General features: G+C 43.0%; 1 long non-coding RNA gene and 1 pseudogene across 1 annotated transcript; one reads left to right on the plus strand and one right to left on the minus strand.

The window, feature by feature from the left end:
- The first annotated feature begins 12191 nt into the window (after window positions 1-12191).
- LOC135527154 (galactocerebrosidase-like) lies at window positions 12192-30362 on the plus strand (annotated as a pseudogene).
- Window positions 30363-30849: 487 nt separating this feature from the next.
- Window positions 30850-32271, minus strand: LOC135526926 (uncharacterized). Its single transcript, XR_010453366.1, has 3 exons — window positions 32165-32271; window positions 31213-31268; window positions 30850-31078 (listed from the first exon to the last, which is right to left on the minus strand). It is a non-coding gene; the product is annotated as an uncharacterized LOC135526926 (long non-coding RNA).
- Between the last annotated feature and the right edge of the window lie 39818 nt (window positions 32272-72089).

A 72089-nucleotide genomic window follows, 5' to 3' on the forward strand; every position in this document is an offset into this window, starting at 1 on the left:
TATAAAATCACTTTTGACATACAGTGCTTTGCAACCAACATCTTACCGCTGGTTTGGCGCTTGTTCACTGGGACGATTCTAACTGAAACATCCTCCCTCGTAAGCAAGCTACGCAAACCAGCCAATAAGATGCCATGTTGAGTAGGTGAAGGCAAGACAAAACTAAAACCAAAAACCCATTGGCTTAACAATAAAGTGGCAATGGGAATCACCAATATAACCCTGTTACATACATTCTCACCATAAACCCATGGACAGTGAATGTTCTAATAATCAAATAAATTTTGAAAACATTTTTTTTAAACACACAATTAGATTTCTAAAAATGATTGGGTCAGAAGCATGATATCATTAATCACTTCTCTCACTCCACTGCACTTTGTGCACAGGTATAAATGTTTTAATGCATAACATTCGCACATCTATAAAAAATACTAGGCTCCTGTCAATTGTATCGTTGCCTATGTGTGAGGCATATTCTCCAAAAATATTATTTCTAAATACACAATTCACTGGCACAAAAGGCACATCTCTCTTCCATGGGCACTGTGTGTAATGAATGGGTAGGCTGCACTTCTGCTCTCAAGATCCATGCCTTCATCAACTGCGTTACCGTTAAGACCTGCTTTTTGTGGGTCTTAACTTCCCATTAGCACTGTATGAAATTGTCACTTTTGCGCTTGTTTTTAAGAACACACCTCAAATATTGCCACCCCTCCCCCTCAGCAGAAGCTAGCTGATAAACAGGTAAATTGCCGAATATATGCCATTGTGACAGTTTTAACCTGACCAAACTAACATGCGTTTGACACTTGCCACTCCTTAGAGCCAGCTGAAAATAGAGCCCTTATTTTATTTGCCTTTTGATCATTACAACCATAATGGATAGGGCGATGGAGATACCAAACCCAATGGCCCCATTTTTCACCCCAAGCAATGCCCATACCACAATCCCCACCAGGCATAGCATAATAAAAAGAACCATCACCAACAAGCCCCACACCAGCAGTTTTGAGGTAGCCCTGAGTTCTCGCTCTCTTATTGGTTGTTGTCCTTGTTCGCTGTCACCTGAATAACCTAGGTATTTTTTGAGAGTGAACGGCTCCATGTTTACTGACATTGTTTCTCGTCTAGCTAAAAGCTCTATGATCTGATTGTTGTTTGCCATGGCATTGCTGCTGAACACATATATCCGACCGTTACATTTCTGAACAAGCGGAGGCAGGTTTGTTTCTTGTTGAATGAACTCATCTATTAATGTTTTTTAGTCTCTCCCTCTCTGTGAAGAGAACAACAGTGTACTCATTGACCTCGTCAGATGTGGTCTCCATCACTCTCTGTTCTTGCGGTGTGAATTGTCTCAGCTGAAGGACCAGAAGGAAGGGATGAGGTCCAGGGGCATACAGAGACAAGGCCTTTTCCATCTGAGCCTCTTCAGATGGCTCACTGTTGAACAAGCATGGAATCTCAACCACTGTTACTCCTCTCCCACACACTGCCTCTGCTTTCCAACAGTCATTGGTCAGGGAGGAAAGACCAACGCAGTCCATATTCAAATGCCTCTTTGCCTAGGACAGTGTTAACCACAGTGCTCTTCCCCACTCCACACTGGCCAATCAACATCAGTCTCAGACACGAGTCATCCGACCATGCAAAGAAATAAAACACTATTGTCCGGTTTCCTGGACACAGAATAAGCCTAGCCCTGGACTAAAAATCATTCTCAATGGAAATTCTCCTTTGAAAGCGCTGAGTGTCTACATGTCGGTGTCTACATGAAAATAAACTAGAGATGCTCCTGATCGTTGATGGACTTCTTGTACCTCTGGACATGTGGCTAGAACACCCAGACCAGTAAACATAGGCCTACAGTACACTTAACTGCAATTCTGAAAACATGACTCATACATGTTTTATCTAAAGCTATAAGTGATTGCCATCATAAATCATTTGTTAACACTTTGCTTTACTTTACTGGTCTATGATGAGGGCTTAATTGAGTCATCTTTAAGCGGTTGGGTAAAGAAATCAAGCACACCCGATTCCAAGGTTGTGTCATTCATATTTCGTAGATGTGTGCAGTAAATTGATAAAAGCTTCTGCACTCCCCTTGTACAAAAATAATAATAACCCTTCTGTTCGATGAACACAAAGCACATAACTTTTACAGATAAAAAAAAATTATACAGATGAAGCAAAGAGATGAATCATTTCCTCTTTGTGAAATATGAATGGTATTCAGGTCAGTACTTTACTGCGTGATAAAAGAAGATCATTGCAATAGAGTGTTAGGGCAGTTTCACCGAAGAAGAAAAGTAATCAGTGTGGCTCAGTTGGTAAAGCATGGCACTTGCAACGCCAGGGTTGTGAGTTTGATTCCCATGGGGGAACACTATGAAAATGTATGCACTCACTACTGTAAATTTATCTGGATAAGAGTGAATGTAAGAAAAGATAATTGAGACCACATTTTGTGAAGAGTCAACATACACAACGTTACTTTTCACACAAGAAATCAGGCTCAAGGGACAACCAATCGAGGAATTTGTGGCGAAGATTCCAGACCCTCAAAAACTAATTCAGAAATGTCAAGGGCAATATCATGTATTTAACAATTAAGTTTAGAGTCCCTCAAAGACCATTGAGCTTCTTGACAAAATTGTCATTGAGTATTCACATCAAAACACATTGTATTTATCACATGTGCCGAATACAACTGGTGTGGACTTGGAAGTGAAATGCTTGCTTATGAACCTTTCCCAATGATGCAGAGTAAAAATGATATGATCATTTAAAAAAATAGTGAGAAGAATAAAATAAAATGCACAAGAATGGAGATGTAAACAGAGAGTCTCTGTACCAAATCAATGTGCAGATGCACAAGGTATTTGAGGGATTTGAGGTAGATATGTACATGAAGGCAGGATAAAGTGACTAGGCAAATGGATAGATAATAATAAGAGTAAAATGAAGAACAGAATAGCAGCAGCAAACGATCAAATCAAATGTTATTTGTCACATGCGCCGAATACAACAGACCTTACAGTGAAATGCAAACTTACAAGCACTTAACCAACTGGCCAGTTTTAAGAAGGAAAAAAAGTGTTTAAAAAAGTATTAACTGAAATAAACTGAAGTAATAAAATGAATATATGAAAAATAAGAAAATAACAGAGGCGAGGCTATATACAGGGTGTACCGGTACATAGTCAATGTGTGGGGGCACCGGCTAGTCGAGGTAATTGAGGTAATATGTAGGTGGAGGTAAAGTGACTATGCATGGATAATAAACCGAGTAGAAGCAGCATAAAAAAGGGGGTAAGGGGAGGGGACAATGCAAATAGTCCGGGTAGCCATTTGTTATGGCTTGGGGGTAGAAGCTGTTTAGAAGCCTTTTGGACCTAGACTTGGTGCTCCAGTACCACTTGCTGTGTAGTTGCAGAGAGAACAGTCTATGACTAGGGTGGCTGAAGTCTTTAGCAATTTTTTGGGCATTCCTTTGACTCCGCCTGGTAAAGAGGTCCTGGATGACGGGAAGCTTGACCCCAGTGATGTGCTTGGCCGTACGCACTACTGTCAGTAGTGCCTTGCAGTCGGAGGCCAAGCAGTTGCCATACCAGGCAGTGATGCAACCAGCCGGGACGCTTTCAAAGGTGCAGCTGTAGAACCTTTTGAGGATCTGAGGACACATGCTAAATCTTTTCAGTCTCCTGAGGGGGAATAGGCATTGTTATGCCCTCTTCATGACTGTCTTGGTGTGTTTGGACCGTGATAGTTTGTTGGTGCTGGACACCTACACCACCCGATGTTACAGGAAGGCCATAAAGATCATCAAGGACATCAACCACCCGAGCCACTGCCTGTTCACCCCGCTATCATCCAGAAGGCGAGGTCAGTACAGGTGCATCAAAGCTGGGACCGTGAGACTGAAAAACAGCTTCTATCTCAAGGCCATCAGACTGTTAAACAGCCACCACTAACATTGAGTGGCTGCTGCCTACACACTGACACTGACTCAACTCCAGCCACTTTAATAATGGGAATTGATGGGAAATGATGTAAATATATCACTAGCCACTTTAAACAATGCTACCTTACATAATGTTACTTACCCTACATTATTCATCTCATATGCATACGTATATACTGTACTCTATATCTACGACTGCATCCTTATGTAATACATGTATCACTAGCCACTTTAACTATGCCACTTTGTTTACATACTCATCTCATATGTATATACTGTACTCGATACCATCTACTGTATCTTGCCTATGCTGCGCTGTACCATCACTCATTCATATATCCTTATGTACATATTCTTTATCCCCTTACACTGTGTATAAGACAGTAGTTTAGGAATTGTTAGTTAGATTACTTGTTGGTTATTACTGCATTGTCGGAACTAGAAGCACAAGCATTTCGCTACACTCGCATTAACATCTGCTAACCATGTGGATGTGACAAATAAAATTTGATTTGATTTGCTGTGGACACCAAGGAACATGAAGCTCTCAACCTGCTCCACTACAGCCCCGTCGATGAGAATGGGGGACGTGTATGGTCGTCATTTTCCTGTAGTTCACAATCATCTCCTTTGTCTTGATCATTTTGAGGGAGAGTTTGTTATCCTGGCACCACACTGCCAGGTCTTTGGCCTCCCTATAGGCTCATCGTTCTCTGTGATCAGGCCTACCTGTCATGTCTTGTTATGTCTGTTCCTGTCCTTTCTCTTCACTCTGTCTCTCTCTGCTGGTCTTTTTAGGTTACCTTCTCTGTCTCTCATTCTTCAGCTGTTCTACATCTCCCCTAACTAGCTCATCCACTCTTTCCCACCTGTTCTCTCTTCCCCCTCTGATTAGGTCTCTATTTCTCTCTCTGTTCCTGCTACTTTCAGTGTCTGATTCTTGTTTGTGTTTTTGATGCCAGAAGCAAGCTGTCGTCCCGTTTGCTTCCACCTTGTCCTATCCTGTCGGAGTCTGCCTGGCAGGTGCATCCTGCATTATACTACGTTCTTTTGTTCCATTGACTACGTTGGAAGAGGATTTATGCCATTCCTGTTTTTTCATTAAAGAACTCTGTTTTCTGTTAAAACCGCTTTTGGGTCTTCACTCAAGTACATAACACTACCACTCTTGTGTCATCGGAAAACTTAATGATGGTGTTGGAGTCGTGCTTGGCCATGCAGTCACGGGTGAACAGGGAGTACAGGAGCGGACTGAGCACACACCCATTAGGGGCCCCCGTGTTGAGGATCAGCATGGCAGATGTGTTGTTACCTACCTTTACCACCTGGGGATGGCCTGTCAGGAAGTCAAAGGGACGGCCCATCAGGAAGTCCAGGATCCAGGTACAGAGGGAGGACTTTCGTCCCAGGGTCCTTAGCTTAGTGTTGAGCTATGAGGGCACTATGGTGTTGAACACTGAGCTGTAGTAAATGAATAGCATTCTCACGTAAACTACTGGTCACTTTAAAATGTCCTTGTTATTGAAAGAAAAGCTAATTTTATGTCCATTAAAATAACATAAAATTGATCAGAAATACAGTGTAGACATTGTTAATGTTGTAAATGACTATTGTAGCTGGAAATGGCAGATTTTTAATGGAATATCTACATAGGCGTACAGAGGCTCATTATCAGCAACCATCACTCCTGTGTTCCAATGGAACGTTGTGTTAGCTAATCCAAGTTTATAATTTTAAATAGTACCTGCAAAACACCAGTCTCAACGTCAACAGTGAAGTGGCAACACAGAGATGCTGGCCTTCTAGGCAGAGTTCCTCTGTCCAGGGTCTGTGTTCTTTTGTCCATCTTAATCTTTTATTTTTATTGGCCAGTCTGAGATATGGCTTTTTCTTTTCATCCCGGAGTCACCTCTTCACTGTTGAAGTTGAGACTGGTCTTTTGCGTGTACTATTTAATGAAGCTGCCAGTTGAGGACTTGTGAGGTGTCTGTTTCTCAAACTAGACACTCTAATGTACTTGTCCACTTGCTCAGTTGTGCACCGGGGCCTCCCACTCCTCTATCTATTCCGGTTAAAGCCAGTTTGCATTGTTCTGGGTAGGATGTAGTACAAAGCTTTGTACAAGAGCTTCACTTTCTTGGCAATTTCTCGTATGGCCTTTATTTCTCAAAACAATAATAGACTGACGAGTTTCAGAAGAAAGTTATTTGTTTCTGTCCATTTTGAGCCTGTCATCGAACCCACAAATGCTGATGCTCCAGATACTCAGAGTCTAAAGAGGGACAGTTTTATTGCTTCTTTAATCAGAACAACAGTTTTCAGCTGTGCTAACATAATTGCAAAATGGTTTTCTAATGATCAATTAGCCTTTTAAAATGATAAACTTGGATTAGCTAACACAACGTGCCATTGGAACACAAGAGTGATGGTTGCTGATAATGGGCCTCTGTATGCATACGTAGATATTCCATAACAAATCTGCCTTTTCCAGCTACAATAGTCATTACATAACTGACTTGCCTAGTTAAATAAAGGTACAAATAAATTTACAACATTGACAATGTCTACGCTGTATTTCTGATCAATTTAATGTTATTTTAATGGACATAAAATGTGCCTTTCTTTCAAAAACAAGGACATTTCGAAGTGACCCCAAACTTTTGAACAGTAGTGTTCCTTTTGTCCAGGTGGGAAATGGCAGTGTGGAGTGCAATAGCGATTGCATCATCTGTGGATCTGTTGGGGCGGTATGCAAATTGGAGTGGGTCTAGGGTTCCTGGGATAATGGTGTTGATGTGAGCCATGACCAGACTTTCAAAGCACTTCATGGCTAAAGACGTGAGTGCAACGGGCCGGTAGTCATTTAGATGCCCAAGAACACCAAGATAACCTATGGTGGTCTGCTTGAAACATGTTGGTATTAGAGACTCGGTCAGGGACAGGTTAAAATGTCAGTGAAGATTCTTGCCAGTTGGTCAGCGTATTCTCGGAGTACATGTCCTGGTAATCCGTCTGGCCCTGCGGCCTTGTGAATGTTGACCTGTTTAAAGTTCTTACTCACATTGGCTACGGAGAGCGTGATCACACAGTCGTCTGGAACAACTGACGCTCTCAAGCGTGCTTCAGTGTTACTTGCCTCAAAGAGAGCATAGAAGTTATTTGGTAGGCTCGTGTCACTAGGCAGCTTGTGGCTGTGCTTCCCTTTGTAGTCCATAATAGTTTGCAAGCCCTGTCACATCTGACGATCATTGGAGACGGTACAGTACGATTCAATCTTAGTCCTGTATTGACACTTTTGATGGTTCGTTTGGGGGCATAGCAGGATTTCTTATAAGTGTCCGGGTAAGAGTCCCGCTTCTTGAAAGTGTCAGCTCTACCCTTTAGTTCAGTGCGGATGTTGCCTGTAATCCATGGCTTCTGGTTGGGTATGTACATACGGTCACTGTGGGGACGACGTAATCGATGCTGTTGTGGTGACTGATGTGGTGTACTCCTCAATGCCATCGGAAGAATCCCGGAACATATACCAGTATGTGCTAACAAAACAGTCCTGTAGCTTAGAATCTGCTTCATCTGGCACTTCCTTATTGAGCGAGTCACTGGTACTTCCTGCTTTAGTTTTTGCAAAACCTTGAGACTTTCATAATATTAGATTTCATGCACCAGCTGTTATTTACAAATAGACACAGACCGCCACCACTTGTCTTACCGGAGGCAGCTGTCATATCTTGCTGATGGAACAAAAACACAGCCAGCTGTATGTTATCCATGTCATCGTTCAGCCATGACTGTGTGTGTGTGTGTGTCTGTGTGTTGTGTGGGAATGTAATGTCTGTGAGTGAGTGTGTATATCAAGTTTATAGTTGTAAGTTTTTAATGTCACATGTACAGTAAATGCCTTTCTTGAAATCTCAACAATGTCTAGTAAGTGTGCGCACACTCTGAGAAAAAAAGGTGCTATCTGGAACCTAAAAGGGTTCTTTGGCTGTCCCCACGGGGGAGCCCTTTGAAAAATGCCTTTTGGTTCCAGGTAAATGCTTTTGGTTCCAGGTATAGCAATTATGGGTTCCATGTACAACGTTTTGCACAGAGGGTTCCACCTGGAACCAAAAATAAATACAACTTTAACATGCTGTTGTATGGAACACACTGACCATATGGGTAGTCCTATAAGCTACTTAATTTTTGTAAGATTTGTTTTTGAAATGTAAGCCTAGATCTTTCACATGATTATTCCTTCAGTCTTCATTTTCTTTACCTGCTTGCCTCTCTCCCACCTGGAATTTTGTTAACAGGCATAGAAAGCAATCATTGTTGTGTCTACTCCATGTCTAGGTGTTTAGATTTGTGTTTGGTTGGTGTGTATTGTTATACTGCTCAAAATATCTTAAAATATAAATATTCCAAAAAGAAAAGGGGGTGCAATTTACCAAGAATAACTGAACGTCACTTCATCAGCAAGCAGTCCAGGTCCTAGGACTATTTTCCAGTGTGTGTGTTTCTTTGTCTGGCGGGCGCCACAGAGTCTGGCAATCACCCATGCTCAACTTTTCTCTCCCTCACTTGAGAGAATGCTATTACCTCAACTTCGTGGCTTCAGCCAATCAGATTCTCCCCATGCACCCCACACTCTGCCCATGCAATGATCACGCATTCTCTGATTGGTCAGATGCTCCTAGCCAGCCCTGCGCTGGTCAGACATGTCCGTTGCACATTTCTGCAAGGGTATAAATATTTTCCTGGCCCTGACGGTGTTATCATGTGTAGAGTTTGGTGCATGGAATTGGTGAACACAAATACCTTTACAGGACCATCCTCATGTACTTGACTATTTGTGTGTTTAAATAAAGTTCCCTGTGTGTTAACTCTTGGGCTGCCTTATTCCCCTCTAACCGGAGGCAGTCACAAACCAGTAGAATACGTAGAGCCAGGTTGCTCTCTTTCATTATTCAATGTTACTGTATGTTTTTTTTAATCATGTACAACTGAGCCATATATTTAGAGTTCTGACAACTTTTAGAATGGACTCCATTAGTGCCTTTGAGCATTGCATGAGAGATAAACAAGCTCCTTGTTATGAGGTTGTGGAAGCACAGAAGCTGCAGTTGTTGTAGTTTCTTGCAGACTCAGTTTTCGTTTTGACCTATATGGCATCATGGCCTCAACTGCAGTTTAACTCAAGGAGGCCTTTACTATTTACTGAAAGTAAAAGCTTCAGATACACATGAAATTAAACAAAATAGTATGGCATGACAATGCTAGTCAGTGGATTTGATACTTTTCCACGTGCTCAAACCACTTTACATGTAATAGGGGCAAACTCCAATGGACCCGGATTGGGGTCTGGTCACACTGGTGTCTCTGAGAAAATAAACATGTGAGAGATCAAGGAGGACAGGTAAAAATGCTGTTAGTCTGTAGCAATGAGACTGCCCTCCTACTTGAAGGATCAGATTTATTTATTTATTTAAATGTTACCTTTATTTAGCTAGGCAAGTCAGTAAGAACAACTTCCTATTTAAATGATGGCTTGCACCTGTCAAACACAGACAACACTGGGCCAATTTTGCACCGCCCTATGGGATTCCCCATCACGGCCAGTTGTGATACAGCCTGGATTCAAACCAGGGAGTCTGTAGTGACACTTCTAGCACTGAGATGCAGTGCCTTAAAGTGCTGCGCCACTCAGGAGCCCCAATGAGCAGAACAGAGAATGAGGGAGAAAAAAATGACTTCAAGCAAGCAAGAAATAAATAGAGAAAGGGAGACGGTTGGAATGCATCCACCTACTTAAAAGAGGAACTGTTTCAACACACAATGGCGCCTTTTTTTAAGGGGTGTGGTGCCATTTTGGATGCCCGCCATTTTGCGAGTTCCGACTAAACTTTGCTAGATTGAGATTATTTTGCCATTAATCTTTACTTCATTTTCACGAAATGTGTCAGCTATCATTTAACCGACAAGAACTGTTGAACATCAGATCAGCAGTTACTCAACTTATCTGCCCTGGGCTCTTTCTGTACTTCCGACCCAATTTACGGGGTATCTTTACAGAGGCAAGAGAGTGGGGGTCCTGGTGAGATTAAGGCGAAGGGAAAACCTACCACCTTTTCCCTCCATTCTATTGGCCAGTCACTCGACAAGATGGATGACCTCCGATCGCGGATTTGCTAGCAACGGGACTCTAGTAATTGCAATATTCTCTACTTTTCTGAAACATGGCTATTGGACAAGATACAACTGGATGGATTCTCCATTCACTGAGTGGACAAGTCAGTGGAGTCAGGGAAATCTAAAGGGGAGGGGTTTGCCTCTTCATTAACAACAAATGGTGTACCGACTCGAGCGCAGTGGAAGTCTCGACCCATGCTATTCTACTCGCAAGCAAGCATACAAGGCCATCCCTTGTCCGCTATTCAGCAAATCAGCGTGGTCCCTCGTGGTTTGCAGTTGTTAGGCCAGTTGGATGTCCTGCGAAATTCTCTAAAATTATGTTGGGGGTGGCTTATGGTAGAGGAAGGAACATTCAATTCTCTGGCAACAACTCTGTTGGACATTCCTGCAGTCAGCATGCCAATTGCACTCTCTCTCAACTTGAGACATATGTGGCATTGTGTTGTGTGACAACTGCACATTTTAGAGTGGCCTTTTTTGTGCAATGATCATGCTGTCTAATCAACTTCTTGATATGCCACATCTGTCAGGTGGATGGATTGTCTTTGCTCACTAACAGGGATGTAAACAAATGTGTCCACAAAATTTGAGAGAAATAAGTGTTTTATACGTGTGGAAAAAAGATCCCAGAAATGATTTCACCTCATGAAAAATGGGATCAAATTGTACTTGTCATATGCCCTGAATACAACAGATGTAGACCTTACAGTGAAATGCTTACTTACAAGCCCTTAATTAACCAACAAGGCAGTTCTAAGAAAATGCCTAAATAAAAGTAACAAATAATTAAAGAGCAGCAGTAATATAACAATAGCGAGGCTATATACAGGGGGTACCGATACAGAGTCAATATATGGGGGCACTGGTGTCGAGGTAATTGAGGTAATATGTACATGTAGGAAAAGTTGTTAAAGTGACTGCATAGATAATAACAGAGAGTAGCAGCAGCATAGAAGTGGGGAATTGCAAGTCATCTGGGTAGCCATTTGATTAGATGTTCAGGAGTCTTATGGCTTGGGGGTAGAAGCTGTTTAGAAGCCTCTTGGACCTAGACTTGGCGCTCCGGTACCACTAGCCCGTGCGGTAGCAGAGAGAACAGTTTATGACTAGGTTGGCTGGGGTCTTTAACAATTTTAGGGCCTTCCTCTGACACCGCCTGGTATAGGGGTCCTGGATGGCAGGAAGCTTGGCCCCGGTGATGTACTGGGCCCTAAGCACTACCCTCTGTAGTGTCTTGCGGTTGGAGGCCAAGCAGTTGCCATACCAGGCGGTGATGCAACTCATCAGGATGCTCTCGACGGTGTAGCTGTAGAACTTTTGAGGATCTGAGGATCCATGCCAAATCTTTTCAGTCTCCTGAGGGGCAATAGATTTTGACGTGCCTTCTTCACGACTGTCTTGGTGTGCTTGGACCATGTAATTTGGTGGTGATGTGGATGCCAAGGAACTTGAAGCTCTCAACCTGCTCCACTACAGCCGCGTCCTTTTCCTGGAGTCCACAATCATCTCCTTTGTTTTGATCACATTGAGGGAGAGGTTGTTGTCATTGCGCAACACGGTCAGGTCTCTGACCTCCTCCCTATAGGCTGTCTCGTCATTGTGTCATCAGCAAACTTAATGATGGTGTTGGAGTCGTGCCTGGCCGTACAGTCATGAGTGAACAGGGAGTACAGGAGGGGACTGAGCACGCACCCCTGAGGGGCCCCTGTGTTGAGGATCAGCGTGGCGGATGTGTTGTTACCTACCCTTACCACCTGGGGGCAGCCTGTCAGGAATTCCAGGATCCAGTTGCAGAGGGAGGTGTTTTGTCCCAGGGTCCTTAGCTTAGTGATGAGCTTTGAGGACACTGTGGTGTTGAACACTAAGCTGTAGTCAATGAATAACATTCTCACATATGTGTTCCTTTTTATGTGAAAGGGCAGTGTGGAGTGCAATAGAGATTGCATAATTTGTGGATCTGTTGAGGCGGTATGCAAATTGGAGTGGGTCTAGGGTTTCTGGGATAATGGTGTTGATGTGAGTCATGACCAGCCTTTCAAAGCACGTCATGGCTGCAGACCTGAGTGCTATGGGTTGGTAGTCATTTAGGCAGATTACCTTGGTGTTCTTGAGCACAGGGACTATAGTGGTCAGCTTGAATGTTGGTATTACAGAGTCTGACAGGGAGAGGTTGAAAATGTCAGTGAAGACACTTGCCAGCTGGTCAGCAAATGCTCAGAGTACACCTGGTAATCCGTCTGGCCTAGTGAATGTTGACCTGTTTAAAGGTCTTAGTCACATTGCCTGCGGAGAGCGTGATCACACAGTCATCCAGAACAGCTGACGCTCTCATTCATGTTTCAGTGTTACTTGCCTTGAAGCGAGCATAGAAGTTATTTGGCTCGTCTGGTAGGCTTGTGTCAATGGGCAACTCTCGGCTGTGCTTCCCTTTGTAGTCTGTAATATTTTGCAAGCGTACATCCTGCCACGTCCGACAAGTGTCGGAGCCGGTGTTGTACGATTCAATTTTAGTCCTATATTAACGCTTTGCCTGTTTGATGGTTCGTCGAAGGGCATTTCTTATATGCTTCCGGGTTAGAGTCCCACTCGTTGATAGCAGCAGCTCTATCATTTAGCTCAGTGTGAATGTTGCCTGTAATCCATGACTTCTGGTTGGGGTTTGTGGTGTTTATTTTTTGGTTCATTATAGATATGTTTGCCTTTCAAATCAGAAGACAAGCAGTTGGATATATCCAGTGCTTAACTTGGACTGAAATAGGTGCCGGTATCGTTTATATTTATGTGCAGGAATTCTGCAATACTTTTGAGCTAGGGGAGGTGGATTAACTCACTCTGTTCTGGTGTGCTCCTGCCCAAGCCAAGCGCTGGATATATTTGGTATGATTTCACAGGTAAGACTTGTAGCTAGTGTGTCAAATTTTGCATAGGCCGTTGGATAAGCGTCAGCTGTGGTCTATCTCTAACAATGGTCTCTGTTAATGTTACCTCTTGTACCTGTAGGCTTGCCGTGGGCCTTCCCAGGTTGGGTTGGGCAAGGGAAGAACTGGCCATACAACGTTCCTGATATAACTGCATCCTATGTGGTGTCCTGGATCTTAGGAGCCAAGAGGTACCATGACCTGGATATTGATATTGTTGGGGTGTGTATTCTATTTGTTTCTGTGGGTTGTATATTGAGAATATTGTAATTTATTTAACCAGGAAGTGCTCATTGAGATTTTAAATCTCTTTCTCAAGGCTGTCCTGTCCAAGATAGGCAGCACCAATTCATTACACAATTACAGACAGACAACATGAAAAACTACAAGTAATCTTGTAAAAATCACAGGAGTATAACGAAATCATAAAACAGCAAATGTAAAAATATTGACAGGTCAAGGAATCAGCCTCAATCTGTCATCAATTATTTAAAAACACTAATCGGGACAAGTTCTTCCAGTTTTAAAACTATTTTGCAAGGATTTTCATTAGAGCCCTTTTACCAAATTGAGTTGGGACATTTGTAACAGTTAGCAGGATAAAGTCCTGAGAATGAAGAGCGTACCCACCACGTTTTTGAAGAATAAAAATTCCCAAATAAAATGTCAGTAAACCCAAAATGGCTTTGTAAATAAAAGTATACCAGTGTCTGAGTATATGAGTGACTAGAGAAGGCCAGCCAACCAGTGGTGGGAAAAGTAGTAAATTGTCATGCTTGAGTAAAAGTTAAGATACCTTGATATAAAATGTGAAAGTCAGCAAGTTAAATACTATTTGAGTAAAAAAAAAGTCTTTGTTTTTAAATATACTTAATTATCAAAAGTAAATGGAATTTCTAAAATGTACTTAAAACCTCTTGAAACTCCCCATCCCGGATCCGGGATTGTGACTAAGCCTCAGGCTCATTAGCATAACGCAACGTTAACGATTTCTGAAAATCGCAAATAAAATTAAAATAATGCGTTTGCTCTCAAGCTTAGCCTTTTCTTAACAACACTGTCATCTCAGATTTTCAAAATATGCTTTTGAACCATAGAAATTGACTAATTTGTGTAAGAGTATGCAAAGCTAGCATAGCATTTTGTGTAGCATGTAGCACGCAACATTTTCACAAAAGCCAGATAACCAAATAAATAAAATCATTTACCTTTGAAGAGCTTCTGATGTTTTCAATGAGGAGACTCCCAGCCACATACCAAATGCGCAGTGTTTCCTGAAAGCGTCTGTGTGTAGGAGAAATCGTTCCGTTTTCTACATTGCGCCTGGCTACCGAAACGAACCGAAAATGCAGTCACCTACAACGTGAAACTTTTTCCGGATTAACTACATAATATCGACCGAAACATGGCAAACGTTGTTTGGAATCAATCCTCAAGGTGTTTTTTCACATATCTCTTCATTGACATGCAGTTCGTGGAAGCTTGCTTCTCTCTCTGTGCCCCATGGAAAAATACTGGCAGGTGACTTTTGCGCACCAATTTCGGCGCAGGACACCGGGCGGACACGTGGTAAATGTGGTCTCTTATGGTCAATCTTCCAACGATCTGCCTACAAATACGTCACAATGCTGCAGACACCTTGGGGAAACGACAGAAAGGGCAGACTCATTCCTCTTGCGTTCACAGCCATATAAGGAGATCATGAAAGACAGAGCCTCAAAAATCCTTGTCATTTCCTGGATGCCAAGTCATCTTGGTTTTGCCTGAAGCTCACGTTAAAGGGCACGCACAGAGAAGATATTTGTATTTCTGGACACGTCAGAGTGTTTTCTTTCGAACAGTAGCAATTATATGCATAGTCGAGCATCTTTTTGTGACAAAATATCTTGTTTAAAACGGGAACGTTTTTCTTCCAAAAATGAAATAGCGCCACCATAAGTGTAAGAGGTTAAGTAAAAGTATAAATAATTTCAAGTTCCTTATATTAAGCAAACCAGACGGCACAATTTTCTTGTTTTTTTTGTTATTGACGGATAGCCAGACGCACACTCCAACACTCAGACATAATTTACAACTAAGCATTTGTGTTTAGTGAGTCTGCCAGATCAGAGGCAGAGATGACCAGGGATGTTCTCTTGATAAGTGTGTGAATTGGACCATTTTCCTGTCAAAATGTAACGAGTACTTTTGGGTTTCAGGGAAAATTTAAAAAGTACATACTTTTCTTTAGGAATATAGTGAAGTAAAAGTTGTGAAACATATAAATAGTAAAGTACAGATACCCCAAAAATCTACATAAGTAGTACTTTAAAATAGTTTTACTTAAGTACTTTACACCAATGCAGCCAACCCTGGTTTACAAAGTGCAGTGTTGCATAAGAGTTTTTCAGTTTAAAATAAATCTTAATGCTCCATGGTAAAGGGTGTCAATTGATCTCACACACTGAGCAGAAGCATTCATATATAAAATATCACCATAGTCGAGGCATAAATGTAGCTGATAGACTCTTTCTGACTTCAAAAGAAAAGCAGTCCTTACCTGGTAACAAAAAGCAGTCCTTACCTGGTAAAGAAAAGCAGTCCTTACCTGGTAACAAAAAGCAGTCCTTACCTGGTAAAGAAAAGCAGTCCTTACCTGGTAACAAAAAGCAGGCCTTATCAAATCAAATGTATTTATATCGCCCTTCTTACATCAGCTGATATCTCAAAGTGCTGTACAGAATCCCAGCCTAAAACCCCAAACAGCAAGCAATGCAGGTCTAGAAGCACGGTGGCTAGGAAAACGTCCTAGAAAGGCCAAAACCTAGAGAGGAACCAGGCTATGAGGGGTGGCCAGTCCTCTTCTGGCTGTGCCGGGTGGAGATTATAACAGAACATGACCAAGATGTTCAAATGTTCATAAATGACCAGCATGGTCAAATAATAATAATCACAGTAGTTGTCGAGGGTGCAACAGGTCAGCCCCTCAGGAGTAAATGTCAGTTGGCTTTTCATAGCCGATCATTAAGAGTATCTTTACAGCTCCTGCTGTCTCTGGAGAGTTGAAAACAGCAGGTCTGGGACAGGTAGCACGCCCGGTGAACAGGTCAGGGTTCCATAGCCGCAGGCAGAACAGTTGAAACTGGAGCAGCAGCACGGCCAGGTGGCCTGGGGACTGCAAGGAGGAGTCATGCCAGGTAGTCCTGAGGCCTGGTCCTAGGGCTCAGGTCCTCAGATAGAAAGAAAGAAAAAGAATTAGAGAGCATACTTAAATTCACACAGGACACCGGATAAGACAGGAGAAGTACTCCAGATATAACAGACTGACCCTAGCCCCCCGACACATAAACTACTGCGGCATATATACTGGAGGTTGAGACAGGAGGGGTCAGGAGACACTGTGGCCCCATCTGATAATACCCCCGGACAGGGCCAAACAGGCAGGATATAACCCCACCCACTTTGCCAAAGCACAGCCCCCACACCACTAGAAGGATATTTTCAACCATCAACTTACCATCCTGAGACAAGTCCGAGTATATCCCACAAAGTTCTCCGCCACGGCACAACCCAAGGGGGGGAGGGGGGGGCGCCAACCCAGACAGGAAGATCACGTCAGTGACTCAACCCACTCAAGTGACGCACCCCTCCTAGGGACGGCATGGAATAGCACCAGTAAGCCAGTGACTCCTAAGTTAGTTATCTTAACTTCAGCTAATTGGATACAAACACGATCTACATACTGTATGTGTTCCTTCAATCTACCCACCTGTTTAAACATATGCTATTGATGTTTTCTAACTATATAGATCTGGAATGAAAAGAACTTTGACAGCAAGTACATCAATGTTTGTATTTGTAAGGTTTTCTCTCCCTATTTTAGCAGCCATTAGCATTTTACACAATGTGAACTGTCTTAGAAGAAAAACACAGCCTCTAACATTTGGTTTTACTATTGCAGCCATTGTGTTAATTTAGGTCTATATGCAATTGGCAGAGAGAGATGCAGAGGTATACAATTGTTCATAAATACATCAAAATCCTATCAAGATAGATCAGCTGTTTGCATCTGAGAGCATTTAATTTGTGACCAAGGTGCTCTGAGACACATTGGATAAAGTTGGCTTAACTGGTGTGGGTATCATCGCAGCTGACAGTGACTGGGACATTTTCAATGCTATGGTTGTAGACCCGTACCTCAACAACGCTGTCGAGGTGGTAGGTTAAGTAGGAGACAACTTGGACCACAACTTGCTCTGAAGTGACACAAAACAGCCCCTGCTATTCCTACTCACTCCGTCTCACTCGGTTTCTTCCATGGCATGGTATTTCTCACGTGAAGCTAAGTCATTTCACAGGTATTTCTCTCTGTAGATGTGGTGTAGGCAATAGTGTTCTGAAGGTCTATAAATGCACTGCTCCATACCAAACAATCAGACTCTCAGATGCATTTTCACCAAAGTAAAGTGTTAAATAACATTGCATCATTAAACCCAGATGCCAGTTAAGGTGATTGAGGAACTGAACGGTCTTTCAGTTCGCTTTTGTCACCAGTTAGTTATTCCACTCCACCCTTCTAGAACACTTGGCAGGCAAGCGATAAGGAAGTCTGCATGATGCCATCCCGTTTCATAACTGTGATTTGCTCTGTTGTGTTCTGACTGGCCAATAAGCTGAATGTTGGTGGCTGTTTTTACTTCAGATGCCTGAGCAGTCAGGAGAAGTAGATGCCTCGCGCAATTACAGTCAACTCCTGGTAATCCAAACTTTGTTTTAAGTGCATTTCAGTGCACCAGTACAAATTCAAATACATTCTTCATAATTCATCTGGATAATCTTATTTAGTGCATAAATTCATGGAGGTCCCAAGACATTGCATTTACCAGGAGTTGATTATCTACTAATAGAGAATGTGTCAGCTCTAGTATCTAAGATGCATCTATTGCATGGTGCTGGCATATGTTTAAAGTAAAAGGTGAATACAATAATGTAGTCCATGGTCCTGAATGGTTCTTCAATACCTCATCACCATCTCACTCACCTTTCTCTCTGTGTCACTGGGTAGCTGCTGTGGCACACTCTGGATAAGGGGGGTTTGGAGAAGGTCAGAATCATAGCCAGTGATAACCTATGGCAGCCCATAACCTACTCAGTGCTTGTCGATCGAGAGCTGGCCGAAGCAGTTGATGTGATAGGGTAGGAGAGTGTTTCTGTGAATTCTGCTGTGTCATCTCTTGAAGAGACCACCTCTTCCATTTACTGCATGAAGCATTTCTTCCATCCTTTCAGAAAGTATTCCTCAGGACTACATTCTGCATTCACAGTGCTTTTTTTTCATGATGTATGTGTTGTTTCATAGATTTGATGTCTTCTTTATTATTCTACAATGTAGAAAGTAGTAAAAAATAAAGAACTTTTGAATGAGTAGGTGTGTCCAAACTTTTAACTGATACTGTATGTCTGTATACGTATGTGTGTGAACATGTGTTTGTATGCACGCGCGTGTATGTTCATCACCTTCATACCATTCCATGTGTGTGGCCTGACAGGGCCCACTACCCAGGCACCACCTCAGTGATGGAGGCCCGGAAGACACAGAAGAAGCTGTGGTCGTCTGAAGACTTTAGCACTTTCAATGACGAGCTGGGGGGAGGCTGCTGGGCCCGCATTGTCAACCAGAACTATGTCAACGGACTCATGACTGCGTACGTTTTATTTATTTATTTGTACACAAAATCAGCCTAAGTACGACAACAGTGAGAAGGTCGTTCTATGACTTACCCAAGGATTGACATTAAGGGTTGCCCTATTGACCATGGGCAAGTGAACTTAGCAGTTAGACAAGTTGAGTCTGCTTAGATCATTTATTGTCAATTGTCACAGAGATGCTGAAATGTGTAATTTTTTTCTTTTGGTACTCCGTCTGCAATTGAAAGAGTTGACTTTTGTTGTTAGACTGAATAGAGTTAGTTGTCACTTAAGGCGCTGGCTGAGAATACGGAGTTTTCGCCCCCAGCCTTACAGAAATCTTTCTCAATCTCTTTATCAAAGCTAAGGATCCGGATCACGTTCTGAGCATGTTATTTTACTCACACTACGTAGCTACGGTTCACACTCTCCTTTATGTTGCCCTCTTTACTCACACTACGTAGCTACGGTTCACACTCCTTTATGTTGCCCTCTTTACTCACACTACGGAGCTACGGCTTACACTCTCCTTTATGTTGCCCTCTTTACTCACACTACGTAGCTACGGTTCACACTCTCCTTTATGTTGCCCTCTTTACTCACACTACGTGGCTACGGTTCACACTCTCCTTTGTTGCCCTCTTTACTCACACTACGTAGCTACGGCTCACACTCACCTTTATGTTGCCTACACTGAGTGTACATTAGGGACATGACAGACTGACCAGGTAAATCCAGTTGAAGGCTATGATCCCTAGTTGATGTCACCTGTTAAATCTACTTCAATCAGTGTAGATGAAGGAGAGGAGACGGGTTAAAGAAAGATTTTTAAGTCTCGAGACAATTGAGGCATGGATTGTGTATGTGTGCTATTCAGAGGGTGATAAAATATTTAAGTGCCTTTGAATGGGTTATGGCAGTAGGTGCCAGGCGCACAGGTTAGAGTGTGTCAAGCACAGGTACGTCGCTGGGTTTTTCACGCTTAACAGTTGCCTGTGCGTATCAAGAATGGTCCACCACCCAAACGACATCTAGCCAACTTGATACAAGTGTGGAAAGCCTTAGTCAACATGGGCCAACACGACACCTTGTAGATTCCATGCCCCGACTAATTGAGGCTTTTCTGAGAGCAAAAGGTGAAGCAACTCAATATTAGGACAGTTTTCTTAATGTTTTGTACACTCAGTGTTTGTGTGCCTCATATTTAAGAACAGCTAAAATAAAAACCTGTGGCGATTTGAACAAACATTCCCAAAATGAAATATATGTTTGTTCAGCACCATATCCTGGAACCTGGTAGCCAGTTACTATGAGGATCTTCCCTTTGGGCAAGATGGCTTGATGACAGCAGAGGAGCCCTGGACTGTGAACTATGTGGTGGAATCACCCATCTGGACAACTGGTAACCCTCTGCACTTAAAAGAACCCTCTGGTTCACCCTCAAATGGTTGTTTTTCATATATTTTGTTATGAGTTACACTTGTTAACACTTGCAAAGTAGGTACAGATTAGCACAAGGATGTTTGATGACCTTACAGTTTCGCTATTATATGAAGCTTCCCCAAAAGCAGCTCTCATCATCTCACATTTCGTCTTGAAGCAAGTGACAACTGCTAATGTAGAAAGACTTCATGAAATAATTTGAATATTTGATTTACATTTGACAATATTGTCTCCTAGCACACACCACCCAGTTTAGCCAGCCTGGATGGACATACCTGCAGACCGTTGGGCATCTGGCAAACGGGGGAAGCTATGTCACACTGACTGACAGCAAGGGAAACCTCACCGTCGTCATAGAAACTATGGTCGGTATTTATCTTCCTGTATATTATGTCTGTTAAACTGAATATTTATTCTGAATAATGCTATCTAATGTTAGTAGAAGGCTTCATTATTTTGTTGATTGTACACTGTGCTTTGAACTAATTTGAATAGTCCATTCTAGTAAAGCTCTTGTTAGATCTCTGAAGCTTAACTTTTAAGGCTGGTTTTGGAGAAAGTCAACAATTTCCTCAGGCTCTCTCTTTCATACTAAGCTGTGCTTTCCCAGGAGCCTCCGATCTAAGCTTTAGCTAGTAGAAGGAAGTCCGGTGAGTTATCAGCTCGCTTCCGCTGGCTGTTGATGCAAGGACCATATTGTGACCATAGTTTGTTTGTAGATTAAATTGTCTGTGACACAATATGACTGAAATGTGATATTTATTTCTCTATCTTTCAGACTCATGATCATTCTGTGTGCATAAGGCCTCCCCTGTTGGCCTTCAATGTCACACGCCAGAATGTAACTTTCCTACTCAATGGATCTTTTGTGAGTATTGTTACAGTTATCGCATGACTGTTAATGATTAAAAGGCTACTTTGTTTGTCTTAGTAAATGTGTCTTTTTCATTGGCCTCGATCAGGGAACTACAGGTATGGCAGTCGAGGTTTGACTTCAAGACTAAAACGCCATTCTTCTTCAAGAAACTGAGCCCCTTAAAGGTAAACTTACTCCTCTGACAACTGTGATCTTTTTATGTACATATATACAATTGAAGTCGGAAAGTTACGTAAACTTAAGTTGGTGTCATTAAAACTCGTTTTTCAACCACTCCACAAGTTCCTTGTTAACAAACTATAGTTTTGGCAAGTCAGTTAGGACATATACTTTGTGCAGGACAATACATTTTTTTCCAACAATTGTATACAGACATTATTTCACTTATAACTCACTGTATCACAATTCCAGTGGGTCAGAAGTTTACATACACTGAAAAAATCCAGAAAATGATGTCATGGCTTTAGAAGATTCTGATAGGATAATTGATATCAATTGGAGGTGTACCTGTTGATGTATTTCAAGGCCTACCTTCAAACTCAGTGCCTCTTTGCTTGACATCATGGGAAAATCAAAAGAAATCAGCCAAGACCTTAGAAAAAGAATTGTAGACTTCTGGTTCATCCTTGGGAGCAATTTCCAAACACCTGAAGGTACAACGTTCATCTGTACAAACAATAGTATGCAAGTATAAACACCATGGGACCACACAGCCGTCATACCGCTCAGAAAGGAGACGTGTTCTGTCTCCTAGAGATTATCTTACTTTGGTGCGAAAAGTGCAAATCAATCCCAGAACAACAGCAAAGTACCTTGTGAAGATGCTGGAGGAAACGGGTACAAAAGTATCTATATCCACAGTAAAACGGGTCCTATTTCGACATAACCTGAAAGGCCGCTCAGCAAGGAAGAAGCCACTGCTTCAAAACTGCCATAAAAAAGCCAGACTATGGTTTGCAACTGCTCATGGGGACAAAGAGCTTACTTTTGGAGAAATGTCCTCTGGTCTGATGAAACAAAAATATAACTATTTGGCCACAATGACCATCGTTATGTTTGGAGGACAAATGGGGATGCTTGCAAGCCGAAGCACGGGGGTGGCAGCATCATGTTGTGGCGGTTCTTTGCAGCAGGAGGGACTGGTGCACTTCAAAATAGATGGCTCATTAGGGAGGAAAAGTATGTGGATATATTGAAGTAACATCTCAAGACATCAGTCAGGAAGTTGAAGCTTGGTCGCAAATGGGTCTTCCAAATGGACAATAACCCAAGGCATTCTTCCAAAGTCTTGGCAAAATGGCTTAAGGACAACAAAGTCAAGGTATTGGAATGGACATCGCAAAGCCCTGACCTTAATTAATTCTATAGAAAATTTGTGGGCAGAACTGAAAAAGCGTATGCGAGCAAGGAGACCTACAAACCTGACTCAGTTACACCATCTCTGTCAGGAGGAATGGGCCAGAATTCACCCAACTTATTGTGAGAAGCTTGTGGAAGGCTACCCCAAAAGATATGACCCAAGTTATAGAATTTAAAGGCAGTGCTACCAGATACTATTTGAGTGTATGTAAACTTCTGACCTACTGGGAATTTGATGAAAGAAATAAAAGCTGAAATAAATAATTCTCTCTACTATTATTTTAGACATTTCACATTCTTAAAATAAAGTGGTGATCCTAACTGACCTAAGACAGGGAATTTGTAAAAACTGAGTTTAAATGTACTTGGCTAAGGTGTATGTAAACTTTCGACTTCAACTGTATATATTTTTTTTGTACAAGAGTTGTGTGCCCAAGCTGAAAGTGTTAGACAGAGTGTCATCTTGTCTTTGGATTGTATTTTGAGTCTTGCACAGTATGACATTTCAAACTAACTTTTATGAGCGGTTACGTTGGATATGTTTTGGTGTGGGCAGTTTTTTTTGCCATGAGTTTCATGCTGGCTCCCTTACACTTTCCTTGCTAGATTTCCGATGGTTTGTTCACCTTGAGACTGGATGTAGATGAGGTTTACACATTAACTTCCATAACCTCTGGGCAGAAAGGGACTGACCCTGATCCACCCCCCTCTGGCACATTCCCCAAAGTATACAAGGATGACTTTAATGTTGGTAAGTACATTATAAAAGGAGAAATGTCACTATCTACCAAAACAACCCGCAAATGATCATTATCCTGACGGACCCTGGTCGTCATGTCTTCACCCTGCGCCAGGTGGTCACACAGATGCCTGTTACCTGGGCAGCAGATGCCGAACAGACCATTAGCGTCATCGGAGACTATAAATGGTGAGGAATCAAGGCAGGAGAAGTGGGGGGCGAGGTATAGGGTGAGGTTGCCCCTAGTTGCTGATCTAGGGTTATTTTTGTATTTTCCCCACTAATGGTTAAGGTTCTGATTGGGGCAGGGGATCCTAGATCTGTACCAAGGGGAAACTTCTTAGACTCCTGCTCAAGTCATGATAATAACATTAATTAGAAAGAGCTTTTAATACTGTTCTGCCTTGATGTGCTACAAATGTCTTATGAAACTGGTGCGTGTAATTACTGGACAGGAAAACGGGTCAAGAAAGAGTGCATTCTGCGGTGTAGAATTGTTATGGTGTAAACTGTATGTTTTCCAGGCAGAACCTGACAGTGAGCTGTGATGTCTTAATGGAGACGGTGAAGACTGGAGGAGTGTTCATCGCAGCCAGAGTGGAGGCGGGTCGGTCCGCAGGAGTCTTCTTCTGGGTGTTTGCAGATGGCTCCTACAAAGTCACCAATGACCTTGGTCAGTATTTTACTCAAAATAAATGTAAATGGATGGACATTTTCCCAGACACAGGTTAAGCCTAGTCTAGGACTTAAAAGGCATCTCAATGTCGATTATCCATTGAAAGAGATTTGACATTTTAGTCATTTAGCAGACACTCTTATACAGGGTTGAAAGTATATTTAAGTTCTTCCTGGTACGGGACCTCCTGTGTGTGCACGCTCGTTTACCCAAAACATTTATGAGTGGCCCTTTACATTCTGCCGCCCTGTACGTTCTGCCGCCCTAGGCTAGACAAAACACTACCACCCCCAACCTATCCCCTCTAAACTAGAATATAATTCAGGAGGGGTCGGCAATAGGTTTGGACTTGGGACCATTTTTTTTCTCAGCTAATAGTCGGCAGAACAGAACATAATGGCAGCCCAATTCATAGACCTATGCAACAAATTAAACCCAATTTAACATATCGGATTAGTAGGATATACAGTATAAATCAGTTCAATGTCAATAATATATCCTAATATTTTCAATCTGAGTACTGTGATAAAATCACCAAGATCCCTCTTAAATTAGTTTTTTAAATGTTTCTTTGTACGTTGAATGGGGGAAAACAGCTTGCATTCAACAGAAAATGTAGCTCGGAAAGTCTCAAAAGAAAGTTGGATCATGAAAATAGAAGTTTCAGGGAAGAATGGATAGAGAAATATGCATTCTTACCATATTTGTCCAATGTCAAACCAGAGGGTCTTGTTTACAAAAAAAAAACGATTTCTGTTTGCAAATAATTTAATATTAGAGTATGAATCTAACCAGGCACTTTAAAAAGTTACCTGTCCAACCACACAGGCGGCTCAACCAACACAGAAAAATGGAAACTTCAACTGCTTAAGCCCTGGTTTTACTGATACACACCAAGCCGTTCCCAGACTTTGAGGTATTTAAATAAAATCAAATTAAAATGAAGACAATTGTTGAAATGAATTACTTTCAGCACCATTTCCTGTCTGTCTGTTTGACTATGCCACTCTAAAGCTGATGTCTGCCCGCTTGCCGTTTCTCTCTACTGCACTCACTCTCTCCTCATTAATAAGTTAAGGATTTTAAAGTGTCTGTTTCATGACATTGTAATACATTTGGTCTCGTCTGGGGCTACAGAAAAGGCTACTCCACAGGCTCCTCTTTCTACTGTAGGCTACACAGGCCTCATTTATGTGAAATGGATTTGATGGAGCCCTGCAGTGCTGCATCTCTCCCACAGCACCCTGCAGAGGCGCGCTGGACATGGATAAGATCAATATTTTTGGCATATCTTATCATGAGGCAGCATCAGCGCTCACTTAAGTATCCCTCATGCCACTGAGTGAGAGAAGTTCTCATTGTTTGGGGCAGAATAATGTGAGGTGTTATGTGTTGTTGGAGGTGCGTCTTGGTCAAACTGCTGATCATAGATTTATCTTCAGAATCCCTATTCATTCAAAATCTTCTGTAGGCCTAAATATGACCTTTTATTGTGGCATGAACACAACAATCACTTCAAAGGGCTCCTTTAGTAGGTTTCCTGCGCACGTTTATTGAATGGCAACGTATCTCTGGCAACAGTGAATGGAAAGAGACTAATTCTGTTGCACTAAACACCACAGTGTCATGCTATTTGGTGACAGAATGAATGACTCCACTAAACACCACAGTGTCATGCTATTTGGTGACAGAATGAATGACTCCACTAAACACCACAGTGTCATGCTATTTGGTGACAGAATGAATGGCTCTACTAAACACCACAGTGTTATGCTATTTAGTGACAGAATTAATGGCTCCACTAAACACCACAGTGTCATGCTATTTAGTGACAGAATTAATGGCTCCACTAAACACCACAGTGTCATGCTATTTAGTGACAGAATTAATGGCTCCACTAAACACCACAGTGTCATGCTATTTGGTGACAGAATGAATGGCTCCACTAAACACCACAGTGTTATGCTATTTAGTGACAGAATTAATGGCTCCACTAAACACCACAGTGTTATGCTATTTAGTGACAGAATTAATGGCTCCACTAAACACCACAGTGTCATGCTATTTGGTGACAGAATGAATGGCTCCACTAAACACCACAGTGTCATGCTATTTAGTGACAGAATTAATGGCTCCACTAAACACCACAGTGTCATGCTATTTGGTGACAGAATGAATGGCTCCACTAAACACCACAGTGTCATGCTATTTGGTGACAGAATTAATGGCTCCACTAAACACCACAGTGTCATGCTATTTGGTGACAGAATGAATGACTCCACTAAACACCACAGTGTCATGCTATTTGGTGACAGAATGAATGACTCCACTAAACACCACAGTGTCATGCTATTTGGTGACAGAATGAATGGCTCCACTAAACACCACAGTGTCATGCTATTTGGTGACAGAATGAATGGCTCCACTAAACACCACAGTGTCATGCTATTTAGTGACAGAATTAATGGCTCCACTAAACACCACAGTGTCATGCTATTTGGTGACAGAATGAATGGCTCCACTAAACACCACAGTGTCATGCTATTTGGTGACAGAATTAATGGCTCCACTAAACACCACAGTGTCATGCTATTTGGTGACAGAATGAATGGCTCCACTAAACACCACAGTGTCATGCTATTTGGTGACAGAATGAATGACTCCACTAAACACCACAGTGTCATGATATTTGGGGACAGAATGAATGGCTCCACTGCTGTCCGTGCGAGTCTCAGTTTTCGGCCACTCATCTCTGCCTTGGCAAAATGTCAGTGTTTTCTTCGAACCACATGGCATTTTGGAACATAGTCTATAACACCCGCTTTCAAGTTGATTCACTCAACAGAGATGGCCACCTCGCTTCTCGTTCCTAGGAAACTATGCAGTGTTGTTTTTTTACGTGTTATTTCTTACATTGGTACCACAGGTAATCTTAGGTTTTATTACATACAATCGGGAGGAACTACCGGAGATGAGAGCAACGTCAAATCACCATTACGATCAAGAATACAACTTTCCCGAAGCAGATCCTCTGTTTTGCCCACCACCCAGGACAATGGATCGGATCCCAGCCGGCGAACCAAAACAACAATGCCGTAAAAGGGGCAGACGAAGCGGTGTTCTGGTCAAGCTCCGGAGATGGGCACATTGCGCACCGCTCCCGAGCATACTACTCACCAATGTCTAGTCTCTTGACAACAAGGTTGATGAAATCCGAAAAAGGGTAGCATTCCAGAGAGACATAAGAGACTGTAACATTCTTTACTTCATGGAAACATGATCCACTCGAGACACTCTATCGGAGTCGGTACAGCCAGCTGTTTCTTCACGCATCGTGCATTGGGATATATACGCATTGCGTCAAACAACAACATTGATGAATACACTGATTCGGTGAGCGAGTTTATTAGCAAGTGCATCGGCGATGTCGTACCCACAGCTACAATTAAAACATTCCCAAACCAGAAACCGTGGATTGATGGCAGCATTCGCGCAAAACTGAATGTGCGACCCACTGCTTTTAACCAGGGCAATGTGACCGGAGACATGAACGAATACAAACAGTGTAGCTATTCCCTCCGCAAGGCAATCAAACAAGCTAAGCGTCAGTATAGAGACAAAGTAGAGTCGCAATTCAATGCCTCAGACACGAGGTATGTGGCATGGTCTACAGTCAATCACAGATTACAAAAAGAAAACCAGTCCTGTCGCGGACCAGGATGTCTTGCTCCCAGACAGACTAAACAACTTCTTTGCTCGCTTTGAGGACAATACAGTGCCACTGACATGCCCGCTACCAAAACTTGCGGACTCTCCTTCACTGCAGACGACTTGAGTAAAACATTTAAACGTGTTAACCCTCGCAAGGCTGCAGGCCCAGACGGCATCCCCAGCCGCGTCCTCAGTGCATGCGCAGACCAGCTGGCTGGTGTGTTTACGGACATATTCAATCAATTCTTATCCCAGTCTGCTGTTCCCATATGCTTCAAGAGGGCCACCATTGTTCCTGTTCCCAAGAAAGCTAAGGTAACTGAGCTAAACTACTACCGCCCCTAAGCATTCACTTCCGTCATCAGGAAGTGCTTTGAGACTAGTCAAGGACCATAACACCTCCACCCTTCCTGACACCCTAGACCCACTCCAATTTGCTTACCGCCCCAATAGGTCCACAGACGACGCAATCGCAATCACACTGCCCTAACCCATCTGGACAAGAGGAATACCTATGTGAGAATGGTGTTCATTGACTACAGCTCAGCATTTAACACCATAGTACTCTCCAAACTCGTCATCAAGCTCGAGACCCTGGGTCTTGACCCCGCCCTGTGCAACTGGGTACTGGACTTCCTGATGGGCCACCCCCAGGTGGTGAGGGTAGGTAACAACATCTCCACCCCGCTGATCCTCAACACTGGGGCCCCACAAGGGTGCGTTCTGAGCCCTCTCCTGTACTCCCTGTTCACCCACGACTGCGTGGCCATGCACGCCTCCAACTCAATCATCAAGTTTGCAGACGGCACTACAGTGCTAGGCTTGATTACCAACAAAAACGAGATGGCCTACAGGGAGGAGGTGAGGGCCCTTGGAGTGTGGTGTCAGGAAAATAACGTCTCACTCAACATCAACAAAACAAAACAAAGGAGATGATCGTGGACTTCAGGAAACAGCAGAGGGAGCACCCCCCCTATCCACATCGATGGGACAGTAGTGGAGAGGGTAGTAAGTTTGAAGTTCCTCAGGGTACACATCAAGGAAAAACTGAATTGGTCCATCCACACAGACAGCGTGGTGAAGAAGGCGCAGCAGCGCCTCTTCAACCTCAAGAGGCTGAAGAAATTTGGCTTGTCACCAAAAGCACTCGCAAACTTTTACAGATGCACAATCGAGAGCATCTTGTCGGGCTGTATCACCACCTGGTACGGCAACTGCTCCGCCCACAACCGTAAGGCTCTCCAGAGGGTAGTGAGGTCTGCACAACGCATCACCGGGGGCAAACTACCTGCCCTCCAGGACACCTAAACCACCCGATGTCACAGGAAGGCCATAAAGATCATCAAGGACAACAACCACCGGAGCCACTGCCTGTTCACCCCGCTATCATCCACAAGGCGAGGTCAGTACAGGTGCATCAAAGCAGGGAACGAGAGACTGAAAACAGCTTCAATCTCAAGGCCATCAGACTGTTAAATAGCCACCACTAACATTGAGTGGCTGCTGCCAATATACTGACTCAACTGCAGCCACTTTAATAATGTAAAAATGTATGTAAAAATGTATCACTAGCCACTTTAAACAATGCCACTTAATGATTACATACCCTACATTACTCATCTCATATGTATATACTGTACTATATACCATCTACTGCATCTTGCCTATGCCGTTCTTTACCATAACTCATACATATATTTGTATGTACATATTCTTCATCCCTTTACACTTGTTTGTGTATAAGGTAGTTGTTGTGAAATTATTAGGTTAGATTACTCATTGGTTATTACTGCATTGTCGGAACTAGAAGCACACGCATTTCGCTACACTCGCATTAACATCCGCTAACCATGTGTATGTGACAAATAACATTTGATTTGATGTTTCATGCCTCAGACGTGAGGAAATAATGCTGTAATAGTCTACAGTTTCGACATTTTGTTTTCATTATTGTTATAGGTCATGTTTTACCAGTATGGCGTACCCCCACTCTTCATTTTGTCGAGACGCCAATGTTTGTGAACAATGTAATCATAAACAAAAACTGTATAGACTCAAAACATGGTTAAATCTATAATTATGATATCGTGGATAACAGTCCTTGAATCCATAGCTCTGTCTATGAGTCTGAGTGGTTACATTTCTCCAGCCCCATCCCTTAACTTGTTTAGTGTTTGAACTGCAGATTACCCCTTTTAATTGTTTGAAGTGACACCTGCGTTTAACAAATTCCTGCTCATCAGTTAATGTATTGTTGTGTAGTGCAAAAGCCATTGATATATTAATGCCTATTGTTAACCAAGTCTTATTCGTTTCACAGTTGGAGAGACTGTGCTTGCGGAAGGTCATTCTGGAACGAGAGCGTACGGCTGGCACACGCTATCCCTCACAGTCGAGGTATGTTCGCAACTTCAATCTCAGAAACAGTAGGAAAACTAGTTCCATGGAAACCTGATAATTATCATGAAAATGCATCTCTGTCAGCTCTTCTTTTCATATAAATGACTTCAAGATCTTGGTAGAGTAAAATTGTGTTTGTCTCTACCAGACAACTTAAAACATTGCAGTATTTGGTGGTTAGTTTCCTCTCCCTGCCTTTTCCTTTACACAAATAGCCGTATACTGTATATTTATCTGTGTTATATGGACACATTAACTAATATAAACCTGTCTATTTTCAGGGGGAATGTGCCACAGGGTTGCTGAATGGATATCATCTATGGAAGAATACTGTGGTATTGGGACCAAAGAATGGCTGGGCTGCCATAGGAACACACTCATTTGAACTGGCACAGTTCGACAACTTTGCTGTGGAGGCAAAATCATAATTTGTCTGTGTTTGTTTGCGGTAAAAATGTCTTGGTCATGAATGAGTTTATTGAAACCATTGTGCCTCTGTGGGCCCTTAAATGTCATTGTGTGTCAAATGAGAAAAGGCTGGCCTTTATTTACACATGTTTTTTAAAAGGAACAGCTCATTTGATTGCACAGATATTTGATTAACAACTATACTGTACGTTTGCCGTTGTGTGTGTGTGTGTGTGTGTGTGTGTGTGTGTGTGTGTGTGTGTGTGTGTGTGTGTGTGTGTGTGTGTGTGTGTGTGTGTGTGTGTGTGTGTGTGTGTGTGTGTGTGTGTGTGTGTGTGTTTTCTGCCACATTTATTATATTGAAGACTACTTAATGCATACCTTTAAACTGTATAATGTGAAATAAATATATAAAACATTTTCTTTAATGTATCCTTTTTTGAGATGCTAATGTTACTGTCCCCACAACAACAAAAATATGTGAATACATGTAATTTGTTCCTTGAAACATTTAATTGAAATACTGTAGAATTCCATTCATTCCTATGAAGGACTGCTCCTACTGGGGATTGTCAATATGGCCGACTGGTGGCTTCAACACTTCTCAAAGTTTATGTACACCATTGGGTAAGACTGCCGGCCTTAAAGGTCCCCCATCTGTGTGCAGTTCTTGTCTACCTATGTAGTTGGGGCGTCCTTGGTGGAGAGTGTTGAGTCAGAGGACATCCAAATGAAGCTGAACAAACAAAAAACATGTCTGACGTTACCAATAATCCTACAAATCTAAGTGATGCTCATAGCATGGCTTCACCTCCAATATATTATTTATGTGTCTTGTATTTCAGTTTGAATATCTCTTCAAGATCATACCCCAAGTGGAGTGAAGTAGAACTTGTCATCAGGATTTAACATCAGGTTAGTGCCCTCTGCAATTCAGAATTGTATTTGCATCATATTTAAAAATGATTCAGTGAAAGCCTTTTCTCCCTTTGATTATATTTAGGGGGAGTTCTTATATAAAGTTATGTTGTAGCATTTTTATATTATTTGTCCAATAATGTGATCACAACACAATTGTAACAGTTGATGCATTTAAGCCATGATGTCCTACTAACAGTTAGTTTACCTCAAAAGTCCTATTTAAACACTTTGAAAGTGTGAACTGAACATGTAGGGCTCCCTTGAGTTTGAGTGCAGACAGTATTTCAGCCATTTCAAGTGGCCCTTCATTTCACTTAGACTTTGATGAGGTTGATTAGTAAATGTTTCGTTCCCTGCCCTGTTTTCTCAACACACAGCTTTCCTTGTGCTGCTTTTCTGTAGACCATTACATAAAAGCCCTGAGAACGGGATGAAACCCTGACTGAAGCCAACAGTTAATTAACATGTTCATTGAAGCAATGAACTTGGGTGCGCTTGGTAACTAAGAAGTAGTCCCAGTCTGATCATAATGACTTTGATTTTGTCTGATTTCAAAGGATACATGTAAAAAAATAAAAAATAAAAAATGGCAACTCATTGCGTCACTCTCATGTTTCCACTTGCAGCTCTAAGCATACATAATTGGTTGCAGTGGAACACCACATTATTTCGTCGTACATGCTTAATCAGCACGAGCCAATGCAACACAATTTCAAGTTGTTTTTATATTTTCCTTTCCCTAATATGTAGGCCTAAATCAAATTACAACTCTGACGTATAAAAACACATTTTACTTGGACTTAAATCCCTTTTTTTTACCCTCAAACAAAACCAGATTGATGTACTTGTATTTGGTGTTCAAACAGTCTGTTGAAAAGTAAGACAGATTCTTGATACTTACAGTTCCTTCTGTTAACCGGGCTTCCTCCATCTTTTTATTTTATTCCCTCTGAACTGACAGTAATGACAAACCATCAAACGTGAAAAAAACAGTGTTTTGCATCTATTCCGATTGGTGCAGTTGGAAAAAGGGAGATGAAGAAATGAGAGAAAGCCACAAAAGACTGGAGATGCATCTCTCATGACATCATCCACTATGGGCCACTCAACTTATTTTGAATGTCCGCATTAAACCACTAGATGGCAGCCTTGCCTCAGCTATGGGCTCATTGGAGTTTTTCAGTCTTCGTTTATACAGAGCTATTTACAGCAGACATTGTCTATCATATGTTTAAACACATCATACTGTATGTGTTTAAACATAAATTGATTAATTTACATCTTTACCATAAAGAAATGTAGCACATTACAGCACATTACTCAGTGTAAGAAGGTATAGCTTACTGTGTCACAGGGTTCATTCAATATGCTGAGCTGCAGGTGGATGGGATCCACTGTGAGTGATGCTGGTCACTGTTCCTCAAAGCCCCTTAAGCCATGGAGGGATGTATTTTTCACACACATACAGAGGACACACACACCATGAGCCGAGGCCTTAATTCGGTGGGGAAATTTCCCCCAGTAAACCTCAGCCTCATCGGCATTCAGAAAGAAAATGTGTTTTGTTGCTTAGGAACAGTTTGCCTTGCGTCTCTGCAGGTGGTCTCCTTGTGAATATCATTATGTGCCCCTCAATTCGGGAGGATGACACATTTTTCTTTTCTGCCAATATTTCTTGTCTGCTCCAGTCAATCTCAGGAGGCCTGGAAAATGCTTTCATTGATTAAAGAGGGAGCTAGGCAGTCAAAGTCTGTGAGAGACATGTCACCTACCTGTATATTAATGTCTAATTTATCGACATTATATTTCTGGGGGGACAGCTTCAAGCTTATAGTCAATATTGTTATGTTTGCTTTATGGGGACAACTGAAAAGACAGTGTCATTTAAGTGCCAAAACATCCCAAGTCATGTCCTCAGAGCATGTGCAGATCAGCTGGCTTGAGTGTTTACAAACATGTTCATTCTCACTATATCCCAGTCTGTTGCCCACCATTGTTGCCCACCATTGTTCCTGTACCCAAGAACGCGAAGATATCTCAACTAAATGACCATCTCCCAGTTTCACTTCTGTCTCATGAAGGGCTTTGAGAGACTAGTTATGGACCACATCACCTCCACCTTACCTGACACCCTAGACCCACTTCAATTTGCATGTCGCCCCAACAGATCCACGGGCGACACAATCGCCATTGCACTGCACACTGTCCTATCCCACTTGGACAAGAGAAATATCTATGTAAGAATCCTGTTCATCGACAACAGCTCAGCCTTCGAACCCAATGTGCCCTCCAAGCTCATCACTAAGTTCAGGGCCCTGGGTCTGAACCCCTCCCTGTGCAACTAGATCCTGGAATTCCCACAAGGGCAGACCCCAAGTGGTGAAGGTAGGCAACAACACCACCGCCGATCCTCAACACAGGGGCCCACAGGGGTGCATGCACAGCCCACTCCTGTACTCCTTGTTCACCCATGATTGTATGGCCATGCACGTCTCAAAGTCAATCATCAAGTTTGCTGACGACACAACAGTGGTAGGCCTGATTACAAACAACCAGTGGCAATTTTAGCATGTAAATCGTGGTGGGGCAAACCCAAAAAAAGTTTTTTAGATGCATGCCAGCAAAGTCACTAAACAATACATTAATTACACTATAACCGTGACAAACGGCGCTCACAAACTGTTAGGGCCTACATAAATCTGTCCCAACAGCAGAGCTTTCTTTTCAGCACCATGGAGTGAATCCTTACCACCACTACACCTGGCTATCAGAGAAGCCTTGTCTGGCAGCAAAACAGTTCATTCAGCCTCATTTACTGCCGCTCTGGATAAGAGCGTCTGCTAAATGACTTAAATGTAATGTAATGTTTTAAAAAGACATAGCTGATATGGCTGACTTGCTTAAACAAATGTGGTTTCTACTGGCATTTGAGATGTACAAACTATGGCATAAGAGAACAATGAGTGGACAAGAGGCCATCCATCATTTTGATTAAGACATCAATGAGCGAGCTAAGATGGACGTAGTCAATATAACTATTTGTTCAGCACTTTTGAAATGTACAGTGACAGAATTCAAAACATGGGCCGTTCTTACAGTATTCTCCCTGTACACCAAGTCAGAACTTTATGATAAATAAAGGGGGCATATAAAGCAGACAATGAAAGCTCTTACAATATTCAATGATGACATTTCTCTAAGACAGTCCATAGGCTACATATGCACCACCAAGTCAGAAGAGTAGGCTAAGTTCTGAGGAGGAAAGGAACCAAATTATTAGGGTGAGGCACGTGGGCTACTAACAGCTTACTACACAACATACACTTAGTGTTACTTTCTTAGCTACAGTAACATATCTCCCTGGCATATTACATAATTTATGCAGCAGCATACAATACATTTTTGGACTCACCTTGTTGTGATGTTCTCACTTGAACAGAAAGGTGTCGCGGCGGTCATTCTTGTGGACAATTTTTGTCATCAAACTTTGTCATCAAAGTCTGGCATTCTTTGGTGCTTTGAAGACAATTGAGGACTCGGAAAAAAAACAAGGTTGAATCATGACATCAGTGATCTTCAGGTCGGAGAACTAGAAAGATTCCACTGTTCCTGACTTGGAATTCCGAGTTGGATGACCGTTCAAAATGTTTTTTCCACAGCCAGAGATTGTTTTTTTTCCTCCTGGTTCACAGTTGTTTTTGACACAGCAGAAATCATGCTGAATTGACAGCATGGCCAATGTATTCAACCTTTTTGGGCCCATGGTGTTGCATGTGAATGTTTATCCTTTTAAATGTAGAAAAAAGACCCTTAAACCCAGACTTGGACCACACACCATCTCCACTAAATAGCAGGCTTGTGATTGCTTTGAAACGCTTGCAGTTAGCCACTGATTCCTTCCAAACCACTCATTGTTGAATTTGCGACCACAGAATACACTGAGCCAGGCTGAAATACCTGCATTTTGGAGCTGCCTTACTCAAGAAAGCAAAAAAGAGACCATGTTGGAACCATACACCCTCTCCACCATACACCCTCTCCACCATACACCCTCTACACCATACACCCTCTACACCATACACCCTCTACACCATACACCCTCTCCACCATACACCCTCTCCACCATACACCCTCTCCACCATACACCCTCTACACCATACACCCTCTACACCATACACCCTCTCCACCATACACCCTCTCCACCATACACCCTCTACACCACTACTAACTAATTTTTTTTATTACATTGTTTACCAACTGATATGTGACACGTATAAATTCAAAAATAACATGCGAAACAGGCAACCAAAATATATATTTTTAAATGTTGCTAAGCAGGTGGGGCTCAAAACAGGTGGGGCTCTGCCTCACCTGCAATGAATGACTGGTCACCACTGCCAACAACAATGAAACAACCTACAGGGAGGAGGTGAGGGCCCTGGCAGAGTGGTGCCAGGAAAATAACCTCTCCCTCAACGTCAACAAAATGAAGGAGTTTATTATGGACTTCAGGAGACAGCATAGAGAACACGCCCCATCCACATCTTAGATCCTTGTTTTTGACCTTGTGGGAAATATATCGCCCTTGCCATTGAGCAGGGAGTTGACCCTGGTTGCTTCTGTGGGTCGCTCTGGATGGGAATCTGTTAGATGACTAATGTGATGTAGATGTTGAGTGGCTTCACTGCAAGTAGATTGTATGTTTTAAATTTTTAATAAAAAAATCTGAGAAACAGCTTCTATCTCCAGGCCATCAGACTGTAAACAGTCACCACCAGCCTTAGTCACTGACTTAGCCAGCTACCACCCGCCCGGTACTCTACCCTGTACCTTAGAAACTGCTGCCCTATGGTAGTACAAAGTGTTTTCCACTAGTGCCGACTATAAGCTATACAGCCAATTACAGAGTCATTTTTAGCCGGGTACTTTTTCCAATTAAATTAAAAAGGCTATATTTATAGAACAGGCACCCGTCAGTCACAAAGTGAGTGATGACAGGATAACACTGCTGGTTTAACAGTCTGCTGTCTGTCCCGCGTCTCGGTTGTGTGTGCTGTGGTTGCAGTCACATTTCTACACAGAGATCATGAATTTGCACGTGCCATAAAATGAGTGAATTAGCATGTCCCATATGATGCGGTAACGAGTGGAAATCCACTTAGCCTGCTTTTCTTCTGGTATATTCATTTATTTTCTTTCACGTTCAAGGTGCGCCAGTAAACTTTTCAGCACATTCTTGCATTCCAGTTCTACATTTAGCTGCTCTGTTATAGTCTACCATTGAAAACCATCGAAGACCACATTCATAAATTCACACAGCACACGTGAGCTATCCAGAGCTCAAAGAACTGGCCATCAGTCTACTCACTGAGCTTATTTATTTTAGAGAAGGTAATTTACAAAAGTAAACGTTCAGTAGTGGACATACCACCAATATGCTGGCTACTATTGATAGTCTGCAAAAACAAAGCTACAAAAACACACCTAGTATTCGTCTTGGCTCGCCGTACTGTAGTCATGTCCATATCTTTTGGAACATTTCTCTTAAATAGGTGGTGGGCCATAGAAGGCTCTCTGCTTTAGTTTTCAAGATGATCGATCTCTGTATTGGGGGGAGCTGGTTTATACATATTGCGTATATTTATTTATTATGAATACAGTTTGTTTTCTCAAACTTTTATGTTCACGAGCTGGACAGGCACTAAACTGTACTAAACTGTAAACCAATCAAAGCTTGTGTACTATCCATGGTACTATCTCTGCTGATCACATCTGTTAATCGCATTATTCGTATCTAAGGTAGTAGACAGCTGGTGACATCTAGAGCAAGATCTCCGTCCGACAAACTGCGATTAGGTAAAGTATTTTATTTTTTTTGTAATCCATCAATTAAGTTATAGAAACGTGATGCCATCAGTACTAGCTGTAAAATGACTCCCAATTTAGAACACAGAAACTTTTTTTGCGGGGGGGCTTTAATTTTGCAGATCGATTAGTCAAATAGCCATTACACAGCCTGGAGGTGTTTTGGGTCATTGTCCTGTTGAAAAACAAATGATAGTAACACTAAGCGCAAACCAGATGAGATGGCGTATCACTGCAGAATGCTGTGGGAGCCATGCTGGTTAAGTGTGCCTTGAATTCTAAGCAAATCACAGACAGTGTCACCAGATAAGCACCCCCACACCGTCACACCTCCTCCTCCATGCTTCATAGTGGGAACCACACATGCAGAAATCATCCTTTCACCTACTCTGCTTCTCAGAAAGACACAGTGGTTGGAACCAAAAATCTCACATTTGGACTCATCAGAACAAAGGACAGATTTCCACCGGTCTAATGTCCATTGCTTGTGTTTCTTGGGCCAAGCACTTCTCTTCTTGCGTGCTGACCAGACCGCACGCGCACATGAGTCCGTGTGTGCCATCCCGTGCAAGTTGATTTCGTCCACCCACACCAGATGTGCTCAGGACACGCAGGTTGAAATATTTAAAAAACTCTGTACCATATTAATTTGGGGACCGGTCGAAAAGCATTAAACATTTATGGCAATTTAGCTAGTTAGCTTGCTTGCTGTTGCTAGCTCATTTGTCCTTGGATATAAACATTGGGTTGTTATTTTACCTGAAATGCACAAAGTCCTCTCCTCCGACAATTCATCCACAGATATAACGGTAAACCGAATTAGTTTCTAGTCATATCTTCTCCTTTCTTCAGGCTTCTTCTTCTTATTTTGGACTTTATATGGCGGTTGGCAACCAAATTCAGGTGCATTACCACTACAAACTGGAGTGTGGACCTCAGTTCATCTTTCAATCACCCACGTGGATATATGCTCCTAAAAACCAAGGAGATGGGAGAAGCCGGACTTGCAGTGCGTTGAGCGTCACAAATAGAACCACATCTATTTTAGCGACTGGCCATGGAGACGCTCGCTGACATGCACAGGCTGTGTGGGTGCAATGACTGAATAACATATATGTGTACATTTATTTTGCAACATGAGCAGTGTGTTCAGCATAATATTGGTGTTCTTTAGTAGTGGTTTCTTCACAGCAATTTGACCGTGAATGCCTGATTCACACTCTTCTGAACAGTTGAAGTTGATATGTGTCTGCTACTTGAACTCTGTGAAGTATTTATTTGAGATGCAATTTCGGAGGCTGGTAACTCTAATGAACTTATCCTCTGCAGCAGAGGTAACTATGGGTCTTCCTTTCATGTGGTGGTCCTCATGGGAGGCAGTTTCATCATAGCGCTTGATGGTTTTTGCGACTGCACTTGAAGAAACTTTCAAAGTTCTTGAAATTTTCCAGATTGACTGACCTTCATGTCTTAAAGTAACGATGGACTGTTGTTTCTCTTTGCTTATTTGAGCTGATCTTGCCATAATATACACTTGGTCTTTTACCAAATAGGGCTATCTTCTGTATACCAACCCTACCTTGTCACAACACAACTGATTGGCTCAAACTCATTAAGAAGGAAAGAAATTCCACAGATGAACTTTTAACAAGGCACACTTGTTAATTAAAATGCATTCCAAGTGACGACCTCATGAAGCTGGTTGAGAGAATGCCAAGAGTGTGCAGTGCTGTCATCAAGCAAAGAGTGGCTATTTTGATTTGTTTAACACTTTATTTGGTTACTGTATGATTCCACATGTGTTATTTCATAGTTTTGATTTCTTCACTATTATTCTACAATGTAGAAAATAGTAAAAAATTAAAGAAAAACCCTGCAATGAGTAGGTGTGTCCAAACTTTTGACTCAGCGGGGATTGAACAGCTGGGCTCTGCATTCCTCTCACTCTGGGCTCTGGTCCACCAGCTAAAAGGGGCAATGTCCTATCTTCAAATCTTCTCAAAATGATATACTTTAGAAACAAGAAATGAATGCAATTAATACAATGCAATTCTGAAGAATAGAGTAATGACTTGCATTACTAGATTATATTCCACAGCTTTTTATGCATATCATAATTACAAAATGTAGCCTTTTTAATAGCTGAATATAGAGAGAAATCATGCCAACCTAGAGGCCCTGCATGAACCCAATGCATTTAAGAACTACACCATCTCGGCCAGTAGACATTTTGGCGAAGTGGTAGCCTATAGTCTATTTACTTTGCTTTGATTGACTAAGAGCAAGCTTGACTAATTTATAAAAATGTATAAAAGGTGTCAAACTGACTGAATACAGTCACTGTGTACATAGTCATTAAACGCTGGTCGCTTTAATAATGTTTACATGAGGTTTTACCCACTTTAGATGTATATACTGTATTCTAGTCATGGCTCATTCTAAATAACTACACACACTTTCTATTCATATACACACCATTATATTTGTATATATTTATATTCCTGTCTCTGACATTGCTTGTTCTGATATTTCTTAATTTTTCTCTATTATGTGTATTTTATTGAATTGTATTTTCTTTGCTAGGTATTACTGCACTGAGGAAGAAACACGCATTACACTGAACCTGCGATAACATCTGCAAATCTGTGAAGGCGACCAATAAACTTTGATTTGAACACAGCTATACTGTTTCACATTGTTTTTATTCTTAGCTTTGTCTGTTGTCATTTTGTCTTTTAGGTGAGTTTATAAATGAGCCTCCCTCTCCAAAGAATTGACACCTGAACAGTTACAGCATTTCCTACCCTCAAATGCACACTCACTCACAATCCTGTGAAAACATGCTTGACTTTACATTTTCCTCAGGTGCTACAGTATATTTATCCACTTAAATGTCATGGAAAAATGTAGATTTCCACATAAATAGACATATCCAAAAGTAACTGCAATTCATATATAATTACATGATTCTGACATGCAAAAACATGGTATATTTGGAAAGAAGACATCTAAGCGATTATGATGAAATGAAGGAGTTACATAGTTCAGAATATACAAGATCAAGCACACACAAAATAACCAGTTTTTATTTTTTTATTTTGTAAGTCACCTTTCATTGATTAGCTATAAATAAATTATTGATGACTAGAGCTGGAAACACATCAGATGGCTTTCACAACATGGGAACAATATCAGAAATAAATGGGATAAGTGGACCTAACTAGAAATGGGCAGATGTTTTAGTAAGTGGTGTCAGGTGTGGTCATGGGACGTTTCCAAGTGTCCCTAAAACTCTCCAAAGTGGCATATGTCTGTAAATTAGATAATTCCAGTGCGATTACATATTTTAAATTCCTAAATGCTAGTTGTTCAGTATAAAAACACAATTTCTACCATATCAACCTCACTCCAACATTGTGGTGGTGTTATGGGGTATCCAGGGTACATTCAAGTGTCCTTTCAAACTCTCCAAAGTGTCCAAATGGGATAATTGCACTGTATTTGCACACTAGATGTGCCTAAAAGTTATAGTTCACTATAAAAAATATATTTCTACAACTCCAACCTCTCTCAAACATTGTGGTGGTGTCGGGGGACATACAGGGGATATGGATGCCTGCAGCGCGTAAGCAGGCAACATCATATTCTTCATGCGCAAAGATATAGTCATTCGGTGGAATTGTGATGTTGCCATTAATTCATTAATCCTCAGATAACATTGGCAATATACTAGATTTGTTCCTACCAACATAAGGAGTCATCTGATACCCCCCATGTAGCTATACCTCAAACACAGTCCAAATTGAAGCTTACCTTGTAACACGTTTGATGTTTGGTGAAAACGTTGTGTAAAATAAGCATTTTGACTTTCGGGGCTGGTGATCAATAACGGTAAGTCACGGGCAGACAAATAAGATATCCTCATGATCTGAGGAGTCCCGTCTATCGGTGTGTATCAACATATTCTGTGTTTATTTAGTTTATACTTCACAACACTAACCGGAATGTAGGTAGCAGCCATCTTGAAATGAGGTCATCGGCTCAGCCTGCCCTTATAGATATGTATGCCCATATATGGTAGTAAGTCATACCAAAGATTTGAAGGCACAGATCAATAGCCAAGATACGGAGTTTCCCACAGACACTCTGCTTTTGCAGATAGGGGACACAGGTTTCATATATCTAGTAGGGTCCCCAAATATAGGGACTTTGCATTTAAGAGGATTTATTAAATCCCAGGTGTGCAAACTCCCACCTTACATGATCAACACACACACAGACACACAGACACACACACAGACACACATAGCTCTGCTGCTCCAAACATCCTCCTCTGGCAAATCCAAAAAGCTGCTTTCTTTCATTAGTGTGTGAGGAGAGGAGTGCAGAGCCCAGAGTGAGAGGAGAGCAGAGGCCAGAGTGAGAGGAGATCAGAGCCCAAAGAGAGAGGAGATCAGAGCCCAAAGAGAGAGAAGATCAGAGCCCAGAGAGGAGATCAGAGGCCAAAGAGAGAGGAGATCAGAGGCCAAAGAGAGAGGAGATCAGAGCCCAAAGTGAAAGGAGATCAGAGCCCAAAGAGAGAGGAGATCAGAGCCCAAAGAGAGAGGAGATCAGAGCCCAAAATGAAAGGCGATCAGAGCCCAAAGTGAGAGGAGATCGGAACCCAGAGTGAGAGGAGATCAGAACCCGGAGTAAGAGGTGATCAGAGCCCAGAGTGAGAGGAGAGGGGAGCAGAGTCCAGAGTGAGGGGAGAACAGTGTACAGAGTGAGAGATTCCTCCTTCCTTCTCCCTCTGAAGTTAGTTTTTGCTTCGGAATGGCAGGGCAGATTCATTAATATGCCACAGATAAGTACCAAGGAAAATATTTGGAGGAAGAGGAGGAGAAAGAGAGGGAAGGGGGTGGTGCGGCTGGGCCATGCCAGCTTTCGGAAGCAGATGACAGGCGCTGAGGGAAGGAGGGGGTGCAGACAGGCAGGGCGGGGAGAGATGGGGCCCAGAGAGCGCCCAGAGGACGCAGCGAGAGGCGGAACGGCCCCCACCGCGCCCTAGCCTGACGACGGATCGACGGAGGGATTGTGTTGACAGGGGGAAGGAGGAGAGGAGAAGAAAAGGAGAGACAGCCATACTTACAGCAGGGAAGCTGGGAACAGGAGCCTCCAAGAGCCACGCTGCAACAGCAGGCTTTGTCGAACTGTGTGTGTGTGGAGGGTGTGTGTTGGTGTGTGTGCGCTGCTCTCCCTTCCCTATTGGAAAGTTAGGGGTCTTTCTCTGTGATGAATGGCAGTGGAGGGTGTCTTCATTAGAGCATTGTTCAGTAGTAATGTATGCTACTGTTCTGTATAATTGCTTACCGATAATGTCAGTGTAGGATCAATGATCAAACTCCCTCTGACCTCTTCTCCACGTCAGAACAGAAGATTCCCCTGCGCTGCAACTTTTCTACTCTGATGAGTCTAAATGTGTTCAGCATCTGTTATGCTAACAATGTTTAATCACATACTAAAAGTTGCTTTAGTAAAACATGTTTTCTGACCTTTTTGCTCACCTACACAAGTAGTTTACTATTCTGTTGTTCTGGTTTAATTGGTCTGAATCAACAACAAAATAGATTGAATGAATAAAGTACTAATGGTGCTGACCTTCTTGCGCTGTGCCTCACTGCTTTTCCCACATGTGATAAAGTGTGTAGCCATAGAGGAGCCAGCAGAGCCCTGCTCCTCTCCCACTGTCAGTGCATCTGCTCCCTGTCTCTCCTCATCTCCCTACCATCATGTTTCATACGGTTGGTTCCAGGGTTGTCGAGGCAGCGGCAGGATGGGGTCTGGGACCGGCTGGATGTGGCCTGTGTTGGGGCTGGGGGCTGGACCTGGCTACAGTTGACCTGGCTCAGATAGGGTCTGGCTGGGGTTTGGGGGTTGGGAGGCAGCCATGGCCATGGTTGTGGAGGTGCTGCTGGTAGTGGAGTTGGAGACGGAGGCCTTTGTTAAAACATCAGGTGGAGCGTGGGGGTTTGGGCACAGTGGAGGCCTGCCCATGCTGCTCTTTCAATCTGCCTCTATTACACACACAGTCACACACACACCCCTGCCCTGTACAGAAAGGAGGGAGGAAGGAGCAAGGGGGTGTGAGAGGCCCAAAGGGAAAAGGACAGGGGGTAGGGGGCGTTTGGGTGGGCATCCAGACAGCATGAAATCCAATTCACAGCCAAGGACGACGAGGGGCAGATCATCCCGTTAAATACTCTCATCTACTCTCATCTGTCAATCAGGTGATCTTTGATAAATATACATTTACAGGACAGGAGAGCAATACACTCTTTCCCAAATTACATCTGTTCCCTATGAATTGCAATACTTTTGACCAGGGCCCATAATGAATAGAACTAGCCGAGAAAAATGTGCTTTTGGACAGTTATTTATTTGGTATTTTTTTAACAAAAGGTGCAATGCAACAGATGACTTCTTCACATATTTCTGCTCCACAAAGTTGTGTGACTGTTATATCCATCAGAATCACATGAAACGTCAATCCTTGTATGATTAAATGGGAACATGGTGTACTGTAAGTGCCGTAAGTATTATGTATTAGCCTGTGCATTAACAGAGCGCTAATGCAGCTCTCATTATCATGATGCTTATGTCAGAGCCCAGTTATGCCTTCCATATCCGCAATTCTGCTATTCCTTTTCACTGCCGAGACACTTTTTATAAAGTGTGTCAAATATATAGTAGGATTTTGCAGCAAATACACAGCAATACGGATAGATTATGTCATACATTCAGGTGTCGTTGCAACGCAGTTCTGCTGGTTTTGAAATCATAGAACAAGAATAATAAATACCAGTGGTGGAAAAAGTACCCAATCGTCATAGAAACCTTAATAGAAAGTTACTGAAGTAAAAATGAAAGTCACCCAGTAAAATACTACTGGAGTAAAAGTCTAAAAGTATTCGGTTCTAAATACACACGAGTACCAAATGTAAATGTTATTAATAAAATATACTTATTAAGTATCAAAAAGTAAAAATTATTTAAAATGTCTTATATTAAGCAAAGCAGACGGCATTTCTTGTTTTAAAAATGAAAGGATAACCAGGGGCACACTACAACACTCAGACATAATTTACAAAATATGCATTTGTGTTTAGTGAGTCCGTCAGATCAGAGGCAGCAGGGATTTTCCTGTCCTGCTAAGCATTCAAAATGTAACGAGTACTTTTGGGTGTCAGGTAAATTTCTTTAGCAATGTAGTGAAGTTGTCAAAGATATAAATAGTCAAGTACAGATACCCCCCAAAAAACTGCTTAAGTAGTACTTTAAAGTATTTTTTAACTTAATTACTTTACACCACTGATAAATAGTAATAACAAATACTGTAGTTATAATAGTATCTACTAAGAAGTCATCTGTTGATGTGATATCTGTTGGTGCCGCAGTCCATCTAGAATAGTTTAACCCAAAGTTCCACGGCCCGCATACCAATGATTGAAATGTTAATATCCAGGTAGGAAGGCTGTTTAAAGCTGGAATCCTAACATGTAAAAACACCAGGGTACAAATTGATTGTGTGTAAACTCATAAAAGTAACACCAGAAAGCTCAATATAGAAACAGAAGGTAAATCATGTCTCTAAAACATTATAAGAGTTCTATTCTCTGAGTTGTGTGTCTGGCCATGTCCTTTAACAGACGAGTGTGAATATGAGTTAGCAGAGTTAGGTTCTGTTGTGGCTGTCATACCATTGATGCTGTGGGACATCAGTAACAGCCAGACACAAGAGTGACCCTATGCCAAGGAGAGTGTAAACATTAGTGATGATGGAACAACACAATCAAAAATGGATTTACAAGTCACACACACAAACACAGACACACCTCCGTATCAACGTAGATTTAGTCCGCATCACTCCCCGGGGACATTGAGTGAGGGAGGAGAGGAGGGGAGAAGGAGAGCAGAGGGAACAGTTCTCTTCATTTCTAGGTAATTCATATTTCCAGTGGGCTTGCAAAATTGCTTTATGGAAAGTGTGTGTGAGCCTGGAAACAGCAGGGAGGATGAGGCAATGTCCCAAATAGCACCCCATTCCCTACATAGTGCACTATTTATGACCAGAGCCCTATTGGCCCTGGTCAAGAGTAGTGCACTACAAAAGGAATAGGGTTCCATTTGGGACGTAACCCAAGTTTCATTAGGGAACAGAGCTCCGGCTTTATTACCCAGGTTTAGAATTTTATGGTTATCATTATTTCCCATCAAATTATTATTTGAATAGATAATAATTCTGTGTGTGTGTGTGTGTGTGTGTGTGTGTGTGTGTGTGTGTGTGTGTGTGTGTGTGTGTGTGTGTGTGTGTGTGTGTGTGTGTGTGTGTGTGTGTGTGTGTGTGTGTGTGTGTGTGTGTGTGTGTGTGTGCGTGTGTGTGTGTTTAAGAAAGAGAGTGTGTTTTGTGTGTGTGTGAGTGAGAGGGAGAACATGTGCGTGTCAATTTGTGTGTGTGAAAGAAAGTGGGTTTGTGTCTTTGAATTTGCTCGTGTCTTTGCAAGCCTGCATATTTCTTTGCGTGTGTGTATCCGTTTCAGTCATGTCATGGGGTTGTCAGTGGGCCTCAGAGGAGTCGGGCTGCAGCGGTTCCGTTTCCGTGGCGATGAGGTGGCGTGCAGCGTTCCCCGTGCAGAGCTCACTCATCTCTCTCAGTAGACTCTTCTGTGTCTCCATCAGAAAGGCCTCCTGAGAATGACAACAATACAAAGACACTCAGTACAGTGGAGTACAGTAGGGAGGACCACTGGATGCAAATTTAATCTCTTACAGCTCCATCTTTCCATCTCATCTTATTTTTATTTATTTATTCATCTATTCAGTTACTTTGTGTTTCTTTGAGTTCTATATGATAGAGAGGATCTCATGAGAAAGGAAAGGGGAACAAAAGTAGAAACACACAGATGCTTCTTGCTGCCGTATTGTGTTTGGGGGGAGAGAGATAAAGGGAGAGAGAGATGGGGAGAGAGAGAGAGGGAGAGGGAGAGATATCCATGATGTGGGATCTGGTGCGTAGCGAGCTCACTGGTATACAGCATTAGAGATGCATTTTCCTCCTCATAAATTATCACCGTGACTACCGGGCCCTCCAGCTCACCGGTGTGATTCTGTCAGCGGTGGGGACGGAACCCAGCGTGGACCCGCGGTGACTCCCCATCCCACCCACACCAAACGCCAACTCGAGACAAACCCACGCCAATCCAACCCATGCCAAGGCCTGTGTGTTACTATGAGGCAGAGGCACTCCCTCCCCTTCCCTTCTCTTCCTTCCTACCTTCCTCCTCCTCCTCCTTTCCTTCCCACCGTGTGGCCGGGCCGGTCTGCAGCAGAGCAGTTAATAAAGAGATTGATTATCAGGCTGTCAGGAAGTGACAGTTGGACAGGGCGTCTCTGCGTGAGTGACAGAGGGCACGCTTGCCGCTCAGCAGCCAAGAGAGGAGGCACAGGCACCATACCGCCATCCGCCCTACCCGGTCCACCCGCCCCATGCCCTACACACCCCCGGCCCCCAGCCCGACACCCCGCGCCAAGCCGTGCCAACACTGCTGCCTGCCGGGGGGAGGGAGGGTGAGAGGGGAGAGAGGAGGGAGGGAAGACATGCAGAGCATGCTGCTCCAACCTTCTGGAGAGAGAGCAGGGGAGAGGAGAGCAGAGGAGGAGAGGAAATCAGTGGCTGGTGACTCTCACTGCCAGAGTTCAGAGCCGCTGCGTTCCTGAGAGAGAGAGAGAGAGGGGGGAAGAGAGAAAAAGAGAGAGGTAGAAAGAGAGGGGGGGAGATGCCAGTGACAACATAATGTACTGCCGGCAAGGTCAAGAGTAGACCCCACACCAATCACGCACACAGATTTGCATATCCACAGTGCACATGCTAGTACATATGCACACAATCAGACACACACACCCACACAGAAGTTTTAGGTATTATCTCGAGTAACATATGCAATGCTCTGTTTTGTTAGCTTAAACACATCCACAGACATGCACAACTAATCCCAGATCATTCTACAGTACTAGTGAGGATATCCCTGGCTCGGTGATGGAAGGAAAGGTGTCGAGTGCCAAGTGCACTGCCCACACCCTAATGAATGGTTTAATAGCACACAGGTAAACACAGACGGACGGACGGACGGACGGACGGACAGACGGACGGACAGGCAGGCAGACAGACAGACAGACAGACAGACAGACAGACAGACAGACAGACAGACAGACAGACAGACAGACAGACAGACAGACAGAGATGTAAAGTACTTAAGTAAAAATTATTTAAAGTACTACTTAAGTAGTTCATTTGTGGTATTTGTACTTTACTATTTATATTTTTGACAACTTTGACTTTTACTTCACTTACATTCCTAAAGAAAATATTGTACTTTTTACTCCATACATTTTTCCTGGCAACCTAAAGTACTCGTTACATTTTAAGTGCATTGCAGGACAGGAAAATTGTGAAATTCACACACTTATCAAGAAAACACCGTAGGCCTATGGTCTGGCGGAATCACTAAACACAAATGTATCCTTTGTAAATAATGTCTGAGAGTTGCAGTGTGCCCCTGGCAATCCATACATTTTAAAAACAAGACAATGTTGCCGTCTGCTTTGCTTAATATAAGGAATTTTAAATAATTTACACTTCTACTTTTGATACTTAAGTATATTTTAGCCATTACATTTACTTTTAGACTGTTACTCAAGTAATATTTTACTGGATGACTTTAATTTTTACTTGAGTAAGTTTCTATTCAGGTATCTATACAATTGGGTACTTTTTCCACCACTGCAGGCAGGCAGGCAGGCAGGCAGGCAGGCAGGTAGGCAGACAGACAGACAGACAGACAGACAGACAGACAGACAGACAGACAGACAGACAGACAGACAGTCGCTCCACTCAGTGTCACTCCTCTCCTCCACTGAAGGCTGCCTGGTGCTATACACCTCCCCTCCTCCTGACTCTGTTTGAAGCTTGGGACCTCTCTGCCTCTCTGCCTGTCTGTCCAACAACAGCACATCCCTCAACTCCCAACATTACTCCCCTTTTTAATGAAATCAAGGCACTCTCTGGATCCATCTTTTCCATCTTTTTGGGGATGGGGTGGTGTTGAGGTGCAGCTCACAGCATTGCCCTGTTCAAACAGTGCATTGTTCAAAGACAACGCATGCAAAAGAGAGAGAGAGAGGGCGTGATAGATAGATCAGGAGAGATAGCTGCTCCCTGTCTTGAAGGAGATCAAAACAACCCTAGAGTAAAATACACAATGAAGGCCCCTGAATCTGCTCTGGCCGTACAGCGAGGAGGAGGAGGAGGAGGAGGAGGAGGAGAGAGGAGCGGGGAGCTGTCATTCTGCCATGCTGCCAAACACCGTGGCAGGCTAGGGAGGAGTTGAGCAAGGCCTTTCTCTGGATGGACCATTGTGTTCAGTACTAGACATCATGTTACTCTACCATTACACAGTAAACAGATTCAGAACACAGATAGAAGACCACAGTGTTCAGCGTTCTGCATTACAAACTACTGGCCGTTCACACACTCACAGGCACACACGCACACGCACACACACACACACACACACGCACACGCACACGCACACACACACACACACACACACACACACACACACACACACACACACACACACACACACACACACCACTTCTTATACTGAACAGGAAGCATCTACCTGAGAGGGGACACTACCTACCTAGTAATAGTATAAAAAATATACAGTATATATTTTATACCATGAGAATTCTGCAATTTTATCTTGACCAATGGGAAAACGATGATCACAATGAGGGTTCAATTGAACTCCAGCCTTAAACGGTAAATCCTAGCGAGCTTCTGGAAGAGTTGACGCACAGCAACAATGACCATATGCTGTATAACGAGCATGAAATGTTTAATACAAAGGAGCAACACAACCACCACACCGTATCTACCCCACAGGGAGCCGTATGAAATACTCGCTCTCTGCCATAGAAGCCTTCACAGCCATCAGGCAACGATCATCAGGCAACGATCCGCATGGCCATTACATGGATATGTTGATGAGATCAGTGGCCACACGTATTCAGTGAGTAATGATTTAGGATCCGTTTTTCCTTTTTCCTCACAAAAAAAAGGCTCCAGAGATGATTGTATTGTTCTTATTCACACTACAGTATATAGGTAGAAAGCAAAATATCTATTTATTTGATGCTAGAGTACATAACGTGAAAGACAGACATAAACATATCTCAAGCTGCTATTCTGAATGCAATCACAATGCATTCTTCAATATGTATGGGTGGGGTATAAAACAGGCACAATCTCACATAGCACTATTGCACGTTGGTACATAAAACCACTGTACATGTTTTTACATTTTCAAATTGTACTGTATAATGAATGACAGTAAACAGTATACTTTACATTCACAATGCAACTTTCAGTATGTCAATGACTTTTATGTTAGATTGTCAGTCTTCTAGAGCGAGGTCACATGGTTGCATGCAAAAACATAAGTGTTAGGGAAAATTCACAATGCATAATGAACATGTTGGCGAGAGTATTGCAAATATACATGTATATTGCAATGTATTCTTCCAAAGGTGACAGACTGTGTCACGTGGAGTAGCAGATGGAGTAGCAGCTAAGCAGCATGTTTGAGAATAAATTCGCAGTATGTAAATAACACAATAGTAAAGATCTTCTAAAATCAATAAGAATGAATTCCAATACTATAGACCTCCATACCGGCAATGTGCTACAGACATATTCACACAGCGTCACAATGATGCCACCCATCACCTCGTCACCCGCTTAAGTGGGCTTATCTTGTCTCTCTCTCTCTTTTCCCAGTAAATACTATTTTTGCACTTGATTGGCCATCGGAGAGATCAATAGCCCCAACAGAATGAGTAGAACACCAGGATGGGAACGTCTTGTTGGGTTTCTTCTGTCGTGTCTTTGGCTATGCCGGATTAAGTGATATGACATTCTATTCTATGAAATAATTTAATATTATTAGCTCAATATTACCTGATTGAGCTAAGCATGTAAATGTAATTAACTAGAGAGTCGGAGCACCACAAAATAATATTTATAGAGCTGTTATCTTCCGAATAAACTCTTAAAGACCTAGAAATATTTTACATCAATAGCAGTCAACATTAATCGTCATCTTAATTCAGTCTCATCTGAAAGTTGTAAATTCTTGGACGAACCCTGGCTAACAAGTTGAATCAGCAATACAAAATTGGGTTTAATTAGTTATTTACTAAATACCTAACTAATCACACAGAATTATACATACACAAAATTAAATCATAACTTGATTACAAATTACGTCATAAAGGAAAATGTCCCTAGCGGGCGGAACGGAACAGATATGACAGCTTGTTACACAAAAGAAAAGGGGCTGGGTTTGAGTGAAAGAGCAGGAAGACTGAGGAACAAAGGGCGAAGCTGCGCTATCATAAATACAGTATCTTATGCATTCTAAATTACCGCCCATTTGGAAAAGGAAAATGCAATAAATATTTACTCTGAGCTGTGCTTCGGTAGGTTGGTGGTAGATGGAAAGCCCTGTTGTCCAACCGAGTCCTTTGTCCTTTGAAGAATGTCTCTGGTTGTCAATTGGATATGTTGTAGTAACGTCGTTGTGTGATAGACGGGATACTCTGATACTTCCTAACCCTTGTTTGTAGCAGATGTTGCTAACTCAACGGCTAGGAGGTATCACTTCTGTCATGAATAAGAGTTCAAAGTTCATACCATTCGCAACCAAAGCTCACACTGATGTTGGCTTCGTTCTGTAGTTATTATCTGAACCATTCTGACATCGGACCGTCATCCCCACATCCTCGGAACAGGTGGTTATATTGTCGTCATTTTCCCTAACACTTATGTTTTTGCATGCAACCATGTGACCTCGCTCTAGAAGACTGACAATCTAACATAAAAGTCATTGACATATTGAAAGTTGCATTGTGAATGTAAAGTATACTTTTTACTGTCATTCATTATACAGTACAATTTGAAAATGTAAAAACATGTACAGTGGTTTTATGTACCAACGTGCAATAGTGCTATGTGAAGGAAGGGTGGGAGAGGAGGGCGTGTTTTAAATGTTTTATCGCCCATGTCCCTTCACAGGGACGGGACACTGATTGAGCAGAGCCCTACCTTATGAAAACCCAAATCTCACATTTTATAAGCTAAAATCACATTTTATCCCAACATGAATAATTTCATATTCAAACATTTAAGTTGAACAACAATTCCATGTGAATCCGATAACTCTGATGTGTAGACCTTCCACTGTAGAGTTTATGTCATCTTATCATTGATGAGAATGTCTCAGATGACAACTGAACTGACATCATATTCATTAACCTGTTGCGACTCTAGGGGCAGTATTTTCATTTTTGGATAAAAAACGTTCCCGTTTTAAACAAGATATTTTATCACGAAAAGATGCTCGACTATGCATATAATTGACAGCTTTGGATAGAAAACACTACCACCGCATATGTTCAATTGGTCGGATTACCAGAATATAATTAATTTCCCCCCAGCTTCTGATGTTCCCAGAATCTCTATGTTAACCAAGGGTTTTGAAAATGTAACATCAGTAGGGTAGAGAGAGAAAAAGGGGGGAGGAGGTATTTATGACTGTCATAAACCTAACCCCAGGCCAACGTCATGACACTTCTCTCTTCATAAAATGACACAGAGTACGAGAGAGCATTTCGCTCTGCCTAGAAAGAAGAGACGACAAGAGGAGGAGAAGAGGAGGAGGATAGTAGGAGGAAAAAGAGAGGGTGAGAAGGCAGGCGACACAGATAGACAAGTTATTTTACGGCTGAAGCTGCTTCTGGCACGGTGCCACGGGCATAGACTCCTTGTTTTTGCCAGGCTACTAAACGAATGGACATGGACATAAAGGCAGGTTCCTGCTGGCCTGGAATTATAAAGTCATTAAGGAATACAAATAATACACACGGCACACGACACAGAGGGGCCAGAAGAGGGGACGAGGCCATACCCCTGGAGCAGGCTGAGGCTAGGGTGTGTGTGCTAGGGCGTGTGTGTGTGTGTATGTGCATGCGTGCGTGTTGGGGCCTTGAGTGACTTCACTGTGAGCATCAAATATGCACACACACACACACGCATGCACACACACACAGACACGCATAACTGAAGAGGAGCTTAAACACATACAGCTCCTCTGCAACACAATTTAAAAAATAATAATAATAATAAAAAAATACACCACCTCCACACACTCCACAAATCGTTCCAAAAACGGTTACCTTTGTTCCTCTGTAATCACAGTACTACATTGTCAAACAACGAATGTGTCATTCTTCACTATGAGTATTGTTCCCCTCCTTACATGTCTGCTTCGCCACAAAAGGATCCCCCGTGGGCTTTTGTCCTCAGCGTAATCTCAATATTATTTAAGATGGCCAGCGTACAATGGCAGCGAGAACAGGAGCCGCGTAAGCCCCTTTCCCTGAACAGTGGTCTTGGCAACTAAACTAGCTCATTTGTTAGCTGTGCATTGCCTCAGACAGCATCGTAAATGGAGGTACTATCCAATTATTACAAGGGATAAAACTAGAGCTATTGCTGCTTCTGTATACACCTGGCTGGCCACACCACAATCTATGACCTCCCATGGCTGCGGACAGACACCTGGCTGGCCACACCACAATCTATGACCTCCCATGGCTGCGGACAGACACCTGGCAGGCCACACCACAATCTATGACCTCCCATGGCTGCGGACAGACACCTGGCAGGCCACACCACGATCTATGACCTCCCATGGCTGCGGAAAGACACCTGGCAGGCCACACCACAATCTATGACCTCCCATGGCTGCGGACAGACACCTGGCAGGCCACACCACAATCTATGACCTCCCATGGCTGCGGAAAGACACCTGGCTGGCCACACCACAATCTATGACCTCCCATGGCTGCGGAAAGACACCTGGCAGGCCACACCACAATCTATGACCTCCCATGGCTGCGGAAAGACACCTGGCAGGCCACACCACAATCTATGACCTCCCATGGCTGCGGAAAGACACCTGGCAGGCCACACCACGATCTATGACCTCCCATGGCTGCGGAAAGACACCTGGCAGGCCACACCACAATCTATGACCTCCCATGGCTGCGGAAAGACACCTGGCTGGCCACACCACGATCTATGACCTCCCATGGCTGCGGAAAGACACCTGGCAGGCCACACCACAATCTATGACCTCCCATGGCTGCGGACAGACACCTGGCAGGCCACACCACAATCTATGACCTCCCATGGCTGCGGACAGACACCTGGCAGGCCACACCACAATCTATGACCTCCCATGGCTGCGGACAGACACCTGGCAGGCCACACCACAATCTATGACCTCCCATGGCTGCGGACAGACACCTGGCAGGCCACACCACAATCTATGACCTCCCATGGCTGCGGAAAGACACCTGGCAGGCCATTCTGAGGTATTCCAGAACTACGTAAATATGTTCTGGAATTGGTCTTTACAATTTGGTTTGGAATAGTTTATTATCGGCATGATCTATTGTAAATGTGAAGATTTGGTGCCATCTGACTGTGAGACCCAGATGCAGCCGGAGAGAGTTACTACTAAAGACCATGGTGTACTGATATAGTGGTAAACAAGCACATGTTGTGATGTAGAAAGTACTTACATTCTCATGGACTCACTTAACAAGAGTAACAATACAGTACCTGTCTTCAGATCAACAGTTGTACTGTAGTACTGTGTGTTAAAAGCATAGTATTTTGAACAGTAGAACACAGCACACAGTAAAACACAGCACACAGCAGAACACAGCACACAGTAGAACACAGCACACAGTAGAACACATCACACAGTAGAACACAACACACAGTAGAACACATCACACAGTAGAACACAACACACAGTAGAACACATTAGAACACAGCACACAGTAGAACACAGCACACTGTAAACCTCAGATGCCTTACATATACTATTCTCACTATAATAAACGTGTTTGTTCTGCTCCTGTAACCATGTATTCTCACTATAAGAAACATGTTTCTTCTGCTCCTGTACACAAAGACGTACGCCTGTTTTCAAACAGGGATTCAGAAGGGCGATATTTCAAAGTCGACACTTGAGAGACTGCTTATTTACAATATTTATATATTTAAGTATGGCGTGTCGATACTACAGTAGGCATATTATACATTTGTGTGTGTGTGTTGTGTCTGCCTGTCTGCCTGTCTGCCTGTCTGTCTGCCTGTCTGCCTGTCTGTCTGCCTGCCTGCCTGCCTGTCTGTCTGTCTGCCTGTCTGCCTGTCTGTCTGTCTGTCTGTCTGTCTGCCTGTCTGCCTGTCTGTCTGTCTGTCTGTCTGCCTGCCTGCCTGCCTGCCTGTCTGCCTGTCTGCCTGTCTGCCTGTCTGCCTGTCTGCCTGTCTGCCTGTCTGCCTGTCTGTGGTTTGTGTGTGGGTTGCATGTCTTTGTGGGTGTGTAGGTGACAATGAGACTATGAAGAGAATCACTGATGAAAAAAAAGGCTACTTTTGAAATTCTATGATAATTGGCTTCTTAAAAGGAACGTATTTTAACTATGTCACTGCGACTGCTGCATGACAATGAATCTGTTTTGCTTCCTTGGCATCTGTGCCAATTACTTTATATGCTAATATATGTAAATTACTAAACATTTCAGATGCCAGTTATAAGTATATGCAAGTAATGTATTGTATTTTAAGTAATATTCTTTAAGCCGGTCAACAAAGCAAATGCATTAAAAAATCGAGGTGTGTATAATATTTTTCTTCTTGTGGGATTTTCCTAGGATGTGACGGTATTTGGAACACTGAAATAATGCAATAAATATTTACTCTCTAACTGAAACAGATATTCATGATAATGATAACAATTTACACCATAACTATTTTCTGCACAGTAAATTAAAAACAGTTAAAGGTATAGTTTCAGTATATCGAAGCCGAATGTTTACAGAACTACAATTCTAAAGCATTGAAATGAGAACAACAATGAGTTTTACAATGCATAGAGTAATTAAGTCAAGTAACTAGTTTCTCCATCAACCTGAATATGTATTAAAATAAATAAATATGTGTTTACTCATCAAACCGTGTGTATCCTGCCTTCATCTGTCCTATCTCAGTGGTAGGAGGGTTAGAAGGGAAAGCTGTGGAAGGGATTTCTTTATTCTCTCTATAGGGGACTAACATTGTTGTTAAGTAAATGTTAAAGAATGCACTTTAAGCACCTTACAGGGCCCGTTTTCTCTTAACATGAATTGCTATAATTATGAGTGCATTCAGTTTTTACACTCCCGGTCTCTCTAGGGAAGCTGCAACAGAATGAAGGGCTTTAAGCATGTTGTTCTATTGTTCTACAGTACCTCGGTCTACTATAGTACTCTGCCCTACAAAAGCAAAATGCAGTAACTATGCCAACAGTGAAACTGAGAAAAATGGCATTAAAGTTATTTTGCTATCCAGCTATTCATGTTTTAGGTGGATATGTGATAATTCATTGATGTACATGCTATTATGAGTAACGTTTTGTGCATATCAACCATGACCACTGTTTTGACCTCTGACCCCTAAAATGCTGACACTGCACTCTGCCTTTGTATGACCTTAAACAACTATATGGTTAATGCAAAGGCAAAGTGCAGTATCTTCTGGAAACAGTGTCAGAGCTCTAACTACATTCCAAATGTCATTAGTGATGTTATGTAGTTTTTTTTTACCTTTATTTTACTAGGCAAATAAGTTATGAACTTATTCTTATTTTCAGTGACAGTGGGTTAACTGCCTGTTCAGGGGTAGAATGACAAATTTGTACCTTGTCAGCTCAGGGATTCAAACTTGCAACCTTTTGGTTACTAGTCCAATGCTCTAACCACTAGGCTACCCTGCTGCCCCAGTATCTACAATCGAAATATGTTATTCTAACATTCTTGCTGTTTTTCTGTTTAACTTTGTATGGTCATTTATATGACTATGCATAAAACATTACTTCATTATAAGAAGACATATCAGTGCATTATCACTTATCTACCGACAACATACAGTATTTGGCTGGAAGGCAAATAAACTTTAAATGCATTTTTCTCTGTTTCACTGTTTGCGTAGTTACTTCTATTTACCTTTATATGGCAGAGCAGTTAACCACAATCAAAACATGGTGAAACAAAGCCATAGTACACTAACTTCCCTTACTGCTATTTGCCTTGGTTTTTACTACTGCAAATTCCACACTCCATTTTCTATTAAACCAAACATAATTGAACCAGGTCACATTGTTACAAGATAAAACAGAGCCTGATTTCAGTCCTAACTACATTTTGACCAAAAATGTAGTTACTGTGTTTTTCCTTTGTAGGGCAGTACTGTATACCAGGTAGACTGGCTGCCTCTTTCTACTTCTCTTCTATAAAACTCAACTGAAGATGTCACTATTGTATACAGAATGGATACACTGGAGAACCACAGAGAGATAGGTAGAGGGAGGGAGCGAAAGAGAGAGAGAGAGAGAGAGAGAGAGAGAGAGAGTGGGAAAGACAGACAGACAGACAGACAGACAGACAGACAGACAGACAGACAGACAGACAGACAGACAGAGAGTGGGAAAGACAGACAGGCAGAGAGAGAGAGAGAGAGAGAGACTACTTTGGGTAAGAGTGTTTGCATGTTCATCTGTACAAGCAAATGCAAAGCTGGATATTTTATTTTCAAACACATTTTTAAAGAACTAACTAAATGTATGAACTCACTGAAAGTATTCAGACCCCTTGACTTTTTCCACATATTGTTATGTTACAGCCTTATTCTCAAATTGATGAAATTAAATTAAATCACAAACCCCAAAATGACAAAGCGAATACAGGTTTTCATACATTTTAAAAATAAATACCTAATTTACTGAAGTATTTATACACTTTGCTATGATATTTGAAATTGAGTGCAGGTTCATCCCGTTTCCATTGATCATCCTTGAGATGTTTCTACAACTTGATTGGAGTCCACCGCATGTCCAAATCATGATTTGGAAAGGCACACATCTGTCGATGTAAGGTCTCACAGTTGACAGTGCATGTCAGAGCAAAAAACCAAGCCATGAGGTAGAAGGAATTGTCTGTAGAGCTCAGAGACAGGATTGTGTCGAGGCACAGATCTGGGGAAGTGTCCTAAACAAATTCTGCAGCATTGAAGGTCCCCAAGAACACAGTGGCCTCCATCATTCTTAAATGGAAGAAGTATGGAATCATCAAGACTATTCCTAGTGCTGGCTTCCTGGCCAAACTGAGCAATCTTGGGAGAAAAGCTTTGGTCAGGGGGTGACTCTGATAGAGCTCCAGAGTTCCTGTGTGGAGATGGGAGAACCTTCCAAAATCTGATTTTAAACCTAACCCTAACCCTAATTTTTACAATATAGACAATTTTGACTTTGCAGCTGGCCCATCTAGCGGAAATCGCTCACATCTGCCTCCAGGGTATTCCTCCCAATAAACGTCAAGCTGTGTAAAAACAGAGAGCGAATTCTACTGCCAGACTATTCATTATAGCAATTATGAAAAGGATGTGTTGTATTTAAGTCTCACACTTATTTTTAACTTTAGCATTTATTGTTATGGTGTTTTTCTATCAGTGTATTTTAAAATGCTAACATCAGCATATTGGGGGCAGTTATGATATGACAATTATATTGTGATGATTTTTCCATTTGGGAAGAAGCTGACAAATGGATAAACAGAGATAAATAAAGTCACAGGAATAAAAATAAGAGATTGAATATAAATACATTTAAATACAAATACATTTGCGTTCACACACAAACTTGACCAGAGTTTCTATAGTATAATGATGAGAACTAAAGGCAACAACTCTCTGGGAGGAGATAAGGGACCTGCTTCTTCTGTTCATCCTCCTCTTTCTGCCTCGTTCTCTCTCTTGCTCTCTCACTTGCTCGCTCTCTCATTTCTTTCTCTCTCTCTCCCCGTCTCTCTCCCGCTCTCTCTTCCCATCTCACTCTCTCCTCATCTCTCTCTCTCTCTCCCCGTCTCTCTCCCGCTCTCTCTTCCCATCTCACTCTCTCCTCATCTCTCTCTCTCTCTCTCCCTCTCCCTCCTTTCTCTCTCCCCATCTCTCTCCCCATCTCACTCTCTCCTCATCTCTCTCTCTCCTTTCTCTCTTCCTGTCTCTCTCCTGCTCTCGCTCCCCATCTCGCTCTCTCTCCTTCCTCTCTCTCTCTCTCCTTTCTCTCTCCCTGTCTCTCTCCCACTGTCTCTCCCCATCTCACTCTCCTCATCTCACTCTCTCTCACTCTCTCTGTCTCTCTCTCTCCTTTCTCTCTCCCTGTCTCTCTCCCGCTCTCTCTCCCCATCTCACTCTCTCCTCATCTCACTCTTTCTCCTTTCTCTCTGTCTCTCTGTCTCCCTCCGTCTGGTGAGCTCCTACACGTATCCCTCTCTACATGTGTCACCAGTGGATTTTATCAGCTCTTTCATAGCAGCGTGAAAGCACACCCATACCTGTCATTGGTCATTAGGGAGGGGAGGACCCAGGGTTTAAGAGGGTCTTGATTAACATATTTTATCACAGAGTGTGTGTGTGTGTGTGTGTGTGTGTGTGTGTGTGTGTGTGTGTGTGTGTGTGTGTGTGTGTGTGTGTGTGTGTGTGTGTGTGTGTGTGTGTGTGTGTGTGTGTGTGTGTGTGCGTGTGTGTGTGTGTGTGTGTGTGTGTGTGTGTGTGTGTGTGTGTGTGTGTGTGTGTGTGTGTGTGTGTGTGTGTGTGTGTGTGTACTTTAGACATTTGAAATTTGGAACAACTTTGAAATTGCACGTTTTGACGTGAGTTAATAAAGTGACTATGCATAACAGAGAGTAGCAGCATTGAGGGGGGGGGGGTAATGCAAATAACCTGGGTAGCTAAAGGCTTGGGGGTAGAAGCTGTTTAGAAGCCTCTTGGACCTAGACTTGGCGCTCCGGTACCGCTTTACATGACACCGCCTGGTATAGAGGACCTGGGTGGCTGGAAGCTTGGCCCCGGTGATGTACTTTGTCGTATGCACTACCCTCTGTAGTGCCTTGCAGTCAGAGGCCGAGCAGTTGCCATACCAGGCACTGATGCAACCCGCCAAGATGCTCTCGATGGTGCAGCTGTAAAACCTTTTGAGGATCTGAGGACCCATGCCACATCTTTTCAGTCTCATGAGGGGGAATAGGTTTTGTCGTGCCCTCTTCACGACTGTCTTGGTGAGCTTGGACCATGTTAATTTGTTGGTGATGTGGATGCCAAGGAACTTGAAGCTCTCAACCTGCTCCACTACAAAGAATGGGGGCATGCTTGGTCCTCCTTTTCCTGTAGTCCACAATGATCTCCTTTGTCCTGATCATGTTGAGGGAGAGGTTGTTGTCCTTGCACCACACGGTCAGGTCTCTGACCTACTCCCTATAGGCTATCTCATCGTTGTCGGTGATCAGGCCTCCCACTGTTGTGTCATCAGCCAACTTAATGATGGTGTTGGAGTCGTGCCTGGCTGTGCAGTCATGAGTGAACAGGGAGTACAGGAGGAGACTGACGACACACCCCTGAGGATCAGAGTGGCGGATGTGCTGTTACCTACCCTTACCACCTGGAGGTGGCCTGTCAGGAATTCCAGGATCCAGTTGCAGAGGGAGGTGTTTAGTCCCAGGTTCCTAAGCTTATTGATGAGCTTTGAGGGCACTATAGTGTTGAACGCTGAGCTATAGTCAATGAACAGCATTCTCACATAGGTGTTCCTTTTGTCCAGGTGTGAAAGGAAAGTGTGGAGAGCAATAGAGATTGCATCATTTTTGGATCTGTTGGTTCGATATGCAAATTGGAGTGAGCCTAGGGTTTCTGGGATAATGGTGTTGATGTGAGCGATGACAAGCCTTTCAAAGCCTTTCCTGGCTACAGACGTGAGTGCTACGAGTCGGTAGTCATCTAGGCAGGTTACCTTAGTGTTCTTGGGAATGCGGCCTTGGGAATGTTGACCTATTTAAAGGTCTTTCTCACATCGGCTGCGAAGAGCGTGATCACACAGTCATCCGGAACAGCTGATGCTCTCATGCATGTTTTAATGTTACTTGCCTCAAAGCGAGCATAGAAGTTGTTTAGCTCGTCTGGTAGGCTCGTGTCACTGGGCAGCTCTCGGCTATGCTTCCCTTTGTATTCTGTAATAGTTTGCAAGCCCTGCCACATCCAACGAGCGGCGGAGCCGGTGTCGTACGATTCAATCTTTGTCCTGTATTGAAGCTTTGCCTGTTTGATGGTTTGTCAGAGAGCATAGCAGAGCATAGCAGGACATAGCAGGGCAGCAGGGTAGCCTAGTGGTTAGAGCATTGGACTAGCAACCAGAAGGTTGCAAGTTCAAATCCCCAAGCTGACAAAGTACAAAACTGTTGTTCTGCACCTGAGCAGGCAGTTAACCCACTGTTCCTAGGCTGTCATTGAAAATAATAGTTTGTTCTTAACTGACTTGCCTGGTTAAATAAATAAAAAAAATCTTGTAAGCTTCTGGAGCTTCCGCTCCTTGAAAGCAGCAGTTCTACACTTTAGCTCAGTGAAAATGCTGCCTGTAATCCATTGCTTCTGTTTGGGGTATGTACGTACAGTCACTGTGGGGACGATGCACTTATTGATAAAGCGTGTGACTGATGTGGTGTACTCATCAATGCCATCGGAAGAATCCCGGAACATCTTCCAGTCTGTGATAGCGAAACAGACCTGTAGTTTAGCATCTGCTTCATCTGACCACTTTTTTATAGACCGAGTCACTGGTGCTTCCTGCTTTAATTTTTCCTTGTAAGCAGGAATCAGGAGGATAGAATTATGATCAGATTTGCCAAATGGAGGGCGAGGGAGAGCTTTGTACTCGTCCCTGTGTGTGGAGTAAAGGTGGTCTATCATTTGTTTCCCACGGGTTGCACATTTAACATGCTGATAGAAATGAGGTAAAATGTATAAGTTTCCCTGCATTAAAATCCCTGGCCAGTAGGAACGCTGCCTCTGGATGAGCGTTTTCCTGTTTGCTTATGGCGGTATACAGCTCATTGAGTGCATTTTTAGTACCAGCATCAGTCTGTGGTAGTATATAGACAGCTACGAAAAATACAGAGCCCACCTGATGTGTCCTAGGGCCATGCAAATTTTACATTTACATATCAGCCCTGTTAAAATAAGCTCTGGTGGGTGCTTGTGAATTTCTTTATACTGCACTGGGAGGTGTGGATGGAACCAATCTTGGTTATGTACTGGGTTAAGAGAAGAGATGAAGAGATGCTACAATGAGGAGTGGAACCGGATGGCGAAGCTCCACCCTCTCTCTTTGCAAGTTAGTGGCAATTCTATGGACCAAATGTCCCTTCCCCTTCTGAAAATCGAAAGATGCTAACACCTGCGAAATCGTGATTTGTCCAAATAACCAGTGACAAAAAAACAAAGCTCCCTAACTATTGCTGCTCATTAGCTATCGGTACCCATAGTACACCGCATGGCCAAACGTATGTGGACACAACTCCAAATGACTGGATTCGGCTTTTTCAGCCACACCCGTTGCTGACAGGCGTATAAAATCGAGCACAGCATTGCAAATCTCCATAGACAGAACTTGGTAGTAGAATGGCCCGTACTGAAGAGTTCAATGACTTTCAACGTGGCACCGTCATAGGATGCCACCTTTCCAACAGATCGTCAAATTTCTGCCCTGCAAGAGAAGAACTGTTAGTCGGGAGCTTCATGAAATGGGTTCGATGGCCGAGCAACAACACGCAAGCTTAAGATCACCATGTGCAATGCCAAGCGTTGGCTGGAGTGGTGTAAAGCTTGTCACCATTGGACTCTGAAGCAGTGGCAACGCGTTCTCCAGAGTGATTAATCACGCTTCACCATCTGGCAATCCTACTGACGAATCTGGGTTTGGCAGATGCCAGGAGAACGCTACCTGCCCAATGTATAGTGCAAACTGTAAAGTTTGGTGGAGGAGGAATAAGGGTCTGGGGCTGTTTTTCATGGTTCGGGCTAGACCCCTTAGTTCCAGAGAAGGGAAATCTTAATGCTACAGCATACAATGACATTCTAGACAATTATGTGCTTCCAACTTTGTAGCAACAGTTTGGGGAAGGCTCTTTCCTGTTTCAGCATGACAATGCTCCTGTGCACAAAGTGAGATCCATGCAGAAATGTTTTCTAGAGATCAGTGTGGAAGAACTTGGAAGAGCTCTGGTGCCTGAATGGAAGCAAGTCCCTGCAGCAAATTTCCAACATCTAGGGGAAAGCCTTCCCACATGAGTGGAGGCTGTTATAACAGCAAAGCGGGGGACCAACTCCATATTAATGCCCATGATTTTGGAATGTGCTGTTTGACAAGCAGATGTCCACATACCTTTGGCCAAGTAGTGTATAAAGACAGATCTACGGTACCATTTATGTTTACGTAATCCGCCCACAAAAGATTAGGAATGGACTATTCTTGATATAACATCATTGTGATTTGACCCAATAAGAAGGCATGCTTTAACTCTGCCAAAACCCTTTCAGTTTTACAATCTCTCCTTCGACTCGAACTGATTCCTACCGTCTCTGTCCTCAACATGTCTTCACAAGCGTTCAATAAATAAGATCAGAATCACCTGACATTGTGTCATTACAGGTGAATATGCATCCAGGATATTTAAAACAAACTACATCTGTCTGTGACATTTTCAAAATGTAGGTAAACTTTGCCAATTGCCTTGGCATTAGTTTTGTCTCTATGTTTTAGAAGTGGTGTTGTATACACACTCTTCTATTACAGACTCAACTCCTTAGTTAAAGCAGAGCAACCTGCCTCGGCTGGTCTCTTGCACTGTGACATTTCATTGAAGGCTTAAAAATGGGGATAGTAAAATAATAATTAACTGTTTGTTGTTTGTCTATGTTACCGCACGAGAATCTGGAACCAACAGGACCCTGAACAGCTTCTACCCCCCAAGCCATAAGACTGCTAAACAAGAATGCTAAATAGCTAATCAAATGGCTATCCATACACACATAACATGTGCACACATGTATACTGATGCCACACACACACTCACGTACTTTCACACTCACCACATACACAGGGGTGGCAGGGTCGCCTAGTTGTTAGAGCGTTGGACTAGTAAGCGAAAGGTTGCAAGTTCAAATCCCAGAGCTGACAAGGTACAAATCTGTCGTTCTGCCCCTGAACAGGCAGTTAACCCACTGTTCCTAGGCCATCATTGAAAATAAGAATTTTTTCTTAACTGACTTGCCTGGTAAAATTAAAAACAGCTGCTGCTGTCTATTATCCATTCTGTTTCCTAGTCACTTTATCCCTACCTAAACGCACACAGCTACATCAATTACCTTGTAATTACCTTGCTACCCCAATTAATGTATTCCTTGTTTCACTATTTCTACATCTAAGTAAGCATTTCACTGTTAGCCTACACCTGTTGTTTACGATGTATTTGACAAATAAAATTTGTTTGGAAATGCCTTTTGTTTATTTTTCAGGTGGTATAACGGTAGCACTTTTGTAAGGCATTCTGAAATGTGAAGGAGAGAGAGAGAGAAAGAGAGAAAGTGAACTGGGTTGAGCCAGGTCGTAATTTGGAGCATTCTCCCCCTGCTCTGCATCACCTGTCTGTGTGTGTTTCTACTGACTCGATTCTCACTCACTCTCACACTCTCCGGTTGTGGTGTACGTAGATTATGCACTGACCATCGCTGCTAATGGTAAAGCGTCCATCTGTATAGAAGCCTGAGTAATCCGCCTGCAGGTTGTCGTGGAGAAGGATGGCAGGGCTAGGTCGCTGCAGCTGTGAGAGCCGGTGTTGTAAGAAGCTAAAAAGCTAGCTAGCTTGCAGTGTTTAGCCAACTTGCTAGCAAGGGAAGACGAGAGATTCTTCTTTTGCTTTCAACACAAATGAAAAGATGACAAATAAACCCCAGAAAACCCGCAAAATTATTTTGTTTAGAAGTAATAACTAGTGATAACTTGCTACTGTGAAATGGAGAACCTTATGTAGCCAACTAGCTAACCATGTGACTTTTTCTCTGTGAACAAAACATGACGTTCTATGCTGAACAAAATTATAAAGTTTTGGTCCCATGTTTCATGAGCTGAAATAAAAGATCCCAGAAATTGTGTATTCGCACAAAAAACTTATTTCGCTCATATTTTGAGAGCATTTTATCCTTTGCCAAAGAAATCCATCCACCTGACAGGTACGGTATATAATGAAGTAGATTAAACAGCATGATCATAACACAGGTGCACCTTGTGCTGGGGACAATAAAAGGCCACTCTAAAATGTGCAGTTTTGTCACATAACATAATGCCACAAATGTCTCAAATTGAGGGAGCGTGCAATTGGCATGCTGACTGCATGAAAGTCCACCAGAGGTGTTGCCAGAGAAATTCATGTTAATTTCTCTACCATAAGCCGCCTCCAATGTAGTTTTAGAGAATTTGGCAGTACGTCCAACCGGCCTCACAACCACAGACCACGTGTTAGTACGCCAGCCCAGGACCTCCACATCCGGCTTCTTCACTTGCGGGATCGTCTGAAACCACTCACACTGTCAGCAGATGGAACTGAGGACTATTTCTGCCTGTAATAAAGCCCTTTTGTGGGGAAAAACTCATTCGGATTGTCTGGGCAAGCCTCAGCAGTTAGTGGGCCTGGCTCCCAAGTGGGTGGACATATGCCCTTCCAGGCCCACCCATGGCTGCACCCCTGCCCAGTCATGTGAAATCCATAGATAAGGGCCTAATGAATTTATTTAATTTGACTGATTTTCTTATTTGAACTGCAAAAATCTTTGAAATTGTTACATGATGCGTGTATATTTTTGTTCATTATATTTTTTTAGCTGAGATGTAAATGAATACACAAGCAGAATATCGAACTGGGATAATGTTTTAGGTTACACCGGGAAGTAGAAAAATATTTGCCATGTCACATGGATAAATCAAATCAAATCAAATGTTATTTGTCACATACACATGGTAAGCAGATGTTAATGCGAGTGTGGCAAAATGCTTGTGCTTCTAGTTCCGACCATGCAGTAATATCTAACAAGTAATCTAACCATTTCACAACAACTACCTTAAACACACAATTGTAAAGGAATGAATAAGAATATGTACATAAAAATATATGGATGACCGATGGCCGAACGGCATAGGCAAGATGCAGTAAATGGTATAGAGTACAGTATATACATATGTGTCACGTTCTGGCCATTGTTTGTGTGTGTTTTCCTTGTTTTAGTGTTGGTCAGGACTGAGCTGGGTGGGCATTCTATGTTGTGTGTCTGGTTTGTCTATTTCTATGTTTGGCCTGATATGGATCTCAATCAGAGGCAGGTGTTAGTCATTGTCTCTAATTGGGAACCATATTTAGGTAGCCTGTTTTGTGTTGGGTTTTGTGGGTGATTGTTCCTGTCTTTGTGGCACCAGATGGGACTGTTTTGTTTTTTCTTGTTTTGTAGATTGTTGTACTTTCATCTTTATTAAAGATGCACAAAACTAACCACGCTGCATTTTGGTCCGCCTCTCTTTCCCCAGAAGAAAACCATTACAATATGAGATGATTCATGTAGGGTATGTAAACATTATATAAAGTGGCATTGTTTAAAGTGGCTAGTGATACATTTTATTACATCTCATTTTTAATTATTAAAGTGGCTAGAGATTTGAGTCAGTATGCTGGCAGCAGCCCCTCAATGTTAGTGATGGCTGTCTAACAGTCTGATGGCCTTGAGACAGAAGCTGTTTTTCAGTCTCTCGGTCCCAGCTTTGATGGACCTGTACTGACCTCACCTTCTGGATGATAGCGGGGTGAACAGGCAGTGGCTCGGGTGGTTGTTGTCCCTATGTCACAGGCCTTCCTGTGACATCGGGTGGTGTAGGTGTCCTGGAGGGCAGGTAGTCTGCCCCCGGTGATGCGTTGTGCAGATCTCACTACCCTCTGGAGAGCCTTACGGTTGTGGTCAGAACAGTTGCCATACCAGGCGGTGATACAGCCCGACAGGATGCTCTCGATTGTGCATCTGTAAAAGTTTGCGAGTGTTTTTGGTGACAAGCCAAAAACACTGCGCCTTCTTCACCACGCTGTCTGTTTGGGTGGATCATATCAGTTTGTCCGTGATGTGTACGCCGAGGAACTTAACTTTCCACCTTCTCCACTACTGTCCCGTCGATGTGGAAATAGAGCTGCTCCCACTGCTGTTTCCTGAAGTCCACGATCATCTCCTTTGTTTTTTTGTTGACATTGAGTGTGAGGTTATTTTCCTGACACCACACTCAGAGGGCCCTCACCACCTCCCTGTAGACCGTCTCGTCGTTGTTGGTAATCAAGCCTACCGCTGTAGTGTCGTCTGCAAACTTGATGAATGAGTTGGAGGCATGCATGGCCACGCAGTCGTGGGTGAACAGGGAGTACAGGAGAGGGCTGAGAACACACCCTTGTGGGGCCCCAGTGTTGAGGAACAGTGGGGTGGAGATGTTGTTTCCGACCCTCACCACCTGGAGCCAACCCCAGTTGACAAGGCTGGGTCGAGACCCAGAGTCTCGAGTTTAATGACGAGTTTGGAGAGTACTATGGTGTTAAATGCTGAGCTGTAGTCGATGAACAGCATTCTTGCATTTTTATTTCACCTTTAATTAACCAGGTAGGCTAGTTGAGAACAAGTTCTCATTTACAACTGCGACCTGGCCAAGATAAAGCAAAGCAATTCGACACATACAACAACACAGTTACACATGGAATAAACAAAACAGTCAATAATACAGCAGAACAAAATAAAACAAAAAGTCTATGTACAGTGAGTGAAAATGAGGTAAGATAAGGGAGTTAAGGCAATAAGTAGGCCATGGTGGCGAAGTAATTACAATATAGCAATTTAAACACTGGAATGGTAGATGTGCAGAAGATGAATGTGCAAGTAGAGATACTGGGGTGCAAAGGAGCAAGATAAATAAAAAAAAATACTGTAGGCGGAAGGTAGGTAGATAGATGGGCTGTTTACAGATGGGCTATGTACAGGTGCAGTAATCTGTGAGCTGCTCTGACAGCTGGTGCTTAAAGCTAGTGAGGGAGATATGAGTCTCCAGCTTCAGAGATTTTTGCAGTTCGTTCCAGTCATTGGCAGCAGAGAACTGGAAGGAAAGATAACCAAAGGAGGAATAGGCTTTGGGGGTGACCAGTGAGATATACTGTACCTGCTGGAGCACGTGCTACGAGTGGGTGTTGCTATGGTGACCAGTGAGCTGAGATAAGGCGGGGCTTTACCTAGCAGAGACCTGTAGATAACCTGTAGCCAGTGGGTTTGGCGACGAGTATGAAGCGAGGGTCAACCAACGAGAGTGTACAGGTCGCAATGGTGGGTAGTGTATGGGGCTTTTGTGACAAAATGGATGGCACTGTGATAGACTGCATCCAGTTTGTTGAGTAGAGTGTTGGAGGCTATTTTATAGATGACATCAACAAAGTCGAGGATCGGTAGGATGGTCAGTTTTACGAGGGTATGTTTGGCAGCATGAGTGAAGGATGCTTTGTTGTGATATAGGAAGCCAATTCTAGATTTAATTTTGGATTGGAGATGCTTAATGTGAGTCGGGAAGAAGAGTTTACAGTCTAACCAGACACCTAGGTATTTGTAGTTGTCCATGTATTCTAAGTCAGAGCCTCGAGAGTAGTGATAATGGATGGGTTAGCAGGTGCGTGCAGGGATCGGTTGAATAGCATGCATTTAGTTTTCCCTGCACTTAAGAGCAGTTGGAGGCCACGGAAGGAGTGTTGTATGGCATTGAAGCTCGTCTGAAGGTTAGTTAACACAGTGTCCAAAGAAGGGCCAGAGGTATACAGAATGGTGTCGTCTGCGTAGAGGTGTACTGGAGAATCACCAGCAGCAAGAGCAACATCATTGATGTATACAGAGAAGAGAGTCGGCCTGAGGATTGAACCCTGTGGCACCCCCATAGAGACTGCTAGAGGTCCGGACAACAGGCCCTCCGATTTGACACACTGAACTCTATCAGAGAAGTAGTTGGTGAACCGGGCGAGGAAATCATTTGAGAAACCAAGGCTGTCGAGTCTGCCAATAACAATACGGTGATTGACAGAGTCGAAAGCCTTGGCCAGGTCGATGAATACGGCTGCACAGTAATGTCTCTTATCGATGGCGGTTATGATGTCGTTTAGGACCTTGAGCGTGGCTGAGGTGCACCCATGACCAGCTCTGAAACCAGATTGCATAGTAGAGAATGTACGGTGCGGTTCTAAATGGTCGGTTATCTGTTTGTAACTTGGCTTTCGAAGACCTTAGAAAGACAGGGTAGGATAGATATAGGTCTCTAGCAGTTTGGGTCTAGAGTGTCACCCCCTTTGAAGAGGGGGATGACCACGGCAGCTTTTCAATATTTGGAAATCAGATGATACGAAAGAGAGGTTGAACAGGCTAGTAATAGGGGTTGCAACAATTTCGGCAGATAATTATAGAAAGAGAGGGTCCAGATTGTCTAGCCCGGCTGATTTGTAGGGGTCCAGATTTTGCAGCTCTTTCAGAACATCAGCTATCTGGATTTGGGTAAAGGGGAAATGGTGGGGGCTTTGGCGGGTTGCTCTGGAGGGTGCCAGGCAGTTGACCAGGGTAGGGGTATCCAGGTGGAAAGCATGGTCAGCCGTAGAGAAATGCTTATTGAAATTCTCAGTTAGTACTACAGGATGCAAATTTTTGTTTCAAAAACCAGCCTTAGCTTTCCTAACTGCCTGTGTATATTTGTTCCTAACTTCCCTGAAAAGATGCATATCACGGGGGCTATTCGATGCTAATGCAGAACGCCACAGGATGTTTTTGTGCTGGTTAAGGGCAGACAGGTCTGGAGTGAACCAAGGACTATATCTATTCCTAGTTCTAAATTTTTTGAATGGGGCATGATTCTGTAAGATGGTGAGGGAGGCACTTTTAAAGAATAGCTTAGGAAGGCATTTTAAAAAAATATCCAGGCATCCTCTACTGACGGGATGAGGTCAATGTCATTCCAGGATACCCCGGCCAGGTCAATTAGAAAGTCCTGCTCGCAGAAGTGTTTTAGGGAGCGTTTGACAGTGATGAGGGGTGGTCGTTTGGTCGCAGACCCATTACGGATGCAGGCAATGAGGCAGTGATCGCTGAGATCTTGATTGAAAACAGCAGAGGTGTATTTGGAGGGCAAGTTAGTTAGGATGACATCTATGAGGGTGCCTGTGTTTACAGATTTGGAGTTGTACCTGGTGTGTGAGATTGAGGGCATCAAGTTTGGATTGTAGGATGGCCGGGGTGTTAAGCATGTCCCAGTTTAGGTCACCTAGTAGCACGATCTCAGAAGATAGATGGGGGGCAATCAATTCACATATGGCATCAAGGGCACAGCTGGGGGCAGAGGGAGGTCTATAGCAAGCGGTAACAGTGAGAGACTTGTTTCTGGAAGGGTGAATTTTTAGCAGTAGAAGCTTCAATTGTTTGGGTACAGACTTGGATGGTAATACAGAACTCTGCAGTCTATCTTTGCAGTAGATTGCAACACCGCCCCCTTTGGCAATTCTATGCGGAAAATGTTTTAGTTAGCAATGGAGATTTCAAGGTTTTTGGTGGTTTTCCTAAGCCAGGATTAGTCAGACTTAGCCAGGATGTCAGACACGGCATCCGGGTTAGCAGAGTGTGCTAAAGCAGTGAGTAAAACAAACTTAGGGAGTAGACTTCTAATGTTAACATGCATGAAACCAAGGCTTTTACGGTTACAGAAGTCAACAAATGAGAGCACCTGGGGAGTGGGAGTGGAGCTAGGCACTGCAGGGCCTGGATTATCCTCTACATCACCAGAGGAACAGGGGAGAAGTAGGATAAGGGTACGACTAAAGGCTATATGAACTGGCCGTCTAGCACGGAACAGAGAGTAAAGGGAGCAGGTTTCTGGGCACGATAGCATAGATTCAAGGCATAATGTACAGACAAAGGTATGGTAGGAAGAGAGTACATTGGAGGTAAACCTAGGCATTGAGTAATGATGAGAGAGATATAGTCTCTAGAGATGTTTAAACCAGGTGATGTTATCGCATATGTAGGAGGTGGAATAACAATGTTGGTTAAGGCATATTGAGCAGGGCTAGAGGCTCTACAGTGAAATAAGTCAGTAATCACTAACCAGGACAGTAATGGACGAGGCATATTGATATTAGAGAGAGGCATGTGTAGCCAAGTGAACATATGGGTCCACGGCGATTCAGACAGTTAGCAAGCCGATGCTAACAGTTAGTAGGCCGGGGCTAAACAAGCTAGCAGTTAGCAGACCGGGTTAGCAAGCAAGCAGTAACCAGGGGCTAGCAGTTAGCTGACCGAGGCAGGCAAACTTGCAGTTAGTAGACCGTGGCTAGCAAGTTAGCCTTTGGGGGACATCGCAATGGGGCCAAGTCTGTTTTTGCCTCTTCGTGCGGTGACGTCGATAGACCAGTCGTGGAGTTAGTAGGTTTCCATGTAGCTCGAGGTAGCTAGCCGGCCTCGCAGGTTAGCAGAATGGGCCTTCAGAGGGCGTCGCGCCTGAGGGGTCTGTTGGAATCCTCGGGCAGGTTATGTCGGTATTCCAGTCGTAGAGGATCGGCGGGGTTCCGTGCCGCGTACCGGCAGTGGAAACTTAAACAGGAAACTCCCGTGCTCAGGTCTGTTCAACGCTGGTCCGACCAATCAGATTTCACGCTTCAAGATTGCTTCGATTACGTGGATTGGGATATGTTCCGCATCGCGTCGAACAATAACATTGATGAATACGCTGATTCGGTGAGCGAGTTTATTAGCAAGTGCATCAGTGATGTTTTACCCACAGCGACTATTAAAACCCTCCCCAACCAAAAACCGTGGATTGATGGCAGCATTCACACAAAACTGAAACCACTGCTTTTAATAAGGGCAAGGCGACCGGAAACATGACCGAATACAAACGGCGTAGCTATTCAAACAAGCTAAGCTTCAGTATAGAGACAAAGTAGAGTCGCAATTCAATGGCTCAGACACGAGAGGTACAGTAATGTGTCATTACATACGTATTTGAAGGTTTGTGTCTAATTATAATCAGGTTTTTAGGGTGGCGCTAAAGTTATCTTCAGAGGTAAACAGCGGCTGTCGTGGACTTTGAGAGTCATGATGGCTTGCAGTGATGACCCAAATAATGGATGCATTGACTTGCACAATTGACAAGGTATCCTCCTTACCCTTTACCCTGTCCCTTTCTTGTTTTTAATCTTTTCTCCAATACTATCAGGCCATTTCCATGTCAATCAACGCTTGAATAGAAATGTAGTTCACACCCTGGATTTTGATGTCAACACAGTCCCATAAATTTTTAATGCAGCATCTTTTGAATGCTGCGGTTGCGCAAATTTGTACGCAATGGGGTTAATCGACGTTAGGTGGTAAGCCTACCGTTTGTAATGCACCAAAAGACGTCTGGACAGGACCAAAAAAAAGACATCCAAACAATGTCACTTCATGCTTACTGGGGTGTCGCCTACCATGTCAGCCTGCAATGCTATGTTATGGATGCCCATCCATGTGGTAGGCCCACCGATTGTAAAACAGGCCATTGCATTGGCTAATTAGTCCTGATTCCTGTGACTAATCAATTTGGCTATTAAAGCTCTGAATATCAGCTACCGAACTTCATCAGGAGTTATCGCAAGCTTATTTGCAATGTGTTTACACAGCGGGAAATGCAGAAATATTTATATTTTGCAATGATCAGCTAGTCAAATATTGACTGATAAAAACTTGAAACCTCTGATCATGGCAATGGGGTGAAACTCCTCCTTCTGCTGCTCCA

The sequence above is a fragment of the Oncorhynchus masou genome, chromosome 32 (assembly GCF_036934945.1).
Source record: "Oncorhynchus masou masou isolate Uvic2021 chromosome 32, UVic_Omas_1.1, whole genome shotgun sequence".
NCBI lineage: Eukaryota > Metazoa > Chordata > Actinopteri > Salmoniformes > Salmonidae > Oncorhynchus > Oncorhynchus masou.